The sequence below is a fragment of the Pongo abelii genome, chromosome 3, assembly GCF_028885655.2.
Source record: "Pongo abelii isolate AG06213 chromosome 3, NHGRI_mPonAbe1-v2.0_pri, whole genome shotgun sequence".
Lineage (NCBI taxonomy): Eukaryota > Metazoa > Chordata > Mammalia > Primates > Hominidae > Pongo > Pongo abelii.
The window spans coordinates 148624228-148696316 of record NC_071988.2 but is presented as its reverse complement, the minus strand read 5'-3'; the positions used below and the strand labels follow the sequence as shown (position 1 = coordinate 148696316).

General features: G+C 37.5%; 1 long non-coding RNA gene across 1 annotated transcript; it reads left to right on the top strand.

Moving 5' to 3' along the window:
* Window positions 1-21042: 21042 nt before the first annotated feature.
* Window positions 21043-58779, top strand: LOC103890500 (uncharacterized). The gene is made up of 3 exons (XR_008524752.1): window positions 21043-21161; window positions 57231-57361; window positions 58603-58779. It is a non-coding gene; the product is annotated as an uncharacterized LOC103890500 (long non-coding RNA).
* The last annotated feature ends 13310 nt before the right edge of the window (window positions 58780-72089 follow it).

Here is a 72089-nt window from a genome sequence, read left to right as displayed (position 1 = left end):
GAGATAATCATGTGGTTTTTGTCTTTGGTTCTGTTTATATGCTGGATTACATTTATTGATTTGCGTATATTGAACCAGCCTTGCATCCCAGGGATGAAGCCCACTTGATCATGGTGGATAAGCTTTTTGATGTGCTGCTGGATTCTGTTTGCCAGTATTTTATTGAGGATTTTTGCATCAATGTTCATCAAGGATATTGGTCTAAAATTCTCTTTTTTTGTTGTGTCTCTGCCAGGCTTTGGTATCAGGATGATGCTGGCCTCATCAAATGAGTTAGGGAGGATTCCCTCTTTTTCTATTGATTGGAATAGTTTCAGAAGGAATGGTACCAGCTCCTCCTTGTACCTCTGGTAGAATTCGGCTGTGAACCCATCTGGTCCTAGACTTTTTTTGGTTGGTAAGCTATTGATTATTGCCACAATTTCAGCTCCTGTTATTGGTCTATTCAGAGATTCAACTTCTTCCTGGTTTAGTCTTGGGAGGGTGTATGTGTTGAGGAATTTATCCATTTCTTCTAGATTTTCTAGTTTATTTGCATAGAGGTGTTTGTAATATTCTCTGATGGTACTTTGTATTTCTGTGGGATCAGTGGTGATATCCCCTTTATCATTTTTTATTGCATCTATTTGATTCTTCTCTCTTTTTTTCTTTATTAATCTTGCCAGCGGTCTATCAATTTTGTTGATCCTTTCAAAAAACCAGCTCCTGGATTCATTGATTTTTTGAAGGGTTTTTTGTGTCTCTATTTCCTTCAGTTCTGCTCTGATTTTAGTTATTTCTTGCCTTCTGCTAGCTTTTCTAGTTCTTTTAATTGTGATGTTAGGGTGTCAATTTTGGATCTTTCCTGCTTTCTTTTGTGGGCATTTAGTGCTATAAATTTCCCTCTATACACTGCTTTGAATGCATCCCAGAGATTCTGGTATGTTGTGTCTTTGTTCTCGTTGGTTTCAAAGAACATCTTTATTTCTGCCTTCATTTCGTTATGTACCCAGTAGTCATTCAGGAGCAGGTTGTTCAGTTTCCACGTAGTTGAGCGGTTTTGAGTGAGATTCTTAATCCTGAGTTCTAGCTTGATTGCACTGTGATCTGAGGATAGTTTGTTATAATTTCTGTTCTTTTACATTTATTGAGGAGAGCTTTACTTCCAAGCATATGGTCAATTTTGGAATAGGTGTGGTGTGGTGCTGAAAAAAATGTGTATTCTGTTGATTTGGGGTGGAGAGTTCTGTAGATGTCTATTAGGTCCGCTTGGTGCAGAGCTGAGTTCAATTCCTGGGTATCCTTGTTAACTTTCTGTCTTGTTGATCTGTCTAATGTTGACAGTGGGGTGTTAAAGTCTCCCATTATTAATCTGTGGGAGTCTAAGTCTCTAAGTCTCTTTGTAGGTCACTCAGGACTTGCTTTATGAATCTGGGTGCTCCTGTATTGGGTGCATGTATATTTAGGATAGTTAGCTCTTCTTGTTGAATTAATCCCTTTACCATTATGTAATGGCCTTCTTTGTCTCTTTTGATCTTTGTTGGTTTAAAGTCTGTTTTATCAGAGACTAGGATTGCAACCCCTGCCTTTTTTTGTTTTCCATTTGCTTGGTAGATCTTCCTCCATCCTTTTATTCTGAGCCTATGTGTGTCTCTGCACGTGAGATGGGTTTCCTGAATACAGCACACTGATGGGTCTTGACTCTGTATCCAATTTGCCAGTCTGTGTCTTTTAATTGGAGCATTTAGTCTATTTACATTTAAAGTTAATATTGTTATGTGTGAATCTGATCCTGTCATTATGATGTTAGCTGGTTATTTTGCTCATTAGTTGATGCAGTCTCTTCCTAGTCTCGATGGTCTTTACATTTCGGTATGATTTTGCAGTGGCTGGTACCGGTTGTGCCTTTCCATGTTTAGCGCTTCCTTCAGAAGCTCTTTTAGGGCAGGGTTGGTGGTGACAAAATCTCTCAGCATTTGCTTGTCTGTAAAGTATTTTATTTCTCCTTCACTTATGAAGCTTAGTTTGGCAGGATATGAAATTCTGGGTTGAAAATTCTTTTCTTTAAGAATGTTGAATATTGGCCCCCACTCTCTTGTGGCTTGTAGGGTTTCTGCCGAGACATCCGCTGTTAGTCTGATGGGCTTCCCTTTGATGGTAACCCGACCTTTCTCTCTGGCTGCCCTTAACATTTTTTCCTTCATTTCAACTTTGGTGAATCTGACAATTATGTGTCTTGGAGTTGCTCTTCTCGAGGAGTATCTTTGTGGCATTCTCTGTATTTCCTGAAACTGAATGTTGGCCTGCCTTTCTAGATTGGGGAAGTTCTCCTGGATAATATCCTGCAGAGTGTTTTCCAACTTGTTTCCATTCTCCCCGTCACTTTCAGGTACACCAATCAGACGTAGATTTGGTCTTTTCACATAGTCCCACATTTCTTGAAGGCTTTGCTCGTTTCTTTTTATTCTTTTTTCTCTAAACTTCCCTTCTCGCTTCATTTCATTCATTTCGTCTTCCATTGCTGATACCCTTTCTTCCATTTGATCGCATTGGCTCCTGAGGCTTCTGCATTCTTCACGTAGTTCTCGAGCCTTGGTTTTCAGCTCCATCAGCTCCTTTAAGCACTTCTCTGTATTGGTTATTCTAGTTATACATTCTTCTAAATTTTTTTCAAAGTTTTCAACTTCTTTGCCTTTGGTTTGAATATCCTCCTGTAGCTCGGAGTAATTTGATCGTCTGAAGCCTTCTTCTCTCAGCTCGTCAAAGTCATTCTCCGTCCAGCTTTGTTCCGTTGTTGGTGAGGAACTGCGTTCCTTTGGAGGAGGAGAGGTACTCTGCTTTTTAGAGTTTCCAGTTTTTCTGCTGTGTTTTTTCCCCATCTTTGTGGTTTTATCTACTTTTGGTCTTTGATGATGGTGATGTACAGATGGGTTTTTGGTGTGGATGTCCTTTCTGTTAGTTTTCCTTCTAACAGACAGGACCCTCAGCTGCAGGTCTGTTGGAGTACCTGGCCGGCCGTGTGAGGTGTCAATCTGCCCCTGCTGGGGGGTGCCTCCCAATGAGGCTGCTCGGGGGTCAGGGGTCAGGGACCCACTTGAGGAGGCAGTCAGCCAGTTCTCAGATCTCCAGCTGCGTGCTGGGAGAACCACTGCTCTCCTCAAAGCTGTCAGACAGGGACATTTAAGTCTGCAGAGGTTACAGCTGTCTTTTTGTTTGTCTGTGCCCAGCCCCCAGAGGTGGAGCCTACAGAGGCAGGCAGGCCTCCTTGAGCTGTGGTGGGCTCCACCCAGTTCAAGCTTCCAGGCTGCTTTGTTTACCTAAGCGAGCCTGGGCAATGGCGGGCGCCCCTCCCCCAGCCTCGCTGCCGACTTGCTGTTTGATCTCAGACTGCTGTGCTAGCAATCAGGGAGACTCCGTGGGCGTAGGACCCTCTGAGCCAGGTGCCGGCTATACTCTCCTGGGGCACCGTTTCGTAAGCCCATCGGAAAAGCACAGTATTCGGGTGGGAGTGGCCCGATTTTCCATGTGCTGTCTGTCACCCCTGGAAAGGGAACTCCCTGACCCCTTGCGCTTCCTGAGTGAGGCAATGCCTCGCCCCTGCTTCGGCTGGCGCACGGTGCACTCACCCACTGATCTGCGCCCACTGTCTGGCACTCCCTAGTGAGATGAACACGGTACCTCAGATGGAAATGCAGAAATCACCGGTCTTCTGCGTCACTCGCGCTGGGAGCTGTAGACCGGAGCTGTTCCTATTCGGCCATCTTGGCTCCTCCCCCTGGTACTTTTAAAATTATAATTTCAAATGGTTCATTGCTAGCATGTAGATACATAGTTTTTATTTTTATATTGATCTTGTATCCTACAGTCTTTCTAAATAGACTTCTTACATCTAGTAGCTTTTTTGGGTAAACTTTGTGAAATTCTACATAGATAATCATGTTTTCTAAGAATGGAGAAAATTTTATTTATTTTTATAATATATTCCTTTTATTCTTTTTTTTTGGTCTATTATTCTAGCTAGGACCTATAGTATGATATTGGTTACGGATGGGAGGAGAGGACATTTTTGCCTTGTTTTTAATCTTAAGGAGAAAGATTTAATTTTTCCCATTAAGTCTGACTTCAGCTCAGGTTTTATGCAGATGCCCTTTATCAAGTTCAAAACATACTCTTTTATGCCTAATTTTCTTAGAGTTTTAATCACGAATAAATGCTGTATTTTGTAAAAATAATTTTTCTGCCTCTGCTGAGATCATTTTTTAGTCTGTTCATGTGATAAATGACATTGATATATTTTCAAAATATTGAACCAACCTTGCTTTCCCCATTTAAACTCCGTGATGTTTATATGGGTCATTACATCTTATTACTTCAGTCATGATGTATTATTATTTTTATATGTTGCTGAATTTGATTTGCTAATATTTTGTTGAGTTCTTTTTGTGTGTTTGTTCATGATTACAATGCATAGTGGTCAGTAGTTTTCTTGTAATTTCTTTGTCTTTGTCTGATTTTGGTCAGGGTGATGTTGCCTCTTCAAATTACTTGGAATGTCCTACATGTTTCTCTATTTTCTCTCAGTCCTTGACAACATGCAGAATTGGTATTATTTCTTCCTTAAGTGTTTGATAGATTTTACTAGTGAAACCATCTGGGCCTACAGCATATGATGTCCATTTGTCATGAACCACATGACAAATAACAAAGCTCAAAGAATTCAGAGAACCTCTCTTCTCCTGCTTTCCAACTCGTTACTTAGAGGTTTATTGCTTGTTTACTCCTGTGCTTCCATCTTCTGACTCTGGGTTACCATATCTGCCACAATTTCTTAAATTATCTTGTAACTATTTTCATTGATTCCACTTGTCAGCTGGGTTCAATCAAGCTACTGTTATTTTTTTCAACACTGCTGAATTTCAGTAGTATTTATAAGATTATTTGAATTGCTCACAATGACAAAATTAATTACTGTGGAGATAGTTTATAAATGCTGAACTTGCAGCTCATTCCATTATGTTATGCCATCTTCCAATCTACAGGCTACCTAATATGAGTTAAACATTTGCTTGTTTTTGCTTATATTAAATAATGTCTAGATTTTTGAAGATGTTTGTTGGATTTTTAAAAAGCCGCATTTTTAAACTAGACTTACACCTGCATTTTTAAGTGAACTTTGCTGTGTGTGTATTACCTCATTAACCTATTTTCCAAAGAAGTTCAACTCTCAGAATAAATAATCAGGAGTACTGTGCTCACTTGGATAAAGTTGAAGTCCTTGATTTTTAGATGATTTAAAAGGCTCTTTATAATGATTCCATACTTTGTTCTGGAGACCCATGATTCAATGGCAGGAATGGTAAATGTATGATTTGGTAAAATCAGAGCTCAGTGGCACTGGATGAATACAAATATTTGCTTCCTTCCTCATACTGTTAGAATCAACTACAAAGTTGAGCTTATTTAGTCTGCATCTGGGACTTGGCTTTGAACAACTTTCTAGCTTAGTGATGGCATGCATGGCACTGTTCTTTCCGTCACTCTTGGTAGTTTTTCTTCAATGTTAGCACAGAAGAAAGGATGATCCTGTCTTTATTTTATGGCATGCTCTGGATATGTTAATTTTTTTCTGTTCTCTTTTAGCTAACAGTGAAGTAGGTGATGCTTGGGTGAATATATAACAATGATGTGCTAACTATATCAAGTCAAAAATGCCATGCAGTAATTCTTGATTCAGAAACCCAGCAAAGTCCTTGATTTGAAAACTGTGAATGCATCTCTTTTATCAGCATGAATTTTCACATAGCCCTTGAATAACATAGGTTGATTGACAATAAATAAGCTTGGGATAAACAAATAAATAGAAATAATTGGTTCTAATGAAACAAATAATTAGGGTGTGATTTTGAGATCTCTGTCCTTGTTTTTGTTTAATCACTTGTCAACTAAATAGAAATAGTTGGTTTTAATGAAACAGGGACAAGATTTGGAGTCTCTGTCCTCATCTTAGTTTAATACCATGATCATGCTTTTCTCAAGTTCCCAACTATATATTAAATGATAATAAAGAGTGTGACTTTCAATTTAACAAATTTATTTAACAGTTTTAACAAATGAAAAGTATTATTATGACAATCACATCTTCATATAAATAAGTCTACAACTATGTGTATAAAGGAAGAAAATGGCAATATGGATAACTCTAAATAGTTTTTAGTGGAACTCTTACTGCCTTGTTCCATTTGTGTAGTGAAAGAACTGGAAAATTGGAAGAGATTGTGGATTTCAGTGGTATTTCTTAGTGGCGAAGTATGAGAAACATTTTACATCTCTTATACATCAACCTGGATTCCTAGTCTCATCCTAATAGAAAGATGAGAAGACCCACTTCTTGTATCACTGCCTTAGAATTCTATCCAGATAGGGTGGAGCCAAGTGGGAAAAATATTTGTGTCTTCCCTCAAGGTTCCTTAAGGCTCCTTAATGTTTGGCTTTGTAATGCTTTGTATTATGTCAGGTTACCAGATTTGCCTTATAAATGTGCTTGCTTTAACCACATCTGGAGCAAAAAACAAACTACCAAATTATAGTAAGGGGAGTGTACTCTAGCGAACAAAATTTTGAAAAAAACCAAAAAGAGTACTCTTCTATGATAGCAACAAATTATTTAAGAATATGATAGCACTTCTGAGACTCAATGGATAAATAAATAAAATAAGATGGTGCCGATGAAGGTATTTCCACCTGTGTGGACTTGGGCAAGTCTCTTAAGCTTTTTGTCTCAATTTCCTCATGTGCATTCTGAAGTGTCTGAATTTCCTGATTAGTGTAGTCCCCTCTGATCTGAACATGCTGTAATTCTGGGCTGTAGAGCACAGAGAGCTTTAAGAGACCTTGAGGATTTGAGACAAGAGACATCAGTGTGTGACTTGGTGCAAGGAACAAGGCTGAATACCAAAAGGGAGATGTGCTGTGCATGAAAGACCTGGATTTGTGGCAATTTTTCCTGGTCAGTAAGGGAGGAAAGTCTTAAAGGGTAAGAATTTTCTGTATTCAAACCACAGTATGAATGTCTGAAAAATGCAATCATGTTTGGAAGATTTATATTTTGGTGAAGACATAAGATCAGTTAAGTACATGTGTATGACTCTAAATAAAATGTGAAAGGAAAAAATTATTCAAAGTCAAGTCATCTTCCCCATATATTATCAGAAGAATAGACTGGGAGGGGATTCCAACTGTATATTATGAAGAAAAAAGCATAAAGCCACATTCCTAGACTCAGTGTATATAAATATAATATAGAAAGATAGTTTTTTTTGGTACCTTTGACAGTGTTACGGAGTTCTAGCTGAAGCTCATTCTTAGTCGTAGCTAATTTAGACATATCTGAGCCTCACTGGGAATCTGGTGGAATTTGCCTTCCAGGTGCTTGTTTGTAAGAGAAATTTAGGATTCTTTTTGGAACTAGCACATCCTAAGGGAAGCAAAGTCAGCCAGATGAGGTAACCCAACCATGGCCTCAGTCATCAGAGGGACAGGGTTCTTTTATGTTTGTCTTGATACTTGTTTCAGAGATATGTTCCTGGATGCAGAATAAAAAAGGAAAGAGCTGTTTTCACTAAAAACTGTTTATGATATAAATGTCCAATGAAGGATGGAGTGGGTTGCATCAGATGAGTTGTTTCAGTAAAGGGGAGGAGACACATTCTCCCAAAGTAGCTTCAAATAGAATGTGACTCTTGCCTCTCCATGGCTTCAGTAGGTGAGGTGCAGGAGCTAGAGACACTGCAGCATGGTGGAGGTGACGAGCACACGCAGAGGTACCTGTGGGAGTGAGAAGTCCAGTAGGGGCAGTGAACGTCAGTTCAGGTGACTGACAAGCAGGGCTGCAGTGTCCAGAGGACATTGGCTGCCCTAAGGACACCGGGTGCAGTGAATCCAATGCTTCAAACATAAGAGTCAACAAAGATATCCAACTGCCAAAAAAGAGGAACAAATTATGAACAGAGATAATAACAAAGGTAAAAAACCCAAATATTTATTAACAAATGGTAAAAGCACATAAAGTTAGAACTAAGGGTGTGTGAGAAAGATCGTTAAGCACTAATAAAACATTCTATAGTAACATTTTATAGTGGGTCAGTAGAGAATGATGATGGGGATAAGAATAAAGGTAGACAGTTGAACATGCGCCAAAAGACAGAGATTATAGTTTCTATAAATGTTTTTAAGAAAGAGCACTGGACTGAAATACAGGAAAAGGTAGCAGTTCACAAGAAACTCCTAAGCAGCAGGCACTGTGATAGAAGCTTGAAATATATGATTTCATGAAATCCTCTCATCAAACTATTTGCGCTAAGCAGAGCTACTAAATATCAAAGCTGGATTTGAATCCAAGTTGTTCTGACTCCGAAGCCAATGTTTCCCTCTCCCTCCCTTGGAGAAAGAATGCTGACTTATGCTGAAATTTCAGTCAAAGGCTAAGGATAAAAGTGAATTAACAGCAGGCATTTTAGCTCAAGAAATGAGGAGCACAATCATGTTGTTGAAGAGGGGAAATGATTCTGGCTCTGAGGTTCTTATTTCTGAGTTCAGAAAGACTTTTGAGGTTTGTCTAAACAATCTTTTGGCAGCTGTTTCATTGACATATGGGGAAAAGGTGAAATAACCTGCAAAATGAAGCCAGGAGTTTTAACCAAAAATGTTTATTAAAAGGAAAGAAGGGGAGAGGATTAGATGCTAGAGGACAATATCATCATCAAACACCTATTGCCTTACTTCTCTACAAATCTGGTTTTAGAAACAAATGGGGGTCTCGGCACGGTGGCTCACACCTGTAATCCCAGCACTTTGGGAGGCTGAGACGGGTGGATCATAAGGTCAGGTGATGAAGACCACCCTGGCCAACATGGTGAAACCCTGTCTCTACTAAAAATACAAAAATTAGCTGGGTGTGGTAGTGCATGCCTGTAATCCCAGCTACTTGGGAGGCTGAGGCAGGAGAATTGCTTGAACCAGGGAGTCGGATTTTGCAGTGAGCCGAGATCGTACCACAGCACTCCAGCCTGATGACAGAATGAGACTTTGTCTAAAAAAAAAAAAAAAGAAAAAGAAAAAAGGAAAAAAAAAAGAAACAAATGGGAAGATTAGGGGCCAAGAAACATCAGGGAGGGACTTGTGAACAGGTGCTCTGTGAGTGACGAACACAGAGAAAGAAACCGAATGGATACTTGGTTGTATATAAGAAAAAGTTTTGGTTGAGACATGCTGTGAATAAATGCTGTGCGTGATTATCTGCTGAAGAACATAAAACCTTATGAATCAATGTTATTAGTTCTACCTGAATTGGGTAAACATTGACAATTTGATTCCAAAATTCATGTGAAAATGCAAAAAGCTAAAGAGTTTATTCCAGAAAGGGAAGAATATTGTAATATTAAAAACATAAAGTAGAGGTTAGAACAGTAAGAACATTTGGTGTATTTGTTCAGGAAAGAGGGTTAAGAACGTTAACCTAAGGCCAATTCTTTTATGGTACAGTGTGAGCCTAACCGTTAGAGTAGGTGATTCTGTCTTCAGGCATCTTTCTGGCCCCTGCTAATAGTGATTCAAATTTATAAGACTGTTAGCCCCGTTTGTATCCCTAAACTTGCCATTTCCCTCAGAACACTGATCCTTGTAAGCTGTTTGGATCTGCCCTCTCTTATGCTCCTCTCTCCTCTCTTCCCAGGAATATGCTCAGTCCATTTTGGGGTCCATTGGTTACTACTGGCTATTTTGCAATTTTGAGAACTGTCAAATTGTATAAATCTCATCTCAACAGGAATTGTTCCTTTAGGGAATCTCTCTACAGTAGTAATTTTAAATTCTACTGGTCTACTTTTCCAAACTAGTGGGAGGGAAATGATCCATTAAAGTGAAAAGAGCTGCAAAAACAAAACAAAACAAAATCCATCAATGAGAAGAATGAAATGAAGAGGATGAAGCAGCAAAGGTTGTTTTCTAAAGATCTGATGCTGGAAAGCAGGAGTGTACAGCCAGAAAAATGTCAACAGAGGGTGGCAATTTATACAATAAGAACAACTATTAACATAAGGCTAAAGACATTAAGTGAAAATTTTAGAAGCCTGGAAAAATTAAATAATGGTTTAAAGCAGAGCTGTTGTATGAGATGTCCTGTTATAACAGGTTGCTCTTTTGAATGGTCATAAAATTATGAATCAGGAAAGAATATTCCCTCAGCAGAAGATGTAGGGAAGATCAGACACTGTAAAATTCTGTCTCTAAATGTGCCAAAGCAAGTGATTAGGGAGGAAGATACATACATTTTTATTACAAAGAAACTATTTCTTTAAAGGTAGAAAAAGGAAGAATAACAAAACCATGATTTCTGGGTAGTAAAAATACTGAAAAAGTTAAAACTGATATAAAGAGAAAACCACAATAAAGAGAAATGCTCTATGTTTGTATGACACACAGAGACCATATCCCATTTTCACTTTTAACACTCTATGGGGTTCTAGGCTCACAACCCCTCACCCCAGAAGGCTGGCTTTATAAGCATTTCCATCTCTGAAAGAAATTAAGGGACATAAAGACATGTTGCATATTGTTTGGTAGCCTGAGCTGCCTGACATTAAATAATAATCCTGCTAAATCCTAGCCTCTTTACCTTAGGCAACATATTTAGCCTCTCTGTGTCTCAGTCTCCTCAACTGTAAACTGGAGATAATAATATAATTTACCTCAGAGTTTTGTGAGGATTAAATGTTATTTAATTATTAACAGCTCAGTCCATGTTATCTGTTATTATCCAAAGCTATATTGCTTGTTAGTGGCACAGCTTAGACTCAAATCAAATTTTTCTGCCTCCAAATTTGGTGCCCTTTTCTGGACACTTTTTTTTTTACCTGTTCCCTAGGAGGAGTTAGAGTTTGGGTCTCTGGTCCAAATTTGAGGCCTTGAGAGTTGGGGCCAAAATGTGAGAGGTCAGTTTAAAAAGAATTGGTGCAAAGATGAAGTGTGATCCAACTTCCAAGTCAGTTGATCTAGCTTAGCAAGAAACTGTCCAAAAACATGAGGCTTAGAGAGCCAGAGGGCAGAGAATATGAAGCAGCTCTGAGATGTATGCTCCATAATGGAGACCAGGTAGGATAACAATAGTAGATTTGTGAAGTGAGACTAGTAGAAATCCCCAAGGCAATGGTGTAGATATTTTATTATTGTTAATTTTTGGCAATGGAAAGCCAATTGTAAGTGTTTGTGGAATAATGATCTACTTGGCTTCTACCACTGGCAGCTGGGACCACTTAACACCTGCCTGCAGATCCAATCTTATCTCCAATTTCTGTGCCAATTATGGCCTTTGACAGGGAGATCCTAGGAGTCCAGTAACTAGTCATTGAGTATCAAATCATCTTTCTAGGTGGACACAATCTGATGCTGTGCCTTGTTTACTAAACAAAGTCCTTCAGTATGTTAGTTACTTGAGATTTCATAAATTTTCTTAAAAGAGGTCAGAGTGGATGCTAAACCTGAACTCTGCTTACTGAAGCTGCATGTCTAGCGCCTAAAGCTGCACGTCTCTGAGGAGGAACTCTGCACCTGCTCTGTCCTGGAGCTCTGTCTGCTGCCTGCTGTCCAACCCACTCCACCGACAGGACTGCCCCTGTTGCTTACTCATTAGAACTGTATGGTTTAGCTGGTCTAATCCTTTTGTTCTACTTGGTCTCTTGGTCCTGGCCATGTAAGTGAGACCTGCCCTACTGCAGATGAAACATTTCTTTAGGTATAACACATATGATGTTTTAATCTTTTAAAAAAGTTACCACGTACTAAACATTTCTATATATCAGTGCCAGTGCTTTGTGCCCATTTTCTTATTTTATTTTTTCCCAATAAACTATGACATAGATACTATATTGTTTCAGTTTTCAGATGAAATTAAGAAAATTTCTCAAAATCACACAGCTGGTAACTGGGAAATTTGGGATTCAAAGCTGGTAACTCCAAAAGCTGAGATATTAAATATTATGCTATATGTTGGTGATAAAAGAAATAATGTAAGAGAGAACATGTAGAATAATTTGAGACACAGTTGCTTTATAAAGGCAAACTATTCTTATTTGCATTAAAACTCATCATTTCCATCAGAAACATTACTGAGATGCTCCTTTTTTGACATTATACTGTGTCTGAAAGGAAGATGGATATAATAAAAAGAGAGAACATGAGAAAAAGATTCTTCTTAGAAAAGTATTTTGTAGTCAGTTTGATGAATGCTAAATGAATGAGAATTCTGGGCAGCTGTGGAATGACCCCCCCCAACAAAATACTGAGATGTAGTCACTGCAAAAGATACAAATAGTCACATCCAACATTGACTAAGAATGGAGATGGGATATTATGAACTATACTCTGTTGAGGGTCATTTATAAGTGAAAGAGAAAGTCATTGGTGACTAGGTGGATGGCAATGTTGAAACATCTTAAGTATCTCATATGGCCTTGTTAAACTTATTAAAGGGAGACCCTTAAAGCAGAAAAACTAGAACGAATAAAAAGATTTCATTGTGTCAGAACCCAAAACAGTTGTTTCTTTTTAAAAAGAAATTCACGAGTCCCTTTGCAAAACTGATAAAATCTTAAAATCTATATACATTCTTTGCAAGATATAAAATCCATGTCCCCACACTATTTATTATATAAATTTATGTACTTCCCTGGAGCCTATTCATGGACCCCAGGCCATGAATCAAGAATCCTTGAGTTTGAAGAAGTCTTTTTGAGTTGGGGAGAATTCCAATGTTATGATTAAATCCTAGTGAGTACCTCTTGCCAAATACTCTAAATATCTGTGGTATTAGTGACTTGATTATTTGCACTTCCTTGTAAATAGAATGGCTGCTGCTGCCTCAGAATCTGAGGTTTTTCATAATGAGAGATGAATATAAGTCTCATATTTATTTATTCTATTCTTGTTGATATTTTTACATAGGTAACCTTTTTCCCAAATTCCACTGAGAGATTCTGAGATTGGCGAGAGATCTTTTAAAATCTGTCATGGTGGCTTTCTTTTGGATTGGAATTTTTTTTTCCCTTAAGCCACAGAATTACTCTAGATTGTGCCATGGAGACATTTTCATACATCAGGCAGCTTCTGAGCCCTAATTCTGGTGGTTATCAAGCCCACTGACAGGCGTGACAGGACCTAGAAACATAATACAGACTTATATAATCAGCCATTCGTCTCTGCCATTTTTATGTTGAATTAATGCTCTGGGCACCTCTTCAAAGTCATACTGTGGAATATTTTTTGAACATTTATTTTTGTAATATTCTTATATAACTTTCTTAAATAAGAATAGTTCATTCTATCCATTTCCCCCTTCCATTCTAAATCGGAAAATAAAGGCACAGCCTTATGGCACCCAAATACAGATTGAGGCTTTTATTATTATTATTTTTTGAGACAGAGTGTCACTCTGTCGCCCAGTCTGGGGTGCAATGGCGCAATCTTGGCTCACTGCAACCTCTGCCTCCCAGGTTCAAGTGATTCTCCTGCTTCAGGCTCCTCAGTAGCTGGGATTACAGGTGCCCGCCACCATGCCTGGCTAATTTTTTGTAGTTGTAATAGAGATGGGGTTTCACTATGTTGGCCAGGCTGGTCTCAAACTCCTGACCTCAGGCGATCCACCTGCTTTGGCCTCCCAAAGTTCTGGGATCGCAGGCGTGAGCCACTGCACCTGGCCCAGATTGAGGCTTTTTTAAGTCCTTTCTCAATCTTAGGTCAATTGATTGATTATTGAGTCATTGTTGATTATATCCCTTTTAGCCACACCAAAGTCATATATAAGTAAAGTTTTACTTATACAAAGAAACCTGAAAGGATGGCTTTGAAACATGTCTGCATTGTGGTGAGCTAGATGAGAAAGCCTATTTTTTCTCCTTTTTTTCCAGAAAAACACCAAAATTTTCCCTCATTTATGGATTTATATGTGATATAATGATAAAGTTGAGACTCATTTTTTAGGTGAGAGGAATATTCGAATCACTAAAAGGTAAAACTAACTTTGTTTAAGCCTGCTTGGCATTAAGCTGCCACGAGGGCAGGGAGGTATAGGTAGATCCAATGGCACTTTTCTCAGTATATGTAATAGCTGTTAGCTCTTAGAATAAGCTGGAGAGGGCTGGGTGTGATAACGAGAAATACAAAATTCAGTGATTTATATTAACAAAGATTCATCTCTTTATCTGAAAATACAATTTTTATATATAACAAAACCAAAACATCCCTAGTAAATTAAAAGAGGAAAACAGAACACATTTTGTTTTTGGAAAGTTAGAGAATAATAATTAACTGATTTGAACCACCATCTGTGCAGGTGCTATGTAAGATTTTCTATCTGTCCCTGCCAGTGTACCTGGGCTGTGACATCAGTGCCCCTGTTCCTCCACTCCCAGTTCTCTCTTGAGAAGGCACTGCCAAAGAGCTGGTCATTAGAAAAGAGTACACACACACACACACACACACACACACACACACACACACACACGAGGTTTATCATCTATGTATCAGGTAACTTACTAATAACACCTTAGGAAGAAAATGAAAAAGAAAATGCAATGAAGAGGAGACTGTATTGACATTGTGGTATCCTGGAACAGATGAATCAGTGCTTAGCTGGAGACAGCAAACATACTTTCCAGTATGGCCCAACCCAAGATGTATTTCTAAATCTGCAGACATGAAAGGTCAGTGTGGTCACCCCCTGGGACAAACGTAGATCCTCTGCACATGCAATTTTAATTAGTCAGGGTTTCAGAGCAGGGCACCAGCCATTTTTACTTTATGGTGATAGTTTTATTGATTCCCTGACAATTCAATGATTCCACAGATACTAAGTGAAGAAGGCCTCTACAGGATTAACAGAGGAGAGCCACTCTGTTTTAGAAAAATATATAGCCTATCTTTTTAGAAATTATTACAAGGGGAGTTTGCACAGCTTTGAATGTTTTAATTGTCTTTTTCTGGCCATTTTATAATTGCTATGTTGAACAGTGATTTACTACATATAGTTTCCTAAATTGGCATTAGTTCAATTTGTCTTCTCCCAACCCAACGGTACCTCAGCAAATGGACAGGTACCTTCCAGTCAGAAGCCTCTGTGCCAGCAGGACAGGTATCGCAGGCATTAGTGTCTCTGAACAGGCTATGCTCATTCTCATCTATGGCAAAGATTTTTGAGTTAATTTATTTCTTTTCCAAACCATTTGAGCACTGCTTTAGGTGAAGGAAATGGGATTTGAACCTAGGCCATTCTGACTTTAGCAGACTAAATAAATAACATCTACAAGTCAGATAGATTTGGGCTGAGACCCTGTCCTAGCTCTAGCCAATTGTGTCAGTTTGGTCAAGTTATTTAACCCATCTGAAGGTATTTTTATTTCTTTACACTTATTTACGATAATAGCCCAAAAGTTTGCTGCTGGGATAAAAAGACCAGATATTAATACATAAAACATTCAATATAGTGCCTGGAACAAAATAGTTACTGGACAATTGGTAGCTAATATTGCCACTTACAAAGGATTATGTAAATATGCTTAATAACTCTGAAGGTCTTTATTTTTTATTTATTTGATTTTTGTTTGTTTGTTTTGAGACACGGTCTTACTCCGTTGCCCAGGCTGGAATGCAGTGGTGTGATTGTAGCTCACTATAACATCGAACTGTTGGATTCAAGTGATCCTCCTCGCTCAGTCTCCCAAAGCACTGGGATTACAGGCCTGAGCGCCATGCCTAGCCTGAAGGTCTTTAATTTTTGCTTACCTACCCTTACCATAAATAATAAAATATTTAAACTCAGTGACTAATATTTTCTGTTACATAAAACTTAATAGTTTTTAGTGATTTTCAATGGCCAGTACTGATAAGCCATGAAAAATAGGCATTATAGAGATAGGAAAAAGGAGGAGGAATGAACAAGGAATAAGCCATTGAGAAAAGTCTGTCCTTTTATTTCCAAATTTTATATTGAATGAAACAAGATTTTGGAAGAAATTGGTAAATAATGAAAATTAAGTTTTGAGAGATGTTGAATGTGACACAGAAAAATGTTTTCAGAGTCTGCTGTGTTCATGGCTTATACTGTTTGCTTAGATTTGTTTCCAGTCTGAAACTTCACAGGGGACACTTAATAACATATCCTATGATACAGGCCCTGACGCTGGTCACTCTTTCTGAATGGATAAAGGGCTTATGTAATTGGATCAGGTTTATTTGTTTAGGTAGTGAGGATTCTTAGGTGACTCATTGTTTTCTTCAGTGTAGTCTACCGGATGTTGGAGTCATATTGGCCCGTGTTTGGTGATTAATTCTGCTGCGTACCAGTAGTAGGAATTTGAACAAGTTAACTAACCTCCCTTAAACTGTGCTGTTTTTCTTCCAGTTGTAAACTGAAAATAACAATACTTCTCCTTATTGCTGTGAAGATTAAGTGAAATTAAAGTGGGTATGAGAAGAAAAAAGTAGAGAAATACATAGATCATTAAATAATAAGAAGGAAAGGTAGTTCTTATTCCTCTAGCACAGAGGTCCCCAACACCTTGGTCACAGAGCCATGGCAGTCTGTGGCCTGTTAGGAACTAGGCTGCAAACGTGAGTGGCCAGTGAACGAGTGAAGCTTCATCTGTATTTACAGCCCCTCCCCATCACTTGCATTATTGCTTGAGCTCTGCCCCCTGTCAGGGCAGTGGCAGCATCAGGTTCTCACAGGAGCACGAACCCTGTTGTCAACTGCACGTGTGAGGGATCTAGGTTGCGAGAATCTAATGCCTGATGGTCTGACACTGTCTCCCATCACCCCGAGATGGGACCATCTAGTTGCAGGAAAACAAGCTTAGGGCTCCCATGAGTCTACATTATGGTGAGCTGTTTAATTACTTCATTGTATATTACAATGTAATAATAATAGAAATAAAGTGCACAATAAATGTAATGCTCTTGAATCATCCCGAAACCATCCCCCAGCCCCCTGTCCGTGGAAAAATTGTCGTCCATGAAACTGGTTTCTGGCACCAAAAAGGTTGGGGACCCTTGCTCTAGAATACAACCAAAATATAAAGTATCAAATGCAGCTATCTATCAGTTGCCTGTTAATATAAATTTGAATTCTTCTCAATGTACAGTTTATTTATTTTAATTTAATTTAATTAATTTATTTTTCTGAGACAGAGTCTCACTCTGTTGCTCAGGCTGGACTACAGTGGCACAATCTCTGCTCGCTGCAACCTCCGCCTCCCGGGTTCAAGCAATTCTCCTGCCTCAGCCTTCCCAGTAGCTGGGTTTACAGGCACCTGCCACTATGCCTGGCTAATTTTTGTATTTTTAGTAGAGACGGGATTTCACCATGTTGGCCGGGCTGGTCTCAAACTCCTGACCTTAGATGATCTGCCTGCCTCAGCCCCCAAAGTACTGGGATTACAGGTCAAGGTACAGCTTATAAGACAGTATTTTAGAAATGGAGATACTTAAACTTTTTACATGTAAGAGCTAATTGAGGATATTAACTTTTTGAAACTTGTTAGGATGATTGTGTAGAATTAAAGGAGGCTGTGTGTCCTAATAATAGTTAAGGAGTCCGTTATGGTCTTCTGCTTTTCTGAGCTATTTAATTTTTATGCTTAAATTAGTTTAAACTAAAAAAAAATTGATTCACCACAGATGATAGACTAAGCCAAAATGATTCACTTTTGCCCTCTGGTTGATGCATTATTTAAATTCACAGTCTTTAATTTCTCTGGAGTCCAAATGTTACAAATTGAGGATAAATATATTTTAAATGCTTGGAAGACAACTTTATACACATGGTCTATTTTTTTTTTTTTTGTCTTTCATACGTGCAGTTGGGACTTTACAGTCCTTACTTCCAACACTTGTTTTCGACATTTCTGTGGTTTTGTGTCGCACTCTAGCAGATCTGTGGACCGAGAAGAATTAGAAATAGTGACTATGGTAAAAGAGCCAAAAGTAGACATTCAACTCAGGGAATTTGTGAAATGTCCTTTATCTGAACATGTGCCTTAGGCTGGCACATAACAAACTGTCAGAAATTGATGTTGATGCATGATTTTTTTTTATTTTGGTGCTATGCTCTGTAAAGCAAGATATTGCAAAAGAAGTAAAAACAGACTTTGTTTTTCTGTTTGTTTTGAGACAGGCGAGACTATCATGTGTGTTTTCTCTGGGCAGGCTTGAATATGGTAGGCAGAGCTGGGTTTTAGGTTTGGTAGTAACAGCAGGACATCTCAAACACTGAAAGAAAAAGAGCCAAAGGGTCTTAGTTTTTTTTAGATTAATGGCAATCATTCTCCATAAAGCAAAGTGCCATCCAATGAAATAATTACTTTGGTATTCTAATATCCTATTGGTCTCCAGTGTTTTGGCATGACCTGATAAAAGTTTTGATTTTTTTGATTTAGCATTTGATTCCAAGTCATCCAAACAGATTTGGGATTCACTTGAGGCAAGGAGAAGTGAAGAGACACTTATTGAATATTACCCAGAGGGCTGATGACAATTCTCCTATTGTACAAATGAGAAAACTGAAATCTGAAAAGATTGAGATAATTGCCAAAAAATTCTGAGCTAGTTAATGACAGAAAATCATACTTTAATAAGAAAAATACACCATGAATACAATTCATAGTGTTCATTGAAATATTGTGGTGAAGAACAAAGATTTATACTTGTTATGTCTATGCTATCTTGAAAATCACGTATACTTTTTACTACTTTCTTATCTGTTTTATTGCTTTTTGTCATTATTATCATTGTCATTAGAGTCCTACTTCAGATAAGCATTCAAAATTCCCTCAAACACAGAGGAGAGGAATCTATCCAAGGAGGAAAATGCTTGGGACAGGAATGAATGAGTGTCATTGACAAAAATTACTTTCCAATGATGTTTTGTTGCTCATCAAGCTGTGTGTGCTGATAATTCCTTTTACCTGTGAAGAAGTTAGATCACATTCTTATATATCTAAAGACAAAAAAATGTCCTCAATGATTTGTATAAATATTTTAAAATTTTTGATGCTATTTTCAGCAGCAAGTTTAGGATTTCAAAATGAAACTTTATTGGTTTTCCTTTAATTCATCTGTAGATTAGAGGATTCTATTTACACGGAAGGTATTTTTTCTTCTTAATGATCTGTAATTATTAGGAAAAACTTTGAGAAGACAGCTTCAGCAAGAATAAATGTTTTGCTTGAGTCACTGTCTCTATAACAGTGCTGTGCTGAAATAGAGTATAAATCTGATAAAGAATGAATGACCATATGTTCAATAAGATTATCATTGATGGTTACTGCTAAGTTACAGGTGAAGCACATTATTTTTTTCTCCCTCTATCCCAACTTCCAAATCCCTACGCCAGGAACTCAGAAGAGCAAAAGCAGCACTACTGAATTGCTCCCGCTCCTCCCCTGCATCTTATGTAGCCTGACTTCTCACCTCTGAAGCCCCAAACAAACCGCAGCCAAGAGATGTTTAACCTGTACAGGAAGCTCGTATTTTTCTCTGAGAGTGGGTATGGAACTATCATGTGAACTCTACTTTGGAAAGTGTGGTGGCCAGAGAAGAATTATTGCTTCCTTTACTTTGTGGCCTTGGTAAGAGCTTACGAGTGGAACCTCAAAAGTAGGTGCCAGATGGCCGTAGAAGAGATGTACTTGGGGTCTACTGTTGTCCAGAAATTCTGGAAGAAATGCCTTTGAAATCAATCCTTTGCAAGCTGGACCTTGGATAGCCCAGGTCACCACTGCATGGTGGGAGGAAACCTGTTTTTCCACAGTTGTCATTGGACTAATCCTTGTAGTACAAATAAGCTTGACTCAGTGGAGGCAGAATAAAGCCCAGAAAACATGCTTTTTTACATTACATGCCCTCGATTACCTCTGGGTGCAGAACTTAATCCATTAGTTAAGTGAAAAACTCTGGAGGACAGGAGAGACATGCCGTGGCTAAGGGACCAGTCCTCATCTGTGAAGGCTGGAGCAAACCTGGCAGGGCCCTGTATCTGAAGACTGACACTAGTCCCGAAGAGCAGGACTATTGGGATTGCCAGTAGCATAAGCTGTAACTGAAAGCAAATTGATTGAAATGAAATAAATTGATATAAAGATTAGGTTAAACTAATGTATATGTATATTTTGTTTTTAAGATAAGCTATTGTCACTATATTCATGGGTATTAGTAATTTATGGAGAGAGAAAATAATTAAGAGCCCAGGCTCTGGTGTTAGATTGCTTGGGTCCAAGACCCAGCTACACCACGTATGTATAAACTGTCAACTTGATCTTGAATCTCTGGGTGTGAATTCCAGCTCTGTCATTTACTAGACGTGGAAATTGAGTAAATTCCTAAGTTTCTCTGAACTTCAATTTTTTGTCATCTGTGTGTGTAAAACACACCACGTAAAGCACTTAGTATTGTACCTGTCCACAGGAAGCACTCATAGTTCACATAATGTACTGAGAATGTACACTTTTGGCCCAGTTATTATTCTAACTATACTATATATATTATCAATAAGTGTAAACTAGTATTATTATTGCATTGTTATTGTTTTGGTCCCTGTGATTTTATTTTGCAACTATTTTATTACCTTTAAGCACTTCTGTGTTTTCCTACTCTTTCTTCCTTTTTATTTCTAGTTTATTTTAGCCTATTACTTCTGCTATGGATTATTTATAACAGTAAAAGAGTTGGAATAACTTAAGTGTCCACACATTACACATTAATGTTGGGGTTTAGTCCTTCAGAAGTAGTATAGTTTGGGTGTCAATAAGAGCTATTACTATATACCAACATGTTGGTATTACTGTATACCAAGTGCTATGATGGCAGTAATTTTATCACTCCTATTTTACAAATGAGGTGATTAAAATCTTTAGAGAAGCTAAAGAAAATGTGTAGCAGGTGACATAGCTATAACTACTGGTGTAGCTAACATTTGAAGCCAGAAGACTGATTCCAGAGAGAATGTTTGTGTATGGTTCTAGAACACATGGCTGAAAGGAAAAACTGCATCATTGAGGATGAAAAGATCAGTGCGATGTGAAGGTAGAGACTGATGAGCTGCTCCACATGGATGTGGATGTCACTCAGACTAACGGTAGGTCTCTGGTTGTAAAGCTAGGAAAAGAGAGGGAGCCCTCAAGTCAGGAAATAAAGCTTTGACAAGCACATGGCACACACCAAAAGGCCGGTGAGTGACAGTAACAAGAAGTGAAGGGTGATACTACTGCTACCACTATTAAAATAATGGCAAGTGAATATTTATGAAATCCTTATTAATATTTATGGTACTTTTGAAAAGCATTATCTCAAGGAATTTTCACAACAATCCTTTGAAAAAGACACTATTATTTTTCCCATGTTATGAATGAGTTAACTGAGTTTTAGAAAAATTGAATAAATTGCCTAAGTCCACACAACTATTTCAACTCACCAGTATAGCTATGTGAAGTGGTTTTCAAAGAAGTCACCCATCCTTCACCCATCTATCTATCTGTCCTTCCATCCGTTCATTCATCCATCTGCTTAACAAACTTGAGTGTCTTCTAGGTATTAAGCTCTGAGGATTAAAAAAAGTGCCTAAAATCCTAGTACCTGCCCTTGATTCGGATGAGAAGGAAATTTAAGAGAACAATGGATAAAAGCTATAGTAGAGGTGTAATTTTGTTATTCGTAAAATGAGAGGGCTGTGTTGCCTAATCTTTAATATTTCTTTCAATTCCACCACTGTGATTCTAGAAACAACAAGAAGCAATCAATGAAAAACAAAACTGTACACAGCCTGGTGGTATAAAACTTGAACCTACTTAACTGTTGTCAGTGTAAGACCCATTCATTTTCTCAATGCTATGCAGACTAGCAAATTTGGCAGCCAAGGAACTCAGTGTGAGGCAGCTGGGCATGATTTTGGATGGGGGACTCAAATTCAATGTTGGTGAAGTGTTTACAGTTTGCATGTGCTTTGCAGGTGTGTGACATCACTTCCCATAACTGATGTGAATGCTGGAAACAGTGGCAGCCGACTGATAGCCTGCCTTTAACCCTTTCCAAACAAACCATCTTGTGGGCAGATGTTGACCACACCTTCTTGCACATCTCTCTAAATGAGGCTGGAGATGAGCCAATTTTTTTCTGATCCAGGCCTTGACGTGTGAATGTACAGCCACTGAACTTCTCCAGGAAATGACATCAAGACTAATTCAAGAGGCTGGGAAACCGAGGGCCTTCCTTTAATGTCCTAGTTAATGGCAATTGTGGGAAAAACAGCATTATTCTCTTGTTTAGGCTGCAAACTTGTTGATATTTGATAGTTAAAAAACTTGGGGGACATAGGAATGAAAATGGGCTTTTTTGTAGAGGACGCCCTGTTAAAGTAAGAGTTTTCAAAACTAGTAGTGTAAACAAAATTTCAGAGAAGAATATTAAGACTACTTAAGGGAACAAAATCTTTTAGTGTTTCATGTTTTTTGTTGCCAAAATTTCTGCAGTGCATCTTTCCATTGATATTAAAGGAAAGAAACTTACTTAGTATAAAAAGTTATGGTAATGTAAAGTCACTTTGAAGCAGTTATTAAAACAGATTATGCTTTTAGTTTACCCGTATCCTTCAGTGTTGAATCAGGCATTTGATGCAATGCCTCAGTAATGTAGAATGATTGCAAAAAAGTTGCTAGGAATTGGCTAAGGATTTTTCACACTGCCCATATTATATGTTTTCCTGGAACATATGTGTATGTGTACATGCACATATACATGTAAACTAAAATGTAAATGTAAGTTTTATATGAATGAAAGTATTAATACTGAATTTATTTTAAAGTGGATTGCATATTAGATTTCCAGTAATTTATGTAAATTTTCCCTCCAATTAGTTAACATTATAAAAATGTTACTAGACTGATACTTTTTTATCTTAGACATTTATAAAGCTTCAAGCATTGCTGCAGTTTTTATTCTCACATATAACTTCAGGGTGGGTCGGTAAGAAACTTGTTACTTGTAGGTTATCACTGGAGAAGGCAGAGCCAATGATTCGTGAGCTTCTGGGGACTCAAAATACTATTCTTTATCATTATTTCTGGAGTCACAAGGGCTACTTTGAACAATTGAAGAAAAATAGTAAGTCTTTGAAAATAGACTCCACTGCAGAAAACAAATAGCTATATTCTAGCCTCATTTTTCTTTTTTCCCATATTAGAGTTGGTCCTCTGCATAGGTGTCTGTTTGGGTCACATTATCTATGAACCGTACTTGAATAAATTGCTAGCTCTCTTGCAGCTGCAAGTGCTGGTTATTTTGTTTGAATCTGTAGCTCTTTGATGTTTCCTGGCATGCATGATTTTAAAATTTAGATACAGCCTGCAATTTTTTTTAAGTCCTAGGCAATTCTGATTGAGTAGGTCTTATTAACTCAGTTTAGAAGTTTGAATCTAAACCTTCACAACCCTCCTTTTGAAAGGTGTCGAGATGTGTGGTAGGGGGGATTATTTTTAATGAAACTAAGCTTGCATATTTTTTAGGTTTGAAGATGCAATGGGTTGTATCTATTAATTTACAAAACTTTAGAGACTGTAGAGACAGGATAGAAATTGACTAGGATATTGAATTTTTAAAGCAATTTCATTTCACAGTATTAAATTGAAATCTAACTGTAATGCCAGAAAGTTTAGATGACTACTTCATTTCTGTAGTACAATTCATCTATTTTCCCTATTCATATGTTGCAGACCACAATAATTAGTTTTAGAAAAAGGCAAGAGGAAACCTAAAAGGAAATTTCTCTTTTGATACCTTATGAAGACATCCACCCCTAAGGATATTTTTCTGTGACTGCATTTGTGAGAGGCAGAGTCAACGGCACTAATGTAGGCTCTCCTTCCTTAATGGCTGTGATCTGGCAAGTCTGAATATACAACTGAAATAAAAATGACTGGTGAGTCTACCTTGGAAAACTCAGAAGCCAACTGGAGATCCTGTTGCAGCCACACTCAAGCACATAATCAAAACCAGGTTACCACTTCTAAGTCAGAAAATTAAAAATGACATATACTGGCTTTGCTGAGGGGGTCGGGCTCCCCTTGCAGGCAGTGGCAATTCATAATCATGGATGAGGAAGGGGCAGCACAAAGGTCACTGTTATTCACTATATTACACATTTTCATTGTCTTCTAGATATTTCAGGGATAATTTTCTTTAGGGGGCGAAATTAAAAACACCCCAAAATGTGTGATTTGCTAACGATTTTTATAAATGTTTTATTTTTAGATAATTTTAGATTCGCATGCAGTTGTAAGAATTAACACAGAAAGATTCATATACCTTTCACCCAGTTTCCCCCAGTGGTAACATCTTGCATGACTATAATACCACACCCAGCGTACTGGGTGAATCCATCAGTAATGAATATGTGGCAATCCATCAGCCTTATTTATAATCATCAGTTTACATGGACTTATTGTGTGTGTGTGTGCGTATGTGTGTGTGTGTGTTTAGTATTTAGTTTTATTCAGTTTTATTATAAGTGCAGATTTGTGTGACCACAACCAAAGTTAAGATACAGAACAGTTACATCACAAAGATTGCTTGTGCTAAACTATTAATGAAGGATATGCTCAAAAGATTTATTTACCAATTTGAATAGATTTTCTGAGGTTATTTGTATCTAAAATGGTTTGAAAAGACACCAAGTGACTAAGAACACAGAAGATAAACTCCTCTCTAATTTCAGGAAATGGGCTGAAGTTGGGTGAGCTGATCTCTCTGTGGAGTTCTCTGGGAATACAATGAATGACCATGCTTCTTTATAAAAAGAAATTGCTGAGCAGAAAGTAGAGAAAGATTTTAATGATATCTGCAGCAAAAAATAAAGTCAGGGCTTTAAGGATAGAGGTTAGTAGGCCTTTTGCACAGTTTTAACAAAAGGAAGCTAAAAATTACAGACTCAGATTCTTTTATATTTTAAAAAAAGAAAAAATGCAATGTCAGCAAGAATATATATATATATAAAAATATATATTCTATATATATATTCTTATATAAAAATATATTCTATATATATATTCTATATATATATTATATATATATCTATATAAAGCGTTACTGGTCTGTGGTCTGTAAAAAGAGCCTCCTCCCCCTGGGAAAACAATAAAAAATTATTTGCCCCTGTATCAAGTTTAGGACCACTTACCAAAATGGCTAGCTTGGCAGAGGCAGCTGCTTAGCTGGGAGCGCAATTGTACAATTCACTTGTAGCTCAGCATGAAATTTCCTCATAGACAATAGACATTTGTGTTCACACATTTGAAAAATGAACTTACACAAACAACTGCAATTTATACTGTTCCTTGAAACCATAAAACATTAACACTTTTAAACTAATGGGTTTTGGGCTACCCTCAAAATAAAGCTTTGTGTTTTCTGCTGCTACCCTTTATTTCTAGGGTAATGAAGACCATCTATAAAGGGAAATTGTTAATAGCAGAGAAATTGTGAGAAGTCAATCATAAAAGCTGCATGTTGGATTTTTTCCCCTTCTTTTGTCCCCGTTGAATTAAAGATTTTTTTTGTTTGGATGAGAATGTTGGTTTAGTTATTACATAATTAAACATTCTCCTCTTTTCACTATTAGGCAGAAAAGACTGCCTGAGATACTGTTGATTAAACCTATTTTAGTATTATCATCTCACCGATCAACTGGACTAAGGTTTATTTTTGAAGTCCTGAAATTTACTGCTAGATCTAGATGGTAAAGGTCTAGGAGGATGTATGAACTAGAAATATACCAAGGAGGATGTTATTTCCTTAGAAAATGCTAAGAGGACTAAAGCACAAGAACTTAAGCCTCAAGGTCTTGAAGTTTTCGCTTCTGTTGTGCTAGCTCTACCTCATTTCCTAAACTTGCCTCATGCACCCATCCACCACAGGTCCTCATCGCCTCCACCTGCAGGCTCGGCCATTCACATTGCCTCCTGCAGGACATTTATCAATGATTTTAGCTGCCTTCTCCCAGTCCAGAGTGGATTAGAGTGTATAAACCCTCATGGACATGAAGTATGGAGTAGATGTTTAGCTATAGAGCTCCTGAGACTTGGGACCTGGTTACCATGGTTGAATCCTGGGTTCTGTGCTACTTAGCTGTAATTTGTCCTTTCACTTCCCAATATTGGCCCAGTTATAGGGACTGGGCTTCAGCCCTGTTTCCTACTTCTGAGAATGTTGTTCAGACACTTAATGTAGACATTTCAGGAGTTCCATCTCCCAATTTTGCCTTTTTTATTCCTTCACCTGGGATTGGAGCCTTACTCTGCATCTCATAAGGAGAATGTTTTATTTTTTTGTGTGTTCCAATAAATCTTTATTTATAAAAACAGACAACAAGCTGGATTTGGCCTAAGGATACAGTTTATCAATGCTTGATCTATCATATCCTGGCCACATATCTCCAAAGTCTTGTTCTTTGCTATAAAAGCTTATTCAAATGATATTTTTTTGGTGAAACTTAAGAAACGTCCTTATTAAGGTTGTGAACAAAGCAAGGAAGTCCACTATCACTTTAAGAATTTGATGTTTACTGTTCCAGAGTACAAACTGATGCAATTGAAAAAGAAAAAAAAAAAATCCAAAAAGTTCAAATGAAAAATTTTGGTAAAAATAACAGAATTTAGAAAGAGGTCTGAGTATAAAATTAGTATAATGAAATTAATAGTGTTTATTCAAATAATAATCCTTTAGAAAATCTAATGAGAAAAATTACAATTTGTAACACAACCAAAAAATAAGTTGTTCGGTAATAAATGTAATAAGACATGTTTAAGGTCAATGCCAAGAAGAATTTGAAAACCTAGTGATAAATATGAAAGAAAATTTGAATAGAATGGAAAAGAATACCTTGTTTGTTTATATAAGAACTCATTAGAGTAAAATAACAATTTTCTTTTAAATTCTATAGGTTGTATTCATAGCAATAAAAATAAAGATAATTAAATGTAATCTTTTTCATTGGTAATAAATTTTCTTTGTTCAGAAAAATTTTAATATCAAAAATTAACAATAAAATATTCCTCCTACCCTATACTTAATTCATATAACCATCTCCCACCAATATAACCCCTATTATTGTTATTTTTCCCCTTAAATCGTGTATCTGTAATACCGCTTTCTAGTTTGCTACTTTTGTTCTTAAACATTTTTTATAAGGAATTTTTCTCAGAAGCTAATGTAAGCTCTGGATTCTCTTCAAAGAATAATTACAGAGAGAAAGAGACAGAGACACACAGAGAGAGAGAGAGAGACAGAGAGAGAGAAAGAAAGACAGAGAATGAACTTTTGTAAGCAGTAGTACATATATCTATAGAGTTTTAATTCAGATTTCGAAAGGTGCATAGACTCTGATAGCCCTCTGAGTTCCATGGATAGATCTCACAGAAGTCTTTGAAACTCAAGTCAAGAATTATTTGATGTAGTCTCTTAATCTTCAGATGAAAATTGGGGGCCCTCAAGTGGTCAGGAGTGGGCCTTTCTTGGTGGCTTGTCTAGATTTACATAATTAGGCTTTTGCTCAGAAGTCTGGATGATAGCTCAGTTGACTGTTAAAGGAAGAAAAATACTACAACCTTCTTTGTAAGTACTAATTCCCTTCACTTACTTGATTGTCCTTTTTCTCTTGCAGCTTTGGTTTTTGATTTTGACTGTTCCCTATAACTATCTTGATTGCATTGCTGGATTGATATTCAAGTGATCTCTTTAGTCTCTCCATCATTCTTGTTTGCAGGAAAACATTCCTCTTTACCAAAATGATTGTGGATTAAAGTAGATCCCAGATAGGGGCAGGAGTTTATCTGATAATAATTTTAAAAATAGGTCTTAATTTTTTTTTTTTTTGAAACAGAGTCTTGCTCTGTTGCCCAGGCTGTAGTGCAGTGGCACAATCTCACCTCACTGCAACCTCTGCCTCCTAGGTTCAGGTGACCCTCTTGCCTCAGCCTCCCAAGTAGCTGGGATTACAGGTGCCTGCCACCATGCCTGGCTAATTTTTGTAATTTTAGTAGAGACGGGGTTTCACCATGTTGGCTAGGCTGGCCTTGAACTCCTGACCTCAGGTGATCCACCCACGTTGGCCTCCCAAAGTGCTGGAATTATGGGCATGAGCCACCGCGCCTGGCCACAGGTCTTAATTTTTAAAAATATATGCATCGGTGGATAATGTGACTTCCTACAACCAGACAGTGGGTGTATTTAATACATTAAATCACGTCGTGCATCTGATCAGTCTGCTTAGGCTGCTGCAACAAAATACTGTGGCTCAAAGAACAGAAATTTACTTTTTCATAGTTCTGGAGGCTGGATGTCTGAGATCAGGGTGACAGCATGGTTGGGTTCTGAAGAAGCCTCTTTTCCTGGCTTACAGACAGCTGCCAACAGGGAAAGAAGGACAGTATACTCTCTGATGTTTCTTATTAAATGATCACTAATCCCATCATGAGGGTTGCTACCCTGTGACCTCATCTAAACCTAATTTTCTCCCAAAGACATTATCTCCAAATACCATCACATCGGGGGTATACATTTTGAATATGAATTTTGTGGGGACGTAATTCAGTCCATAGCAGCATCTCTGTATGAAGAATACAGTGAAAGGCTTATGGTGACCGACACTTCAAGAAGTATGAGTCCTTCAGCTGTGGTTTATGTGCTAAGGAAGTAGGGAAAGGAGGGGCAGGTCAAAATCACAGATAGAGGGAGAGTAACAAGGAAAGGAAATAAAATTTCTAGGGGTAGAAGTTTATTGGATACTTACATTGGTCTTAAGAATAATCTTTATCAGAATTCAAAGTGGACATACTGGGGACCCAAACAGAACAAGACTTTGTTCCTCCGAAGATTAAAAAAACGTATATTTTATTTTAGCAAAACAACTTGGTTTTGGATTTAGAGTAAAAAGTAGAACAATTCCAAACATTGGTCTTGAGTGATATTGAGCTAACGGAGTAGTGAAGACAAGTGATGCCTGAAAAGGTTTGTTTATAGTTTAAATCTGAGTCAATCTACCAAAATGGAATTTGCTTGTAATTTCCTTTAACAGGGTATACTTAGTGCTTAGAATTACATTCTGAGTAGCTTTGTTTATTGAGTTTCCTTGAACTCAACCCTGTGTGGGTCTTGGACTTCACTGGATAGCTGGGAGAGTTTGTGCTGCTACAAAGCTGAGATGTTTTTTGAGCTGGGATGTTGTTATTTTCACAATATTTTTTGCTTATTATTAAGAGGGTGTTGACAAAAAATGATCTCAAGATAATGGCAGACTAGAAAGAACAGTGGGCTGACCAAAGTGAGATGTTCAATTGCATCTTGAAAGAATGGTCTTAAATTCTGATAGAATTCAAGCATTTCTCTTCTGTGAATATATTTCTTTATAAAATTGTGGATGCACCAGCCTAAGAAATGTAAATCAGGGGTTCTGACTTTCTAACAGTGTCCCCATTACTGGGGAGAGAGTGGTGTAGAGCATGAACCTTAATGTCAGACAGGAATGAATTGGGCTGTGCCATTTATGAATGAGTGTGACCTTGGGCAAGTTACATTAACTTATCAAATTAGGCCTTAGTTTCCTAGCTTGGTGCTTATAAGGACTGGATGAGATAATGTTTAGAAAGAGCTGTGCTTATTTGGTACATTTTAAAGCTCCAAGGATGATAGCTGTTATCAGACTGGTAATTCATCAGCGCAGTGACTGACTGTTCATGCTTGGAAAGAGTTTAAACATCACTAGCAAGCCCAGTTTTATTCCACAAACTGCATCACTGAATTGTGATACCTAACTTTCTCTTTCCTCCTACTAATAATTATTCATGACTTTGACTACTGTCTCAGAACAACAGTGAACAACAGTAGATATGTGTAGATTTTCTATCTTTTCCAGTGATAATAAAATACAAAAAGAGTCTGAAGTGAAATGCAAATGAGAAGCAGCAGTAGACATTCACCTTTTTGGGGGAAACAATTAATTAATTTTGGCTAAGTATGTTTTAATTAGACCTAAACATACAGAATAAGGCTTACTTATGTGTGTAGTCTTAAACTGAGTCAAGATGAAGTCAATTCACTAAGTTTTATGTATTCATCCTATTTAATTGTTATTTGAATAAGGATATATTATCTAAATAGAATTTAATCATTCAAGTTGTTTCTCAAATCAGGGATTTCAGGCATAAATTGAGAGTCAAATATTTCCATATATTGATATATTGGGTAATTTATGTCTGGTAGAACAGTATTTCAGAGAAAAAATTAAAATCCAAGATCTTGCAGGAAAAGATTTCTGCCTGGCTTCATGCAAAGATCCTATGTTCTTAATGGAAGGTTTGGATTTAGAAAATAAAAAGTAGAATTTCACCCTGAGAGAGTGAAGTAGCCAAGGCAGCCACTTCTAATAGTAGGTATTATGACCCAATCTGGTACAGTAGCCAGACCACAAGACAGGCAAAAAAGTTTCACCGTGAATAAGGAAGGATAGTTCTATTTCACTCTGTCCTTTTCCTATTACTTTGTCCCATCCAGCTGTGCAGCCTCAGATCAAAATTCTACTTCTATTATACTGTAGATGAACCTAATGAGACTCAATAGCTCCATTATGCATTATTTTCTCAACATCTGTTAGCCACAGTTCCTGAACTTAACTTTAAAGCTTTCTCCTTTGCTATTAAAGTCCTATTCATTTGCAATGTTTCATAACCCAATAAAACCACCCTTTTTCAGCCCAAGTTTAAGTTACTTGCTTGCTTGCCTGAGGCCGAATGTGCAGACAAGCTGAATGGTCAGCTAAAGTGTTAACAGGTTATTCTACACTCTGGATTCATAGTAATCACCTAAAAACACTAGATGGCACAGGAGAGGTATGAATGCAACAAGAAGATCCCAGCCTTCAAAGCTGAAATATTTAAAAAAAATTTTTAAGGTTTAAAAGAGCAATAATTTAGGATATTCTTGTATGTTCTTTCCTATTTACTTTCCTATTGTTGTCTTGAGCTTTATCCTTGAGATTTTTCAGAAATGGTTGACGTAAGGTAAAATTCTTGTATCTCACTTGAAAGCAAACACTTAAGACAATTCTTAGTTGAGTAGTGCCTTTATTTATTCTTTTTAATTAATTACAGAAAACACCCACACTCACAAATACACACACATCTGCATACTTATATAGTAATACCTACTCTCTTTCTCTCTCTCTCTCTCTCTATATGTTTGGTTATATATGTGTGTGTTATATTTATGATAAATGAAACATTCCGTATCAGGGCACTTAGAGATAATGCACACAATGGTATGTGTAAATGTGCACATTGTTGCAGGAAGTCAGGGACCCCGAACGGAGGGACTGGCTGAAGCCATGGCGGAAGAACATGGATTGTGAAGATTTCATGGACATTTATTAGTTCCCAAAATTAATACTTTTATAATTTCTTATGCCTATCTTTACTGCAGTCTCTAAACAAAAATTGTGAAGATTTCATGGACACTTATCACTTCCCCAATCAATACCCTTATGATTTCCTATGCTTGTCTTTACTTTAATCTCTTAATCCTGTCAGCTGAGGAGGATGCATGTCACCTCAGGACCCTGTGATGATTGCATTAACTGCACAAATTGTAGAGCATGTGTGTTTGAACAATATGAAATCTGGGCTTCTTGAAAAAAGAACAAGATAACAGCAATGTTCAGGGAATAAGAGAGATAACCTTAAACTCTGACCACCGGTGAGCCGGGAAGAACAGAGCCATATTTCTCTTCTTTCAAAAGCAAATGGGAGAAATATCGCTGAATTATTTTTCTCAGCATGGAATATCCCTGAGAAAGAGAATATGCCCCTGAGGGTGGGTCTCTAAAATGGCCCCGTTGGATGTGGCCGTCTTCTATGGTCGAAACTGTAGGGATGAAATAAACCCAAGTCTCTCATAGCGCTCCCAGGCTTATTAGGAAGAGGAAATTCCCGCCTAATTAATTTTGGTCAGACTGGTTGCTCTCAAACCCTGTCTCCTGATAAGATGTTATCAATGACAATCGTGCCTGAAACTTCATTAGCAATTTTAATTTCGCCCCAGTCCTGTGGTCCTGTGATCTTGCCCTGCCTCCGTTTGCCTTGTGATATTCTATTATCTAGTGAAGTATGTGATCTTTGTGACCCACACCCTATTTGTACGCTCCCTCCCCTTTGAAAATCCCTAATAAAAACTTAATGGTTTTGCAGCTTGGGGGGTATCATGGAACCTACCAACATGTGATGTCTCCCCCCGGGCGCCCAGCTTTAAAATTTCTCTCTTTTTTACTCTGTCCCTTTATTTCTCAAACCGGCCGATGCTTAGGGAAAATAGAAAAGAACCTATGTGACTATCGGGGGCAGGTTCCCTGATAGCACATGATTCTATTTATTTTTCTAATTATGCAACTAACTAGAGCTAAATAATGAGAAATACTTTTCTAAGAAAAAGCATCTAAACATAGAAGGCAACGTTATGTAATTTCTACTTTTTCTCAGCTTGTAATGAGTACATGTATTCCAGGAAGTTTCATATATATTGTGTTTATTAAACATGAGTTTATTTTATTATTTTCTTTAATGGAAAAATTATAAGCTATGAACAGGAAAGTATATCAAGCAAATAGTGAATGTTGGGACTCAAAAGTGGTACTGATTACAGCAAGAGTACTGTTAACCTTAATTACAGAAATTGTACTCATTTATAGGGCACATTGTACACATAAAGTCACAGGGTAATCAGTGGTTTGCCATTGAATAATCTCTGAAATTTAATAGAACTAAAACTGCAAATCAGAAGCTTACAGTTGTCATGATAGTATTTGAGTTTTTGTTCTGAAACTTCTTGGACAATTAGTGATACAGTAAGATCTAGAGAAGCAGTTTTAACATTTTGCTCCCCAATATTTTCAATAGACTAATAATGTTCACTGGAACAAAAATTGTTTTATTATTTGTAATCTAGGAGAAATAATACCTTAAGTAATTGTTTTGAGAATTGAAGGTAATGCATGTAAATGTATACATATTTAAATAACCTTAAGCTGAGTAGATTAACAAATTTATTGCTGAATTAGGTAAATGAGAAATAAATAAAACTAACTAGAAATACAGAACCACAATATCATCTCCAAACAAAGTTTAAAAGAAAATAATAGAGGCCACATATTTATAATAGTCATCTGTAAAGAACTGATCTGACTCAGTGGCTTACTCCTATAATCCAAGCTATTCCAGAGGCTGAGATGGGAGGATAGCTTGAGGCCAGGAGTTCCAGACCAGCCTGGGCATTGTGAGACTCCACCTTTAAAAAACTTAAAAAAAAAATTAGCTGGGCATAGTAATACATGCCTGTAGTCCCAGCTACCCAGGAGGCTGAGGCAAGAGGATTGCTTGAATCCAGGAGTTTGAGGTTGCAGCCAACTGTGACGATGCCACTGCACTCCAGCCTGGGTAACAGGGTGAGACCCCATCTCAAAAAAACAAAAAACAGAACTTTAATTACTCTAAATTACTTTCAACTTTTCTATATTTTATTTTGGAGGGTATGATTGTACAATACATAATAAAATCACATACAATTTAGTTATCTTTATAGCTAAAAAATTATAGTTATAAAATATTTGGGTAGAGACATCATGCCATATTGGAAAGTGCATGAATTTAAACGTTCCATGCCCTTAGACATTAGACATGGGTTTAAATTCTGGTCTCACCACTAATTAACTAGGTGATCTTGGGTACTGAGTTTTGCAGGTCTTATTTTCTTGTTTGTAACATAGGGTAAATACTATTTCATGATACAAGGTTGCTATAGGTTAAACAGGATTTTTCGAATTCAGCACTAGTGACACTTGGGCCAAATAATTCAGAAGCTATTGTGGGGGCTGTTCTATGCCCTGTAAGATATTTAGCAACATCCCTGACCTTTACCTGCTAAATGCCAGTAGTACCTCTTCCACAGTTGTGACAACCAAAAGTGTCTCCAGACATTGACTAATATACCCTAAAGGGCAAAATTGATTCCAGTTGAGAACCACTGGGTCAGAGGTAAAATATATAATATATTTGCATGAAAATGGCTTGAACTGAGGACAAATAATGGCTGACATGAATATTTAAGGTGAATTAAAAAAAAAAAACAGAGCTCCAAAAGTAGACTGAGAAGGGTAACCATAGAAGAGACAGTAGATATTCATGAAAGAGAGGAGTCAGAGAAACCAAAAAAAACGAAAAGTTGCAAGAGAGGATAAGAGGAAGACTCCCCATTGAACTGACTTCATTTATGCATATAAGGACACTTTGAATGAGAGATCATAGTTGGCTTACAGGTGATGGGGTTTTGGGAGCAAAATATGAGTAATGTTTTTCAATAATTTTAATTTTGAGTACTTTTAGTTGGGGCTATTCTATCTCTAGCTTCTGTATGCTCCATCACTTCCTATGCTTTAAGAGAAGGTAGAAAAAGGAGTTACAGACTGTAGGTCTAAATGATTATTTTAAATTACATAGTATAAAACATATTATTCTTTCATTCCTTAGCAATTTTTCAAAACTGGCATCTTATGAGTTTACTTAAGAGTTTCAGTTAATATGGGCACAGATCTTCAAATTCCCGACTTCTAGTCAGGCAATATCCTTGTGCCTAATACTAATTTTAGTCAAGGTTCAAAAAATAATTCTATCATATTTTAGTATCAAAATCTATTGGATATCATGGTATTACCAAAATGTATGATCTGTTCTTCCTTCTCTGTCTTTTAATGGCAGTGTATGTAATTTAAAATACTTCAGCCTAGGCAGTGTCGTGTGTGTATGTGTGCGCTCAGTTTTAATTTGTGGAGTGGGGGTGGGGTGTGGTTACTTAAAACTCACAATAACCAAATATGGAATGCACATGCTGGAGAGGAGGGGTTGTTGGCTAGCACTTGAAAGACGCTAATCAAAATCCTACACTTTGGAGGTGTCTAATCCAAGCAAGCGTTCAGTTCTCTTCATCTCAGATCAATGCCAGATGGCATGGTAATTAGCGCATTGGATGTAGAAATGTTTCTTTCATTGGCAAAATTAGTTATGTTCAAGATGTGGATCTGGGATTGGCTAGATATATTGATCTGGGGCCCCCGCATGCACAGGATTTCAGTGAACTTGATAGCCTGCATTTCTTGAGACTAATTCCTTGGTTTAGGATTCCAGACCCATCTGGTACGAGTGTGTTCATCTTAGGGCTTTTTTTTTTTTTCCTGACTCCTACTGGGGTAGATGAATTCTGCCTCTAGAGTTTGCTTTTTCTGTCTTGTATTAACCTTTTATGCAGGATCCTGTTGAATACCTAAAAGTATGGAGAGCTAGTACTTCATCGAGCTTATAGAACTGTTTGTATTAGTATTTTTGTGGCATTTTAACTGTTAAACGTTTATGTATGTGGCCGGATGTGGTTTGAACATTTATTTACAGCATTATTCTACTCAACAGCAAGGTTGCAGGTAAGAATACCTGCCAAAGCTAACAATATGTACTCAAAATAACCCAATAATTGTAAACTACCAAATTGGGTCAGTTTGCTACCATCTGACACTCATTCCTCTGAACTGGAGAAAATAAAAATGCTTATTTCTTTATAGATACATGAGAAATTTTTGTAACTTAATGATTAAGCTTTAATTCTTTTGTATAATAGTTCAAAAATAATATTCACCTCATGTGTAATAATAGCTAATATTTTCTGAACCCTACACTGAGAATTTACATGTATACCTTATACTTTAACATTTAATAATCACATCTTACAAAGTAGTTTATTGTTATTATTATTCCCATTACTATTATTCCAATTTTTCAGATGACAAAACTGAGGCACAGTGAGGATAAATAGCTTGTGTGTTCAAGGTCATACAATGAGCAATTAACAGGCCTGAGATGATTAAATCAGGCCATCTGATTCTTGATATCATGCTTTTAAACACAGCCTTTCAATAGCATTTAGGTTAAATAAGATAATTTATTTGAGAAATACCTATTAAGATATATATATATACTCAAAAATTTGCCAGATATTATAAATAAGACCAAATATTGGTCTAATATGAAAAATCCTAGGATGATTCAATCTTCATATATATTTAGGTATATTTACTCCTTTTGTAAGAATGGACCTGCAATTATATTTTAAATTAATTATGGCATTCATCTACCATGCATATGACTGGTTCTAGGAAATCATACAAAGAAATTTATCAAAGAAAGGATGCTTATAATGAAGTGAGTCCTTCCTTATTATGCTACTGTGTGTATCCTTATCATGAATATGTTGCATCCATGTTTTACTTTGGTTTTATTATTTTTAATAGATCCAGTAAAACTTTATTTTTGAATACAGTATTTCCACAGTTGAAAAATTCTTCAAGAATTTTAATAAAATGTCCTCACCCGGCAATGATTTTTGCTCCAAAAATTTTTCAGATCTATTAAAAATGTAACTTACCTTTTAGTTAAAAGTTCCTATAAAGAAATTCTGACTTTTCCACTAATTGTCAATCAGACCTTGAAAAGTATAATTGGAAACAAGGTTATTTTTTTTCTGTACACTACCTTCACACACTAATTTTTACTGACAGGAGTATTTTCTTGGCTTGGTTTCATTGGAACTAGGCAGGAGATTAAAGAGCTTGCTTTTGTTTTGCATGAAGAGAAAATACAATGGTTTTTTTTTCCTGGGTATGCATCAGCTTTAGATAAGCCTTCCAAGATCAAGAATTCTACAAAAGAAGTTAAAATATTTCTTAACCAGCTTTAGAGTTTCCACAAATGTGCTCAATTCACCTAACAGCATCTCAATGGAATGGCCAGGGGAATATGGAGGAAAAATGAGATTTCGTTCTGAGTTTTAAAGGCAGGAGGAGAGAATGTTTGTCCCATGTGTTCACTCTTTGGAAAGCAGAGGATGGTCTGTTTGTCATTAATATTAACATGAATTAGTGTTGCTTACCTCCCACTGGAGCACTTGTGATATAAAGACAGGGCAGGCCAAACTTAGTCCCAGGAAAGATGGGTAAATACTCCAGAGGACCTATAGACCTATTGTTTGAAAAATGTAAACAAGAATCAAACACCAAAGCCTAACAGAATGAGGGAGATTTTTTCACCACTGCCAATGTGTAGTTTGGTTGTGGTAGTTTCTATGCTGAGAAACACAGGGCGGGAAAATTCTTTATGAACAGAGTGTGCGGTTTCCTGTGTAAATTGAAATGATTAGCTGTTTTCTTTTTTTAATGGTGTTTGATAAATGGTGTATCATGTTTGTCTCAATTTATAAAATAGGAGTTAAATTTTTTTCTTCCTTATGTAGGAATTTGTTAAGTTATATAAACTAATAAGGAGAACAGATCTTCAATAAACCATCATTTAAATATGGGAAAGACATAAAATCCAGGTAGCTTATAGTGGTAGAAATGAAAATAGAACTTTAACAGTCTATACTGTCATAATGATAGCTAATATTTATGATCATAGTTACCATAGATTTGGTATTGTTTGTAACTTTACATAAGTTTTTTATTCAATGAAAGCAACTCTATAAATATCCTTGTCACTTTACATTTGCGGAAACTAAATTCAGTAGTGATTAACTTTCTCAAGACCTCATATCTAACTGGTGGAGTTGAGACATAACCAAACACTCATGATATTACTTTCCATTTAGATAATATCCTTTTCCGAACAAGTACTGGACAAGTTTTTGTAAATTTTTAAATGTTCTTCTGGAGGACGTGACATTAACAGATGACTCCATGTTAGCAGTTTACAATATGTGAGAAAGCCTGAATGCTCTGCATTTGTATTAGAAGCTGATCACTTAATTTCTATGGTCTTTGTAATGTATCAAGTAGGGCCTTGACTTGTCAAATGTATTTAGTAGAGAAATGCTGTTGGAAGATTATGATAAAATTCTTAAACCTCATCATTTCAAAATTGAGGCAGATTATATAACTGTAACTATTGGGCACCTAAACTGTCAGTAAACTCTGAGTGTGAAATATATGAGTAATGATTTGTGCTTTTGAAAAGTGTTCCTTCAAAAAGTCCCAGAGTTAAGATGGCCTGCTGGATGGAAAGAGTGGGTATGGGTGTTCATTGAATATCCTCTCAGGCCTTTTGACTGTTAAGAGGCATAGCTCCCTTCTGTTCAGAGCCCTTTGTTTTGATTACTTCAAACAGAGAGAAAGCCTCTCTTTGTACTGGCACCAATCTCTTCAATTTGTCTGGAAATTAACAAAGCAAACATGTTTATAAATAAGACAATAAAGAACATTGACAATGTTTGGTATTACCTAATTTTCAAAGTTAATATTGGGGTGCTTACTCTTTATCAGAAGCCCTGCTAGACATTTTATATCATGCAACAAATTCCTGCATAAAGAGGAAAAAATTACCTCCTATTTTATATCAATGAAATTTTGTTAATGTGTATAGCAAATCAGGAAATGGTACTATTTTAAGTTCTTATTTTATAGAAGATAAAACTAAGGTACATTACTTTCCCAAGATCATAAACAAGAAGGATGATCAGAGATCGTTTGCATTCATGGACAACAGCATATATTTCTAAGCTTTCCCCAGGGCCATGTTAACTCTCCCAATCTTTGTTGTAATACAGTCCAAAGATCTGCCTTGTCTGGATATTTCAGGGAACATCTTATTCATCTACTATATCAATGATATAACTGCATCAAATTAATAAGAAGTGGCAGTTTTTTTTGAAGACTTGGTGAGATAGAAGGAAACAGAGGAGCACTATGAAGATTCAAGTACATATAACATCAGTGACGTTTTTGGGAATATTACACACTGGGGCATGCTGTGACATTCACTCCAAAATAAAGGCTAAATCATTGTGTCTTTTCTACCCATAAAGAAGAACTACAATGCTTAGTAGACCTTTTGATTACTCCAGGGTTCTTGTGGTAAGGCAGCAGTAGGCAAGAATGGAGTCAGCAGGCTGGCAGGGGTAAATATTTGACCCTGATCATTAGCAAGAGGTAGGGCTACTGCTAGACAACATGGGAAGGGAAGAATACGTTTTGTATCTCGGTGATACATTTGGGCATCTCTTGTCAATCCCATGCTCCTCAGCCAAAACTGGAGAAAAGCATGGTAGTTAGAGATTCGGACCAATAGATTGAAGGTCTAGGTCATGCTACCAGACACTCTGTCTAGCTTATTCTCCTAATATCTCAAAGGAAATGGCAAGGGGAATAGGGAGGAGAAATGTTATTTTATTTTAAGTTTCAGAAGCAGGAAGATAAAATGTTTGTTTCATGCTTGTATTCTTTGGAAAGCAGAGGATTGTGTGTTTGCCATTAGAATTAGGATGAGTTAAAGGTCCTAGACAAGGATGAAGGCAATTTGAATTGGCAGTGGAAAGGAGGATGCTGAGGAATAGTTATGGCCTAAAGAACAACTGCAGCAGTGGAGGCTATAGTTCATTCCACTAATATTTCTCTTGTAAGTTTCTCCAGAAAACAAGAGCAATCAGAATATGGTGGAAACTCTTTTCAAATAGGGTGACTTACCATGAGAAGGAGTCAATCTGAGTTCAAGGTCTAGACTGCAGTGAATTCTCCACCCAGATTCCCAAGCTGATGTTTCACAACTCTGTCCCTCACTGGAAACATCATTTGGCCCCAGAGAACTTCCTAGTTCAAGCAATTGTTCAGACGATTCAGTTTGTTTCTAGTTTACAGTGTTTGGGGCCTCAGCTGGGAAGACTTGAAGACAGAGGATATTTTTATGGCTAGAATCTTGGGACATCTGGAGGTATCTACTCTTACATGTCTGAGAGTTGATGCTGGCTGTTGGCTGACACCTTAGTTGGGCTGTCAGCTGGAAGACCTACATGTACAGTGGCTTTTTCAAGTGATCTCTCAGACTGCATTTCTAGAGCTACCTTCCCAACACAGCAAGATAGAAGTGCTTAGCATTTTATGATCTAGTTTTGGAAGTCAGGTACTATCAGTTCTGTTGTACTCTATCACACAAGGCAGTCACAAAAATCCACTCTGCTTCAAGGGTAAGGGGATAGACCCCACCAATTGATGGGAGGAATGTCAATGTCACATTGTAGAAACACGGTATGGAGTGGGGGATATTGTTGTTGTCATCTTTGGAAAATATAATCTGCCACATCAAGGAAGAGGAAACTAACTGCTTTTCTCTTGCTTGTGCATCTTACATTTTTCAGTACATCACTGATTTCTTAATGTTTTGAAGTACTTTGAAGAAAACATTTCTTTGTCAAAAATAAAAGCAGAAAACAAAGAAGGAGATAAAAAATATCGAAGTCTTCTAGCTGCATATAAGATAAAGTTTAAATTCCTTAAATTAGCATTCAGACATAATTGCCTTTTACCCTCAACTTGATATTACTTCCAGTCATATACTGTGTTAGTTCATTCCCATTGCTATAAAGAAATACCTGGCACTGAGTAATTTATTTTAAAAAAAGAGGTTTAATTGGCTCATGGTTCTGCAGGCAATACAGGAAGCATAGTGGCTTCTGGGGAGGCTTCAGAAACCTATAATCATGGTGGAAGGTGAAGGGGAAGTGAGGACTTCACATGGCCAGAGCAGAAGGAAGAGAGTGGGGAGGTACCATACACTTTTAAACAACCAGATCATGTGAGCACTCCCTCACTATTATGAGAGCAGAACTGGGAGGGAAATCCACCCTTGATATCCAATCACCTCCCACCAGATCCCACCTCTAACACTGAGGATTACAATTCAACATGAGATCTGGGCAGAGGCACAGATCCAAATCGTATCATTCAGTCTCTGGTCCCTCAAAAATCTCGTGTCCTTCTCATTTTGCAAAATACAATCATGCTTTCCCAACAGTACACCAAAGTCTTAACTTATCCTGGTGTTAACTAGAAAGTCAAAAGTCCAAAGTTTCATCTGAGACAAGGCAAGTCCCCTCTACCTATGACCATGTAAAATCAGAAACAAGTTAGTTACTTACAAGACACAATGGAAGTCTAGGCATTGAGTAAATATTCCCGTTCCCAAAGAGAGAAATTGGCCAAAAGAAAGGGGCTACAGGCCCCACGAAAGCCTGAAACCCAGCAGGGTAGCCATTAAATCTTAAAGCTAAAAAATAATCTCCTTTGACTCCATGTCTCACATCCAGGGCACACTGATGCAGGGGGTGGGCTTCCAACCCTGTGCAGCTTGTGCAGCTCCTTGCGCAGCTCCAACCCTGTGACTTTGCAGGATTCAGCCCCCACAGCTACTCTCCTGGGGTGGCATTGAGTACCTGCAGCTCTTCCAGGCTAAGAGTGCCAGCTACCAGTGTATCTACCATTCTGGGGTATGGAGGATGGTGGCCCTCTTCTCACAGCTCCACTAGGCAGTGCCCCAGTGGGAACCCTGTGTGGGAATTCCAAACCAATGTTTTCCCTCTGCACTGCCCTAGTAGAGGTTCTCTGTGAGGGCTCTGCCCCTGCAGCAGGCTTCTGCCTGGACATCTAGGATTTTCCATACATCCTCAGAAGTCTAGGTAGAGGCTCCAAAGCCCCAAATCTTGCACTCTGTGCACCTGAAGGCTTAACATCATGTGGAAACCACCAAGGCTTAGGACTGGCACCCTCTGAAGCAGTGGCCTGAGCTGTACCTGCGCCCCTATGAGCCATGGGTGGAGCTGGAGTGGCTAGGATGTAGGGAACAATGTCTCAAGACTGGGCAGGGCAGCAGGATCCTGAGTCTGGCCCAGGAAATATTCTTCCCTCCTAGGCCTCTGGACCTGTGATGGGAGGGGTGACCTCAAAGGTCTCTGAAATGCCTTGGAGGCCATTTTTCATTGTATTGGCTGTCAGCTCTTGGCACCTTTTACTTATGCAAATTTCTACAGCCTGCTTGAAGTCCTCCCCAGAAAGTGGGCTTTTCTTTTCTACTGCAAGGCCAGCCTGTAAATTTTCCAAACTTTTACATTCTGCTTCCTTTTAAATATAAGTTCTAGTTTCAGGTCATTTATTTGTTCACACATATGAGCATAGGTTGTTAGAAGCAGCCTAGGCCACCTCGTGAATACTTTACTGCTCAGAAATTCCTTCCACCAGATAACCTAAATCATCTCTCAAGTTCAAAATTCTACAGACCCTTGGTACAGGGGCACAATACTGCTAGTCTCTGCTAAAACATAGCAAAAGTGACCTTTACTCCAGTTCCCAATGAGTTCCTCATTTCCATCTGAGACCTCATCAGCCTGGACCTCACTGTTCATATCACTCTCAGCATTTTGGTCACAATTATTCAACAAGTCTCTAAGAAGTTCCGAACTTTCCCTCATCTTGCTTTCTTCTTCTGAGCCCTCCAAATTGTTCTAACCTCTGCCTGTTACCCAGTTCCAAAGCTGCTTCCCCATTTTCAGGTTTCCTTATAGCAATGCTCCACTCTTTGGTACCAGTTTTCTGTATTAGTCCCTTCTTGCATTGCTACCAAGAAATACTTGAGACTGGTTAATTTATAAAGAAAAGACGTTTCATGGGCTTATGGTTCTGCAAGCTGTGCAGAAAGCATAGTGGCTTCTAGGGAGACCTTGGGAAACCGACAGTCATGGTGGAAGGTGAAGGGGAAGCCAGGACATCACCGGGTTTGAGCAGAAGGCCTCACCTCCAGCACTGGGGATTACAATTTGACATGAGATTTGGGTGGGAACACAGATTCAAACCATATCATATACTGTAACTTATTGTTTATTTATATAATGTATCTATGCCAGGATGTGTCCTCAAGCTTTTTGCCTTCATATGTATTTTTTCCTAATCTCAGAATTCCACCATAGAGTGCTTCCACTGTTTGCCTAATAAAGTCCTTAAGGCTTTTCCTTCATGCCCAACCAGGTAGTGATTCCTCCTTTCTGCTTTCAAGACTACTACAGCACCAATTAAGTACCAATCATGTCGTTTATCACAGTGTTCTGAACTACATGTTATTTTAGGAAGAGGCAATGCTTTATCATAATTTGTTTCTTAGTAAATATTGTTTTCAATACAGAGGATATCTTCCCACAGCAAATTTTAGAGGAGAGAGCTTAACTTTTTCTAACCTTATTGCTTGTGTGAAGTAGTTATTCTTCATGATATGACTCTATCTAACAAACCTGATTGTGGTGTGTTCTAGTTGTTCCAGATTTCAAAATGTTCAGAGGGTTAGCTCACTTTTTATTGGGTTCCCAGGGTATGCAAACTGTTAATATGAAAGCATACAAGCTATTTGATAATGTTAATGATCCACTGAGTGACTGTTATAAAGTAAATTCAATTGGAATAGTGACATAAATTAATTTCCAGGGAAAGCTTTTAAAATGCATTGTATATATTATCCATTCAAATGTATTATATATAAAAATATAAATAAATAAATAAATATATACATATAATTATCTGTGCACATATGTACGTGTGTGTGTGTGTGAGTAGATAGTTTTTTGAAAATTTATTAAATTTGTTGTGGAACATGAATTTAAACAGTTAATCTTAGGATTTTGATTGCTTTAATTTTGCCAGTATGCTTTGTTCCTCTCTAAGAAAGGCTTATAGTAAAGCAGCATTTTCTATGTTTGCATAGCAATCTCTAAGTTTGTCGGATTACTTCTTGCTTGCAGAGGGCAGCCATGCTGCAGTGTGACCCTGCTTCTGCTACTTTGCCTGAGAAAGAACTTGACCCAGAAGAGCCAATGAGTCTTTTCTCCAAGATTTTTGGATTTGAAACTGAAAGAAAATTGGGCCCATCTTGCTTGTGTGCCTGGTTTTTGGGTGAATTATAACATGCAAGAACTGTTAATAGCCTTTCTTGCCATATAGGAGTGAAAGGAGGCTGGTTTTTTTTTAACCAAGAAAAAGAAGAATAAAGTGGGAAGGAGAGAGAGAGAAAAAGTCCTTAGAACATTTGTCTCCTTGGGTCTTGCCATCTCAAATCCAATCATATTCCTGAATTTAGGCTCCGTAAGACATTCTGTATTCTCTCCTTTTTTAAAAAATTATTTTAGGTTCAGAGGTACAAGTGTAGGTTTGTTACACAGGTAAACTTGTGTCATGGGAGTTTGTTGTACACATAATTTTATCACTCAGGTATTAAGCCTAGTACCCATTATTTATTTTTCCTGACCCTTTCCCTCCTCTCACCCTCCACCCTCTGAAAGGCCACAGAGTGTGGTTCCCCTCTATGTGTCCATGTGTTCTCATTATTTAGCTCCCACTTATAAGTGAAACATGCAGTACTTGGTTTTCTGTTCCTGTGTTAATTTGCTAGGGATAATGGCCTCCAGCTCCATCCACGTGCCTACAGAGGACATGATCTTGTTCTTTTTTATGGCTACATAGTATTCCATGGTGTATATATATTGATACCACATTTTCTTTGAGCAGTTAACCAATGATAATTGATGGGCGTTTAGGTTGATTTCATGTCTTCACTATTGTGAATAATGCTGCAATGAATGTATATGTGCATCATGTGTCTTTGTAATAGGTGGGTATATACCCAGTCATGGGATTGCTGGATCAAATGGTATTTCTGTCTTTAGGTGTTTGAGGAATTGCCACACTGTCTTCCACAATGGGTAAACTAACTTGTACTCCCTCCAGCAGTGTATAAGCATCCCATTTTCTCCACAGCCTTGCCAGTAATGTGAGCTTTTAAAAATGTGATTGTTGGCCACATGTATGTCTTATTTTGAAAAGTGTGTGTTCATGCCATTTGCTTATTTTTATTTTTTTCTTATAATTTATTTAAGTTCCTTATAGATGCTGGATGTTAGACCTTTGTCAGATGCATATTTTGCTGCAAAAATGGATTCTCATTCTGTAGGTTGTCTGTTTACTCTGATAATAGTTTCTTTTGCTGTGCAGAAGCTCTTTTGTTTAATTAAATCCTGCTTGTCAACTTTTGCTTTTGTTGCAGTTGCTATTGGCGTCTTCATCATAAAATCTTTGCCTGTGCCTATATCCTGAATCATATTGCCTAGATTGTCTTATAGTTTTGGGTTTTACATTTAAGTCTTTAATCCATCTTGAGTTGATTTTTGTATATGGTGTAAGGAAGGGACCCAGTTTCAATCTTCTGCATATGGCTAGTCAGTTATCCCTGCATCATTTATTGAATGGAGAATCCTTTCCCCATTTCTTGTTTTCATCAGGTTTGTCAAAGATCAGATAGTTGTAGGTGTGTGGTCTTATTTTTGGGTTCTCTATTCTGTTCCATTGGTCTATATGTCTGTTTTCGTACCTGTACCATGCTGTTTTGGTTACTGTAGCCCTTTAGTATAGTTTAAAGTCAGGTAGCATGATGCCTCCAGATTTCTTTTTACTTAGTATTGCCTTGCTATTTGGACTCCTCTTTGATTTCAAATGAATTTTAAAATAATAGTTTTTTCTAGTTCTGTGAAGAATGTCAATGGTAGTTTAATGGGAATAGCATTGAATCTATGAATTGCTTTGGCAGTATGGTCATTTTAATAATATTGATTCTTCCTATCCATGAGCATGGAATGTTTTTCCACTTGTTTCCTCTGACTTCTTTGAACAGTAGTTTGTAATTTTTCTTATAGAGACCTTTTGCTTCCATAGTTAGCTATATTCCTAGGTATTTTATTCTTTTTGTGGCAATTGTGAATGGGAGTTTGTTCCTGATTTGGCTCTTGGCTTGACTGTTGTTGGTTTATAGGAATGCTAGTGATACTTGCACATTGATTTTGTATCCTGAGACTTCACTGAAGTTGTTTATCAGCTTCAGAAGCTTTTGGGCTGAGACTAATCGGTTTTCTAGATATAGGATCATGTCTTCAACAAACAGAGATAGTTTGACTTCTTCTCTTCCTCTTTGGATGCCCTTTATTTCTTTATCTCGCCTGATTACCCTGGCCAGAACTACCAATACTATGTTGAATAGGAGTGGTGAGAGAGGGTATCCTTGTTCTGTGCCAGTTTGCAAGGAATGCCTCTGGCTTTTGCACATTCAGTATAATGTTGGCTGTTGGTTTGTCATATAAGGCTTTTATTATTTTGAGGTATGTTTTTTCAATACCTAGCTTATTGAGAGTTTGCAACATGAAGGGCTGTTGAATTTTATTGAAAACCTTTTCTATATTGATTGAGATAATCACGTGGTTTTTGTCTTTAGTTCTGTTTTTGTGACGAATCACATCTCTTGATTTGTGTATGTTGAACCAAACTTGCATCCTGGGGATGAAGCCTCCCTAATTGTGGTGGATAAGCTGTTTGATGTGCTGCTGAATTCAGTCTGTCAGTATTTTGTTGAAGATTTTTTCATCAATGTTTATAAAAGATTTTGGCCTGAGGTTTTCTTTTATTTTTGCTGTATCTCTGCCAGGTTTGGGTATCAGAATGATGCTGGCCTAGTAGAATGAGCTAGGGAGGATTCCCCACTTTTCAATTTTTTGGAATAGTTTTAGTAGGAATGGTACCAGCTCTTCTTTGTACCTCTGGTGGAATTCAGCTGTGAATCCATCTGGTCCTGGGATGTTTCTGATTGGCTATTTATTACTGTCTCAAATTCAGAACTCATTATTGGTCAGTTCAGGCATTCAATTTCTTCCTGGCTCAGTGTTACGAGGGTGTACGTGTCCAGGAATTTATCTATTTTTCTAGATTTTCTAGTTTATGTGCATAGAGGTGTTCAAAATATTCTCTGATGGTCGTTCATATTTCTGTGGGGTCAGTGGTAATATCCACTTGTCATTTCTGATTTGATTTATTTGAATCTTCTCTCTTTTCTTCTTTATTAGTCTAGCTAGTGTTCTATCTTATTAATATTTTCAAAAAATCAGCTCCTGGATTCATTGATCCTGTAAATGGTTGTTCATGGTTCTGATTTTGGTTATTTCTTGTCTCCTGCTATCTTTGGGGTTTGTTTGCTATTGGTTGTCTGGTTCTTTTAGTTGTAATGTTAGGCTGGTATGTTGTATCTTTGTTCTCATTTGTTTTGACGAACTTGATTTCTGCCTTAATTTCATTATTTACCCAAAAGTCATTCAGGAGTGGGTTATTCAGTTTTCATGTAATTGTATGGTTTTGAGTGAATCTCTTAGTCTTTATTTCAAATTTGATTGCGCTGTGGTCTGAGAGACTGTTATGATTTCAGTTCTTTTGCATTTGCTGAGGAGTGTTTTACTTCCAATTATGTGATTGGTTTTAGAATAAGTGCCATGTGGTGATGAGAAGAACGTATAATCTGTTGTTTTTGAGTGAAGAGTTCTGTAGATATCTATCAGGTCCATTTGATCTAGTGCTGAGTTCAGGGGCTGAATATCTTTATTAGTTTTATGTCTCAATGATCTGTCTAATATTGTCAGTGGGGTGTTAAAGTTTCCCATTATTATTGTGTGGGAGTCAAAGTCTCTTTGAAGGTCTCTAAGAACTTGCTTTATGAATTTGTATGCTCCTTTATTGGGTACATGTATATTTAGGATAGTTAGATATTCTTGTTGAATTAAAGCCTTTATCATTATATAATGCCCTTCTTCGTCTTTTATAATCTTTGTTGGTTTAAAATCTGTTTTGTCAGGAACTTAGATTGCAACCCCTGCTTTTTTCTGTTTTCCATTTGCTTGGTAGATTTTCCTCCATCCCTTTATTGTGAGCCTATATGTGTCTTTGCATGTGAGATGAGTCTCTTGAAGACAGCATACTGATGGTTCTCGGTTCTTTATCCAGGTTGCCACTCTGTGTCTTTTAATTTGGGGGATTTATCTTATTTACATTTAAAATTATATTGTTATGTGTGGATTTGATCCTGTCACCATCATGTTAGTTGGTTATTTTGCGAACTTTTTTATGTGGTTGCTTTATAGTTTCACTGGTCTGTATACTTCAGTATGTTTTTGTAGCAGCTGATAATGGTCTTTCCTTTCTATGTTTTGTGCTTCCTTCATGAGTTCTTGTAAGTCAGGTCTGTTGGTAACAAATTCCCTTAGCATTTGCTTGTCTGAAAATGATCTTATTTCTCTTTCACTTATAGTACTTAATCCAGCTGGATATGTAATTCTGGGTTGGAATTTCTTTGCTTTAAGAATGTTGAGTATTGGCCCCCCAATCTCCTCTGGCTTGTAGGAATTAAGCTGAGAGGCTTACTGTTAATCTCATGGGCTTCCCTTTGTAGGTGACCTGGCCTTTCTCTTTAGCTGCCTTTAATATTTTTTCTTTCCCTTCCACCTTGGAGAATGTGATGACTGTGTGTGTTGGGGATAATCTTCTCATGGAGTATCTCTTTGGCATTCTCTGCATTTCCTGAATTTGAATGTTGGCCCTGCTAGCTAGGTTGGGGAATTTTTCATGGATGATATCCTGAAATATGTTTTCCAAATTGGTTCCATCCTCCCTATCTCTTTCAGGTACACCAATCTGTCATAGATTCAGTCTCCTTATATAATCCCATATTTCCTGGAGGTTTTATTCATTCAATTTTATTCTCTTTTTCTCTATTCTTGTCTGCCTGTCTTATTTCAAAAAGATAGTCTTCAAGCTCTGAGATTCTTTCCTCTGCTTAGTCTATTCTGCTATCAATACTTGTGATTGCATTATGAAATTCTTGTGTTGTGTTTTTCAGCTCTGTCAGTTTGGTTACAGTCTTCTCTATACTGGTTATGTTGTCTGTCAGCTTCTGCAATGTTTTATCATGACTTTTAGCTTCTTTGCATTGGGTTACAATGTACTCTTTTAGCTCAGTAAATTTTGTTCCTATCCATATTCTGAATTCTATGTCTGTCATTTCAGCCATCTCAGCCTCATCCCAGTCTGGAACCCTTGCTGGAGAGGCGATGTGGTCATTTGAAGGAAAGAAGGAACTCTGGCTTTTTGTGTTTTCAGCATTCTTGTGCTGATTCTTTCTCATCTTTGTGGGCTTATCTACCTTCAATCTTTGATGTTTCTAATCTTTGGATGGATTTTTTTTTTCCTTTAACAGTCTGACTCCTTTTCCATAGGGCTGCTGTAGTATCCTAGGGGTCCACTCCAGTCCCTGGTTACCTCGAATTTTTCAGTCCCTGGATGTCTCACCAGTGAAGGTTGTGAAACAGCAAAAATGGCAGCCTGCACCCTCCTCTGGGAGCTCCCATCCCAAGAAGATATGGAAGTTTTGCCAATCTGAGTGGACCTGTAGGAGGTGGCTGGAGACCCTAGATGGGAGGTCTTACCCAGTCAGGAGGAATGGGATCAGCGACCTTCTTTAAAAAAAGTAGTTTGGCCACGTTTTCTTAGAGCAGCTGTGCTGTTCTGGGGGTCCACTTCAGCCCCCACCCCCCTCCCCTGCCTGTCACCTTGGACACTCTGAAACCCAAGGCTGGAACAGCTAAGTTACTGAAACAGCAAAGATGAAAGCCCACCCCTTCTCCTGTGAGCTCCTTCCCAGGGATACCTGAAACCTCTGTCAGCTGAACACCAGTGGGGGTGACCAGAGACCCTGGTTGGGAAAGTCCACCCAGTGATGAGGAACAGGGTTGGGGACCCACTTAAAGAAGCAGTCTGGTCACATTTTCATGGAGGTTCTATGCCATGCTGGGGTACCACCTCCATCTCCTGTCAGCCTGGGCTCTCCAAGCCCAAAGGCTGGAATTGCTAAGTTGCCCAAACAGCAAATATGGAGGCCCACTCCTCCCTCTGGGAGTTTCATCCCAGGGAGTTTTCAAATTTCTGTAGGCTGGAGAACACTGGTGGGGGTGGCTGGAGACCCCAGTTGGGAGGTTCTGCCCAGTGAGGAGGAACGGGATTGGGGACCTGATTAAAAAAGCAGTGTGGCCACACTTTTACAGAGTAGCTGTGCTGTGCTGAGGTACTGCTTTCAAAGCCCACAGGCTGGAATGGCTAAGTTGCCCAAACAGCATAAATGGTGGCCTGACGTTCTGTATTCCTTATAGACATTATCCCTTTTTTTAATCTAGTTCTTTATTTTTCATTTTTAACCAAAAGTATTTCAGTTAAAATATCATAGAACTGCCTTTGTTTTTCTCAGAGTATTTTATGGAATTAATGTTATATGAAACTCATTTTGGATAATGTTGGCTATTAAATGGTAAAAATCAAACAAAAGGGACAGCTTCTCCCAATCTCATTCTGTGACAAATTGGACAAAATTCTGGTTCTTCTAAATTCCTAATCTATAGCACATTATCAGTTTTATTTTATATGTACATGTTTCTAAACATAATCATGAAATTTAGAGCTTTAGGACACCTTGGAAATGATGTCATTGAACTTTTAAATTTTACTTAAAAAGAAATGGAAATCCAGAGGAGGTCAATGTTTTACTCATGATTACACAGATAAATGGCAATTATCTCAACCATGCATTTTCCATACATTGCAATCCATAGCATCCCTGTTAATAAGGAGTCTTTTTGTGCAAAAACGCCTTAGTGAATCTCTCCAGATCCTGCTTGTTTGCAGGAAGTGATGTTTGTTAACTTTCTAGGTACTTCTTAGAGGCCTACTGCTTTCCCAGTACTTTCTATTTCCCACTTCATCCTATCTGGATCATGGTGACAACTGCAGCAGTCACTTTAGATACAGAGGTGGAAACCACAGTTGAGATAGAGCTGCCTCCACCACAGAGTCCCTGGAAAACCTCAGGAATCAGGGCCCATTATAAAAGACAAATTAACCTTTGCCTTGTCTGAGCCATTGCACTTTGGCTGTCTCATTACTGCTACCTTTCTTATACCCTAATTAATATGCCCTAAAAATAAATCCTCATGAAGTTTTTGTATGATTAAATTATATATTTACAGCACTTAGAAAAGGCAGGTAAACAGAGTCAGTGTCGAATAAAAAATAGCTGTTATTTTTCAAATTATTATTTAATTCAGAGATAAATTAACTCAAATTGAAGACTAAAAGATTGTGGAAGTGTAACTGCTATTTAATTTGTGTTAATCTTTCAAGTTGTTGTGGCATATATTATAAGACAAGAAGAAGTAAAATTTCCCATTTACTACCTTACCAGAGATGGTGTAATATGGGGAAGTTTCAGATAGGAAGATGAAAGAGTAATCTGCTTGTTTAATTCTCCAATTACCACCAAGAAGGATAGCAATTAGTGTCCAAATGAGCAATGACTTTATATCTGGGATGGTGCCCAGAAGGTGATGGCCCAAGATGATCAACTCATTCAAGCTTCTGAACTATCACTAGAGTTTTGCTTTTTACTAATGCCATTTTCAAAACAGGCAGATAGTCTATCCCCGCCAACAAATTCAATTTCAAAAAGAAAAGAATGGTGAAGATTAAAAACAAAACAAAACAAAACAAAGAGTGGGGACGGAAAAGTGTATATCCTCTATTGAAGTTAGGTTGTATTTTATTTTTTAATTTGAAGTGTGATCCAAAGTGCCTTCGTACTGACATGTGAAATAATCTGCTCTTTTGTGATTGACTAATGAATATCACACAGTGGTAGTGGACAGGAAGACAAAGACAACCTCAGAAATAGGTCCTGTGAACCTCACTCGATGCAGAGGATGCTGGTTTTGCTAGAAAACTCAGTGGTTACAGAATGATTACTGGGGAAATGCCTCCCAATTCTTGAGCCAATGCAGATCTGGACAGGGATATATAAAGACATTATTAACTTGGATGAAAGTTTTGTTTTTGCCAATATATCTTTTATTTGGCTCCAGATAAGACGGTTGTTCTGAGGTTTTTGAAAGACCTTAAGTATGCTATTTATTAGAGAAACATTCATTTAATCAAATAACACTCACTTTATGGAGGAAGAAATATTCCTCTGCTTTGAGGGCCATAGGTCATACATTAGAGTATGGCTTTGGTCACTGACAGTGCTGACATGATGGGGAATTTTTTTCTTCTTCCCTTATGAGGATTCTTTTCTGTAATCTCTGGCTGCATTAGAAACTTCACTGCTTAACAGAAACAATTGTTCTTTGTTCTCATGGCCAAATGAAAGCTCTTGTTTCCAGTCCAGCTCTGCTGGCAGGTTAGATGCAATCAGGGGTGTCATCAAGGGAAGAAGAGAATATGCAGAATACAACCACTTGTTGTTTTTAGAGGCAAAATGCCGACTTTTTTGGCAAAGTCAAAGCTAAGCTCATGTGAGAGAAAATAATGCTAAATTATGGATCTTTCAATGTGATGGTTAATGCTTTGTACAAAGTCAAAGTAAGAGTTGAGAGCTTCAACACTTCTGACCACTTTCATAAGATAGACACTTTCACAGGCAGGCTTAGACATTTTTACATGTTTCAGAAACTCGGAGCTTAAAATGTGATGCATCAAACACATCCATAATGCCGACACCCTTACGGTTCATATATTTATTCAAGAATCTTTCATTTGATGTCTGTAGTAGAAAGCCTGTCATAAAATGATTTGTGGAATATCCTTCTGAAAAAAAAATGGCTAAAAGAATGTAGAGGAATCTCTTTTGTTGCAAGTTTGAGTATTTTTCACTAGATTACTATCACACTAGGCTAGGTCTTTCCCTCTTCACAAACACTCCATTTTTCATAATATTGATTAGCCTGCTGCTGAAATAGCTCTCTGGTTCTTTGGTCATTGTTTATGAATTACCTCCATAAAGTGCAGTAGCACCTACCTTTGTGAGGTAGATTAGGGTTAGGGAATCAGTATAACTCATTTTTGTATTTGTGATTCCTAATTGCACCTAAGAGTTGAAAAAATTAAGAGAGAGGCTAAAATCTAATTCAGAAAAATGCCTCCATGGCTGATAGGTATTGCTAGAAGCTGTCACTAGTGTTTTCAAAGATATGTGTATGGTACAAGTGCAGAGAGAGATGACGGGGTGGAATCAGTTGGAGTTCTAGAATGTGAGCTGGCCAGGGAGCCATTAGAGAGAAGGGCGGGTCATTGAGGAAACCAGTGGAAGAGGAAATTTGAAGGAAAAGGAAATGGACATCCTCTTTAATTGGAACAGTGTTTGAGGGCTGAGAAAAAACTGTTAAGAGTACTGAAGGAGAGAAGAGTCTCAGGGGAATTGTGAGGCAAAAAGATTATCTTCAAACAGAAAAATTTCAAAAGCATACATTTAACCATCTGGAGTTTTTAAAAAAGGAACATTTATTCTGTCTTTTGAAAGGAAAGATTTGACATTTAATTGCATTTTTATCCCCCAGGAAGAACACATCTTCAGCTTAATTATTCTCCACAGGAAAAATCTGTGTGTGTGTGTGTGTGTGTGTGTGTGTGTGTGTGTGTGTTTTCCATATGCTTAGTATGCACTGAACACACATTTTAGCAAAGTTCTATTGGCATGACAAACTAGACACACACACACACACACACACACACACACACACACACAAGCAGATGATGTATGTGTGCTTCCAGAATTTTTTTTAAAGCTTTGTTCATGGTTGTAATGAACAATGCTGATTTGGAACAAACCAAAATTCTGGTGGGGTGCTTTGCTGAAAACACTTATTCTTAACATATAACATGGATTCAATATTGACACATCTATTAGTGCTGGCAAGTAAAGTATCATGCTTCTGTTAGAAAAAGTAATAGCCTCAAGGATCAGCTATAAGTAGCCATCATGACATTTTTATCTAAGTTGGTCCAGTGATACTTGTGTTGTAGTCTTATGAGGATTAGTTGAGTTAATGCATGTGAAACTGCTCTTAGAAGTATTACATTTCTGTGCAAATGCATGGCACATATATGAGTTGTGTATAAAGATATTATGATATGTCAAAGTCTCTGAGAGAGCATACGTATGATATTGATACTAAACTTCAAGTCAGGAATTGGGAAAACGTGTTCCAGGCTCTGGGAGATGTTCTCAGATTAAATGATTTTTTTAGTAAAAATTTATGTAAAATGGTCAGCCGATTCAGGATTAAACATGAAAACACAGTATAATGGGTTTCTGTTTTGGTTTAAAAGGACCATTTATCCAATTTTGTAGGTTAGTTTGTTCATATATTTGAGATCTGGCAATGGATGTAATGGGGGTTCCGGAAGAGGCTACCATACATATATTGGATTCCATTAGAATTTAAGAAATTTAACAATAAAAACACAAATAAATGATTATATATAAACTATATATAATAAATAAATATATAGCTATTATATGTAAACTACATATAATAAATGAATATAATACATTTAAAGCATTGTAACCAAGAAAAAATAAATAGTAGAAACAAAAGGATAAAAATAGAATGAATATAGATGGACAATAAGGGCTGACAGGGTTATGGCTAAATCACAAATTTATGTAATTTTTCAACTTACAAAGTAAATACAATAAATGTTATTTATAGAAAATGTTGAAAACACAGAAAGCTATTAAAAGAGAAAAGAAAATCTATAATTTCTCTAGCTAGAAGTAACTATAAACATTTTGATACTTATTGTTCTAACCATTTTGTTATCTATGAATACAAAACTTTATATACAAAAGTGAGCCATTAGTCACGTATTTCTTTTCACATTGCAATATATGTGAACGTTTTCCATGACCTTAAAAACTATTTGAGAAATAATTTTAAATGATTGCATATTCTTATTCTTGTATGTGTAACCATAGTTTACTCAAACAATATCTAATATTAGACATATATTGTCTCCAAGATTTTGCTGTTATCAGGGTTACTGCTCTTACCGTATTTGTGTATGAATACCCAATTATTTACTTGAAAAAATTTTCTAGAAAATGACAGAAATTTTGACTGAGTCAAAAGTCACAAAGAGTTTGAAAGCTCTGGGGTTCAACTCTGTGAATGTGAATATTGGCTCTCCCACTTCATGTCTCTGTGATTTTGAACAAGTTAATATCTCTGAGCTTCAGTTGATCTGAAATTAGAGATTACAATGATAACTTCTTCATGGGTTTGTTGTGAGGGTTACTTTGATATTAAATAGGTGTAGTAAGCACTCTTCTTGGCATCCAATGAATGTTAGAAGTTACTATTAATTAAAATATTACTTTATTAGTAATCAGTAATAGTAATCAGTGTTTTCAGCAAAGCACTTAGGGGACCACCAGAATTTGGGTTTTTCTCAAATCAGATTTGTTCATTATAACCATAAACTAAGATTTGAAAAAAATTCTGGAAGCACACATACATCATCTACTCATGTGTATGTGTGTGTCTAGTTTGTGATGCCAATAGAACCTTGCTAAAATGTGTGTTTAGTGCATACTAAGCATATGGAACAGACAGACAGACAGGCAGACAGACACACACACACAGAGTAATGTTATTACTTTTAATGGTGAAAACTGCAATTACTTTTGTACCAAACCTAATACAATCATTATGTCTCAATATTGCCCTTTGGAAATGTTGTGTCACTTAAAACTATTATCATTTCTATCTCAGAACACATCTTGAAAATTCTTAATACAGCAAAGATGCGAACTTGTTGTCATATATGGTATAAATATTATTCTAGTATTCACTTGCATTCTAATTTTTTAGACTTTTTATTTGTATGAGTCAAGTCCATTTATATTCACACAGCCAAAGATAGACAAATGCTTGGCTACAAATACTTGAATCCAACACACATGTGGTGATGTTGACATTCCTCTGTGAAAATTAAGGCCCCAGACAAGGCTCCACATATATTTATTTGTTTGTGAGATGAAGAAACTGCATCAAGACTTGTGAACATAGTAAGGATTTTGCTCAAGAAATATTTCCGAATGTGTTTCAGAATTTGAATGAAGGTTTGCTCAAATCTCCAAAGTTCCACTTGTAAAATTAGGGCTAAGATGATTTTGGTCTGAAAATATTTCAAAGAAATGATAAACCATTTCACACCTTCACTAGAAATAGAAAGCTCCATTTCCTCATATTAAAGATTGTTTTGCATCACATGGCTTCTTAGTACAGGTTCTCAGAATAATTCATTGCAAAATATATCTTCTGGGGCTAAGTATAACATATTGACCTGTCTATTTAATATGAAGAGATTAACTTGGATAATTATGCTAAAAGATTGATATTAGTTAATTTAATTCTTGAGAATAAGTTTTTTTCTTATAATATTTCAAGACTAAGGTCAATTTTCTTTTGATGTCATTCCTAATTTATGGACAATTACATCATATTGTTAGAAGTTTCAAAAATATCTATTCTATTTTCTATGGTATAAACCAAGTATCTACATCATTCCAAAGTTACTAAGAAATATGTGCCTCTATAAATTGTTTCTGATCCTTCAGGAAAATTTGTGACCTGCTTTTCCTGTGGCCGTGGTATTAAATAGCAGGTTGGTTTGAACATCAGTAACCAAAAACCTTTATTGACTTCATGCAGAATATCCTACGAATAGGCTGGGGGTGGTGGCTCACACCTGTAATTCCAGCACTTTGGGAGGCCAAGGCAGACAGATCACTTGAGCTCAGAAGTTTGAGACCAGTTTGGGCAAAATGGCGCAACCCCGTCTGTACCAAAAATACAAAAATCAGCTAGGCATGGTGGTGTGAGCCTGTAGTCCCAGCTACTCCAGAGGCTGTTGTGGGAGGATTGCTTGAGCCCAGGAAGTCGAGGCTACAGTGAGCCGTGATTGCGACATTGCACTCCAGCCTGGGCAACACAGCCAGACTACCCCGTGTCCCAAAAGGATAACCTACAAATAATCCAGTTCACTGAGTCCAAGGTTGAGGAGAAATCAATAAAACTGTCAAATTCTCTTATATAATTTTGAATCAATTGTGCGACGGATGACAGTAAGTGTAATACAATTAAGATTGGAGTAGCTATGTTTGAAGTTTCCTTCCTCTGCTTGTAAAGATTGGTCTTTAAACCCAGATATACTCTGAAAATGTTAAGGAAGAAACTGATATGGGGTTTACATGAATCTGTTTAGATTCATTCTTTTGTGGCAGTGAGGGTTATTACACAGATATGAACTTAGATTGCACTTATGGTTAGTTTCATTCCGTTTAGGACTTAATTATTCTGGATGTCTTGATTTACATATGCCAGTTTTCTTCCTGAGAAGCGTTACCAAATCTTAGTCTTCCTTTGTATTCCTGACATTTTTTTAACAGTTTAGGACCCCTTTTAAGTTGTTAATAGACCTGTTGACTAATTAAAATTCTTTTGCTGGTGTTCACTATCATTTTAGGTAGAAGAGTTATCAGGTGACACTGGCTTCAGTTTCCACAATAACATCTTGACTATCAATGCAAGAAGCAATGCATAAGGCTAGACCAGACAGCCTGCTCTCCTATGCTGACATTGGCCACACCTTGGGAAAAAAGTAGGTATTTTTCTGGTGACATTTGGACTTCTCTGTATTTTAGGCTTTTTGCTGGAAAGAATGAGAAGAACAGTTTCTTAGAATTGAAAACCTAGACTTTTTTAGCTTTAATCAGACTTAGGGTCTCTTCTCTTGGTATTTACTCAATCCCTTTTATACACAAACTTCTTTATTAACATAAAAATCTGAAATTATAACATTTTAAGAAAATACCTTTTTAAATACTGAAACTTGAAAACCACACAAACTATTTGAAAAGAAGAATGTATGCCAGGTTAAATTTCTCTCTCTTCTGGCTGATTGAAAAAAGGAAAGAAGAAACTTATAGTGCTGGCATAGTAGAAAGATCAAAATTCTAACTTAAGGTTTTCTAGAAACTGAAGTTAAGAGTTGTAGGCTTTAAGTAAGAGACAGAGAGAGAAAGAGAGGAGTGAGTGTGTGTGTATTGGGTGGGAATATGGTTGGGGGATATTTTGGATTATACTACTAATGTATGATTCAGTGTCAAAATTTGAATTTTAGGATACCCATTTCTTATTCTAATGAGTTTATTCAAGGCATTATATGGAATTAAATGTATGAATTTATTATTTACAAGTCCTATATAGCCTGACTTAAACCATTTAGCCACTTGGAGATTGTTTCCTCAATTTTAAAATGGAGAGATTGTTTGGCCAATCTGTCTCACAGGATTGTTGAAAACAGGGAAGATCACATGTGTGAAATTTTAAATAATGATAAAGATCCAAATAATTATGTGTTCCTTACAATTATTGTCTTTGCACTTACAGTACACACACACACACACACACACACGTGCATGCATTTATATGAACTTAAAGTAGTGGCACCATACATTGAGACCAGGTCTACACAGAGTGACCTGGGTTATAGGGGACTGTGCCTGGAGTTTATACCAGCTGACAACATTTTAGTGTGTGCTCACTTGTAAGCATTTACCCTGAGTAAACCTGTGACCCACCACCTAGTAGATGTTTCTGAATAGATTGTTGAGCTACTGTGAGCTGGAGTTGCTGACAATCACTGGGAGTTTCTGACCCCATTAATTATGTGTTCAGCAATACAGTATTTGGCACATTGAAAACTGCTAATTATGCCCATATTTTAATCTTAATTTTCCAGTTTATTATGATTTCTTCATCATGCCCAAACTGTCTGAGTAAGCAGCTTATCTCCCAATGTCTCCACTTGCCTAACAGATGTTCTCTCTCTCTCAACAGATGTTGGCACTTCTTAGGAAGGAGCCATCCATGTCTGAAGAGAAGAAATGATAATTAGCTTCATCATGTGGAAAGCTTTAGAAGGAAGTATCTTGTCCTTCTGTCCAAACCCGCCTCCTCCTCACCACTCCCAATAAAAATAAAAGCCAAACAAATAAAACATTAGCAGTAGCTCTGAGTTTCTTCCTTTCACTTTTTCTCTCTGTTCCTCCCTTTTCTCCTCCATTCCTTCCTTCTTTCAAATCATTTTTACTAGTTTAAGAGAATGATTCAATCTATATTTAGAAATCTGACCTAAAACTTCAAAAATTATACTGAAATAGCTTCCTCTTAAAGGGTGAAACAGTCGTGATAAAATAACGACTGATCGAATGAAATAATATAAAATTAGCTGAGTTTATAGTTTCTTTTACACCTCCATAATTTATGTGGATTTGGAAATACAGACAGGATACTGAAAACTAAGAAGTTTTCTATGAATTATGAGAATTTGCAATCCATATAGGCTTAAGTCTAATGTTAGAAGATAAAACAAATTGACCTTAAATAACTTTCTGACATAACCTCCTCATTTCATGGATGAAAAACCCTAAAGCTCTCATAAGTAAAGTGATTTACTTCAGGACACAAACTAGTTGATTTAGTTTGGATGTTTGTCCCCTCCAAATCTCATGTTGAAATGTAATCCCCAGTGTTGGAGGTGGGGCCTGGTGGGAGGTGTTTGTGTCATGGGGCAGATCCATTATCCTTATGAGCTGCTTGGTGCTATCCTTGTGATAGTGAGTGAGTTCTCATGAAATCTGGTTGTTTAAAAATGTGTGGCACCTCCCCACCCCCCTTGCTCCTGCTCTTGCGGTGTGATATGCCTGCTGCCTCTTCACCTTACACCGTGATTGTAAGCTTCCTGAGGCCTCACCAGAAGCAGTTGTGAGTACCATGCTTCCTGCAAAGCCTGCAGAACTGTTAGCCAATTAAACTTCTTTTCTTTCTAAATAACCCATCCTCAGTTATTCCTTTATAGCAACTCAAAAATGGGCTAATAAACTAGTTGTGGGCATACCTATACTGAAAACATACTTTTATTTCCCAATTATTTAAACTTTTTATTTAGAAATTGGCAAGTTAAAAGATGCGTTATTTAACATTATACTGTTATTTTCCCAGTCCCTAGAGAGGCATTCAAGACATGGTATGTATTCATGAAGTATTTGTTTTTAAACAAGTGTGTTCATGTGTAATTAACAGCTTTCTCATTGAGGGAGAATATTGAATTGAAGTTATAGATGGTGATTCAGGAGCCATAACTGTTTAGGTTCAAATTCTGACTCCTCTATTTAACAGCACTGTGATCTTGGGCAAATGGACTAACTTCTTGGTGTTTCCATTCCCTAATCTCTAAAACAAAGATAATAAAATCTGCCTCATAGCTTTTTGTGAAGGTTAAATTAAAGTACTTGGAACAATGCTTGTCTAACGCATAAACATTCAAAAATGTGAACTATTATTCTTGCCTTATGAACCATTAAAACACATTTTGTAAGAATGCAAGTGTAATTTTCCTTTAACATAATGTGATATGGAAAACTCTAAACATAAACCAATAAGGGAGGTTATGGGAATAGGATGGAGTGAGGGTAAGTTGCTCATTTATTTTACAAATAAATATTTATTGGCAATACCATGAAACTCAGGTTTCATTCAATTGGAGAACACTTTTGGTGAGCATCTTTGGGTGCATTGTTTATATTCTTAGTAACAAAATACAAGATTTGGAAGTGCCCTTACAATTCCCATTATCTTCTTTCATCCCCCAGAAATGTTAGATAGGTCCCACTCTACAGGAAAGCTACTATAATAAACTAGTGAATCAAAGAGTAAGTATGGATAAAGAAAACACAGTGTGAGAAACAATGTAACTTTGGATTGGGTACACCATATTTCTGAAAAATTAGAAGGAAGAGAGTTTTTGTAAAGACATCCTTTTCTCTCTTGCAGCTTCTATCAGGATTTTAAGAGGGCAGGCAGAACTTTAAAGCAAAGGAAATTGCTTGTTTTTGTGAAATTAACCGGTCTGTTTTCGAGGCGGAGGACAAGATATGAATGCTAATCATTGTGAAGAAACTCATTATGGATTTTTCTCCAATACATAGGCAAAAGAGTTAAGTATTTTGCTCTAAGGTGAAAATCCCAAATTGTGGAAGAATGGGGGAAGTTAAGATTTAATAATTAATTCTTCTTTGCTCTTTGGATTTTTAGGACTTTTATATATCTAAAGCTTTGTTGAGGTATAAATTACATATTATAAAACTTACCCCATTAACTGTACAATTTGATAAGTTCTGACAAATGTACACCATCATGTTGTTACCATTTCAGTCAAGTTTACAGACCATTCCTATCATCCCCCAAATATCCCTTCTGATCTTTGTAGATAATCTCCATCTCTCCTTGTCATTCCCGGGAAACTACTAATCTGATGTCTGTTCCTAATGTTTTGCTTTTCATGAATATTATATAATTGGACTCATACAACCACGTAGGTTTTTTCCTTTTTATTGCCTAGTAGTATTCCATTATCTGGATATGCCATAGTTTGTGTACCCCTTTACCAGATATGGACCAGTGTGTTGTAACCAATTTTTTATGATTCTGAGAAATCACATATGGGTATTTGCATGGACATGCATTTATATTTACTTTGGGTAAATACCTAATAGCAGGATTGCTGGGTCATAAGGTAAGTATATGTTGCAGTTAATAAGAAACTGTCAAATTGTTTTACAGAGTAGCTGTTATCATTTTGCACTATAACCAGACATATAATGCTGTTGCTCCACATCCACGTCAGAGGTTGGTATTGTCAGATTTTTTAAAAAGGTATTGTAGTAGAAAGGCAGTGATCTCATTGTGGTTTCAATTAGCATTTCTCTAAAGACTATGTTGGGTGTCTTTTTTTTTCACTTTCTCTTTTTAAATTTAAGTTTAGGAGTACATGTGCAGGATGTGCAGGTTTGTTACATAGGTAAACATGTGCCATGGTAGTTTGCTGCACAGATCATCACATCACCTATGTATTAAGCCCAGCATCCATGAGCTGTTCTTCCTGATGCTCTCGCTTGTCCCCCTCTGACCCTCTAACAGGCCTCAGTGTGTGTTGTTCCCCTCATGTGTTTACATGTTCTCATTATTCAGCTCTCACTTATAAGTATTTGGTTTTCTGTTCCTATATTAGTTTGCTTCCATCTGAGGCATAATGGCCTCCGTCTCCATCTATGTGCCTGCAAAGGACATGATCTCATTCCTTTTTATGGCTGCATAGTATTCCATGGTGTATATGTAGCACATTTCCTTTACCCAGTCTATCATCGATGGATGTTTAGATTGATTCAATGTCTTTGCTATGGTGAATAGTGCTGCAATGAGCGTACATGTGCATGTATCTTTATAATAAAATGATTTATATTCCTTTGTGTATATACTCAGTAACAGGATTGCTGGGTCAAATGGTATTTCTGCCTATGGGTTTTTGAAGAATTGCCACACTATCTTCCACAATGGGTGAATTAATTTACCTCCCACCAACAGTGTAAAAGCATTCCTTTTTCTCTATAACCTCACCAGCATCTGTTGTGTTTTGACTTTTTAATGATAGCCATTCTGACAGGTGTAAGATGGTATCTCATTGTGGTTTTGATTTGCATTTCTCTAATAATCAGTGATGCTGAGGTTTTTTTCATATGTATTGGCTGCATGTCTTCTTTTGAGAAGTATCTGTTCATGTCCTTTGCCCATTTTTAAATGGATTGTTTGCTTTTTCTTTTTTTTTTTCTTTTATTATTATTATAATTATTATTATTATACTTTAGGTTTTATGGTACATGTGCACAATGTGCAGGTGAGTTACATATGTATACATGTGCCATGCTGGTGCGCTGCACCCACCAACTCGTCATCTAGCATTAGGTATATCTCCCAATGCTATCCCTCACCCCTCCCCCCACCCCTCAACAGTCCCCGAAGTGTGATGTTCCCCTTCCTGTGTCCATGTGTTCTCGTTGTTCAATTCCCACCTATGAGTGAGAATATGCGGTGTTTGGTTTTTTGTTCTTGCGATAGTTTACTGAGAATGATGATTTCCAATTTCATCCATGTCCCTACAAAGGACATGAACTCATCATTTTTTATGGCTGCATAGTATTCCATGGTGTATATGTGCCACATTTTCTTAATCCAGTCTATCATTGTTGGACATTTGGGTTGGTTCCAAGTCTTTGATATTGTGAATAATGCGGCAATAAACATACGTGTGCATGTGTCTTTATAGCAGCATGATTTATAGTCCTTTGGGTATATACCCAGTAATGGGATGGCTGGATCGAATGGAATTTCTAGTTCTAGATCCCTGAGGAATCGCCACACTGACTTCCACAAGGGTTGAACTAGTTTACAGTCCCACCAACAGTGTCAAAGTGTTCCTATTTCTCCACATCCTCTCCAGCACCTGTTGTTTCCTGACTTTTTAATGATTGCCATTCTAACTGGTGCGAGATGGTATCTCATTGTGGTTTTGATTTGCATTTCTCTGATGGCCAGTGATGGTGAGCATTTTTTCATGTGTTTTTTGGCTGCATAAATGTCTTCTTTTGAGAAGTGTCTGTTCATGTCCTTCGCCCACTCTTTGATGGGGTTGTTTGTTTTTTTCTTGTAAATTTGTTGGAGTTCATTGTAGATTCTGGATATTAGCCCTTTGTCAGATGAGTAGGTTGCGAAAATTTTCTCCCATTTTGTAGGTTGCCTGTTCACTCTGATGGTAGTTTCCTTTGCTGTGCAGAAGCTCTTTAGTTTAATTAGATCCCATTTGTCAATTTTGGCTTTTGTTGCCATTGCTTTTGGTGTTTTAGACATGAAGTCCTTGCCCATGCCTATGTCCTGAATGGTAATGCCTAGATTTTCTTCTAGGGTTTTTATGGTTTTAGGTCTAACATTTAAGTCTTTAATCCATCTTGAATTGATTTTTGTATAAGGTGTAAGGAAACTCCCATTCACAATTGCTTCAAAGAGAATAAAATACCTAGGAATCCAACTTACAAGGGATGTGAAAGACCTCTTCAAGGAGAACTACAAACCACTGCTCAAGGAAATAAAAGAGGATACAAACAAATGGAAGAACATTCCATGCTCATGGGTAGGAAGAATCAATATCATGAAAATGGCCATCCTTCCCAAGGTAGTTTACAGATTCAATGCCATCCCCATCAAGCTACCAATGACTTTCTTCACAGAATTGGAAAAAACTACTTTAAAGTTCATATGGAACCAAAAAAGAGCCCGCATCGCCAAGTCAATCCTAAGCCAAAAGAACAAAGCTGGAGGCATCACACTACCTGACTTCAAACTATACTACAAGGCTACAGTAACCAAAACAGCATGGTACTGGTACCAAAACAGAGATATAGATCAATGGAACAGAACAGAGCCATCAGAAATAATGCCACATATCTACAACTATCTGATCTTTGACAAAGCTGACAAAAACAAGAAATGGAGAAAGGATTCCCTATTTAATAAATGGTGCTGGGAAAACTGGCTAGCCATATGTAGAAAGCTGAGATTGTTTGCTTTTTCTTGTAAATTTCAGTTCCTTATAGAGGCTGGACGTTAGATCTTTTTCAGATGGATAAATTGCAAAAATTGATTCCTATTCAGTAGGTTGTTTGTTCACTGTGATGATAGTTTATTTTGCTGTGCAGAAGCTCTTTAGTTTAATTAAATCTCATTTGTCAATTTTTGCTTTTGTTGAAATTGCTTTTGGTGTGTTTGTCATGAAATCTTTGCCCATGCCTATGTCCTGAATGGTATTGCTTACGTTTTCTTCTAGGGTTTTTATTGTTTTGGGTTTTACATTTAAGTCTTTAGTCCATTTTGAGTAGATTTTTGTATAATGTGTAAGGAAGGAGTCCAGTTTCAATTTTCTGCATATAGCTAACCAGTTATCCCATCACCATTTGTTGAATGGGTAATCCTTTCCCCATTTCTTGTTTTTGTCAGGTTTGTCAAAAATCAGATGTTTGTATGTGTGCAGTCTTATTTTTGGGTACTCTATTCTGTTCCATTGGTCTATGTCTCTGTTCTGGTACCAGTACCATGCTGTTTTGGTTACTGTAGCCGTATAGTATAGTTTGGAGTCAGGTAGCGTGATGCCTCCAGATTTGTTCTTTTTGCTTAGGGTTGTCTTGGCTCTTTGGGCTCATTTTTGGTTCCATATGAATTTTAAAATAGTTTTTTCTAATTCTGTGAAGAATGTCAATGGTAGTTTAATGGGAATAGCATTGAATCTGTAAATTATTTTGAGCAATATGTAGCCATTTTCACGATATTGATTCAATGAGCATGAACTGTTTCTCCATTTGTTTGTGTCTTCTCTGATTTCTTTGAGCAGTGGTTTGTAGTTCTCCTTGTAGAGATCTTTCACTTCTCCTGTGAGCTGTATTCCTAGATATTTTATTCTTTTTGTGGCAATTTTGAGTGGGACGTCATTCATGATTTGGCACTTGGCTTACCTGTTGTTTATGCATAGGAATGCTAGTGTTTTTTGCACATTGATTTTGTATCCAAGACTTTGCTAAAGTTGCTTACCGACTTAAGAAGCTTTTGGGGTGAGACGATAGTGTTTTCTAGATATAGGATCACGTCTTCTGCAAAGAAAGGTAGTTTGACTTCCTCTCTTCCTATTTGAATACGCTGTATTTCTTTCTCTTTCCTGATTGCCCTGTTGAGAACTTCCAATACTATGTTGAATATGAATGGAGAGAGAGGGCATCCTTGTCTCATACCAGTTTTCAAAGAGAATGCTTCTAACTTTTGCCCATTCAGTATAATAGTGGCTGTGGGCTTGTCACATGTGGTTCTTATTATTTTGAGGTATGTTCCTTTGATATCTAGTTTATTGAGAGATTTTAACCTGAAGGGAAGCATCTATTGAGATAATCATGTGGTTTTTGTCTTTAGATCTGTTTATGTTATGAATCACATTTATTGTTTTGCATATGCTAAGCAAACCTTGCATCCCAGGGATGAAGTCCACTTGATTGTGGTGGATAAGCTATATGATGTACTGCTAGATTCAGTTAGCCAGCATTTTGTTGAGGATTTTTGCATCAATGTTCATCAAGGATATTGGCCTGAAGTTTTCTTTTTTGTTGTGTCTCTGCTAGGTTCTGGTATCAGGATGATGCTGGCCTCATAGAATGAGTTAGGGAGGACTCCCTCCTTTTCGATTTTTTGGAATAGTTTCAGTAGGAATGGTATCAGCTTTTCTTTGTACTTCTGGTAGAGTTCAGCTGTGAATCAGTCTGGTCTTGGGCTTTTTTTGGTTGGTAGGCTATTCATTACTGCCTCAATTTCAGAACTCGTTATTGGTCTATTCAGAGATTCACTTTCTTCCCGGATTAGTCTTGAGAGGGTGTGTGTGTCCAGGAATTTATCCATTTCTTCTAGATTTTCTAGTTTATGTACATAGAGGTGTTTATAGTATTTTCTGACAGTTGCTTGCATTTCTGTGGGATCAGTGGTGATATCCTGCTATCAGTTTTTATTGTGTTTGTTTGAATCTTCTCTCTTTTCTTCTTGATTAGTCTAACCAGTGGTCTATTTTTTTATTATTATTTTCAAACAACCAGCTCTTGGATTCGTTGATTTTTTCGAATCAACGGGCTTTTTGGTTCTCTAAATCCTTTACTTCTGCTCTGCTCTTGGTTATTTCTTGCCTTCTTCTAGCTTTGGGATTTGTTTGCTGTTGGTTCTCTATTTTAGTTGTGATGTTAGTTTGTTAACTTGAGATCTTTCTTTTTGATGTGGGCATTTAGTGCTATAAATGTTCTTCTTAACATTACCTTAGCTGTTTCCTGGAGGTTCTGGTACATTGTGTCTTTGTTCTCATTAGTTTCAAATAACTTCTTGATTTCTGCCTTAATTTCATTATTTACCCGAGAGCCACTCAGGAGCAGGTTGTTCAGCTTCCATGTAGTTGTATGGTTTTGAGTAAATTTCTTAATCTTGAGTTCTAATTTGATTGTGTTGTGGTCTGAGGCTGTTTGTTATGAGTTCATTTCTTTTGCATTTGCTGAAGAGTATTTTACTTCTGATTATGCTACCAATTTTAGAGTAAGTGCCATGTGGTGAAGAGAAGAATGTATATTCTGTTGTTTTGGGTGGAGAGTTCATAGACATCTATCAGGTCCACTTGATCCAGAGCTGAGTTCAAGTCCTGAATGTCTTTATTGATTTTCTGTCTTGATGATCTGTCTAATGTTGTCAGTCAGTGAAGTGTTAAACTCTCCCATTATTGTGTGGGAGTCAAGATCTCTTTGAAGATGTCTAAGAACTTGCTTTATGAATCTGGGTGCTCCTGTATTGGGTGTATATATATCTGGGATAGTTAGCTCTTCTTGTTGAATTGATCCCTTTACTCTTATGTAATTATCTTCTTTGTCTTTTTTGATCTTTGTTGGTTTAGTCTGTTTTGTCAGAAACTAGGATTGCAACTCTTGCTTTTTTCTGTTTTCCATCGGCTTAGTGGATTCTCCTCCATCCCTTTATTTTGAGCCTATGTGTGTCTTTGGATGTGAGATGGGTTCCTTAAAAACAGCATACTAATGTGTCTTTTAATGGGGGGCATTTATCCCATTTACATTTAAGGTTAGTATTGTTATGTGTGGATATGATCCTGTCATCATGATGCTAGCTGATTATTTTGCAGACTTGTTTATGTGATTCCTTCATAGTGTCACTGGTCTGTGTGTTTTTTGGGTACACACTGTGTTTTTGTAGTGGCTGTTTTTTTAGTATATTTTGTAGTGGCTAATAATAGTCTTGCCTTTCCATGTTTAGTGCTTCCTTCAGAAGCTCTTGCAAGGGAGTCTCATGGTAGCAAATTTCCTCAGCATTTGCTTGTTTGAAAAGCATCTTATTTCTCCTTCACTTATGAAGCTTAGTTTGACTGGATATGCAATTTTGGGTTGGAAATTCTTCTCTTTAAGAGTGGTGAATATTGGCCCCTAATCTCTTCTAGCTTGTAGAGTTTCCACTGAGAGATTCACTGTTAGTCTGATGGGCTTCCCTTTGTAGGTGACCTAGCCTTTCTCTCTGGTTGCTCATAACATTTTTATTTTTTACATTTTGATTTTGGAGAATCTGATAATTATGTGTCTTTGGGTTGATCTTCTCATGGAGTATCTTACAGGGGTTCTCTGGATTTCCTGAATTTAAATATTGGCCTGTCTTGCTAGGTTGGGGAAGTTCCCCAGGTTGATATACTGAAGTGTTTTCCAACTTGTTTTCATACTGTCCCTTTCAGGTATCCTAATCAGCAATAGACTTGGTCTCTTTGCATAATCTCATATTTCTCAGAGGTTTTGTTCCTCCCCTTTCATTCTTTTTTCTCTATTCTTGTCTGCCTGTCTTATTTCAGAAAGATAGTCTTCAAGCTCTGATTCTTTCCTCTGCTTAGTTTATTCTGCTATTAATTCTTATGATTGCATTGTGAAATTCTTGTGTGTTTTTTAGCTCTCAGAGGTTGGTTGTGTTCCTCTCTGAACTGGCTGTTTTGGCCATCAGCTCCTATATTGTTTTATCATAATTCTTAACTTCTTTGAATTGGTTTACAACATGCTCTGTGAATTTTGTTATTATCTACCTTCTGGAGCCTACTTCTGTCATTTCATCCATCTCAACCTCAGCCCAGTTCTGAGCCCTTTCTGGAGAGATGTTGCAGTCATTTGGAGGAAAAGGGGCACTCTGGCTTTTTGAGTTTTCAGCATTTTTTGTGTTAATTCTTTCTTATCTTTGTGGGCTTATCTATCTTTGATCTTCGAGGTTGCTGACCTTTGGATGGGGTTATTGTGGTTCGTTGTTGTTATGATTTTCTGTTGGTTGTTTTTCTTTTAATAGTCTGGCCACTCTTTCATAGGGCTGCTGTGATTTGCTGAAGGTCTGCTCCAGACCCTAGTTGCCTCAGGTTTCCTGAACCTGGAGGTATCACCAGTGAAGCTGCAACAAAGCAAGGATGACAGCCTGCCCCTTTCTCTGGAAGCTCCACCTCAGGGGGTTACTGACCTATTGTCGGCCTGAACGTGACTGTAGGAGGTGGCTGGAGACCTTGGCTGGGAGGTCTTACCCAGTCAAGAGGAATGGGTTCAGGGACCTGCTTAAAGAAGCAGTCCAGCTGCTTTTTGGTAGAGCAGCTGTGCTGTGTTGAAGATCCCTTCAGCCTCCAATCGGTTTGGGTTCTCCAAGGCCCACAGTCTGGATTGGCTGAGAAGCCTGAACAGCCAACATGGTGGCCTGCCCCACCCCTCAGGCACTCTGTCCCAGGGAGAACACGGGCAGGGGTGGCCAGAGACCCCAGCTGGGAGGACCTGGCTGGGAGGACTTGCCCTATGAGGAGTGGATCAGGGTCCTGCTTAAAGAAGCAGTGTGCGTCTTTTCTTATGTGTTTCCTTTCCCTCTATATATCTACTTTTGTGAAATGTTGGTTCAAATAATTTGCTTATTCATTTTTTTTGTAGTAGTAAGAGGGTTTTTATACATTCTACATTGTTTTTTAAATCAGATATATGAATTGCAATATTTTTTCTTCTCTATATCTCAATTTTTAACTGCCTTTTGAGCAAACATATATAACATTTGTGAGGTCTGATTTAGCACTTTTTTTCCTTTTTCAGTTTTCTTAAAACTGACTTTCGCTCTTACCTGTAGGTCTATGAGTTCATTTCAAGTTAAATTTTGTATAAAGTGGGAAGTAAGTGTCATGGTGTTTTTTTTTTTTTTTTTTTTTTTTACCTCTTTAGCATATAAATGTCCAATTACTCCAGCACTATTTGTAGAAAGAGTATTCCTTCCTTATTGGATTATCTTGGCATCATTTGTCTAAAATGAAATGGTCATATCTGTGTGTGTCTATATTTAGATTCCTCATTTTTTTTTGAGACAGGGTCTTACTCTGTTTTCCAGGCTTGGGTGCAGTGGCATCATCATGCCTCACTGCAGCTTCAACCTCCTCAGCTCAGGTGATCCTGCCACATCAGCCTTCTAGGTAGCTGGGACTAAAGATGTGCACCAGCATGCTCAGCCAATTTTTTTGTATTTTTTCATAGAGACAGGGTTTGCCATGTTGTCCAGGTTGGTGTTGAACTCCTGGACTCAAGCAATCGCTTGCTATGGCCTCCCAAAGTGTGGAGATTATAGGCATAAGCCACCATGCCTGGTCGCTTCATTCCATTTTGTTGATCTATGTGTCTAATTTTTATGACAAATATACATACTACTTTTGTATTAGTCTGTTCTCATGCTGCTATAAAGAACTGCCCATGACTGGGCAATTTATAAAGAAAATAAATTTAATTGACTCACACTTCAGCATGGCTGAGGAGGCCTCAGGAAACTTACCATTATGGCAGAAGTAGAAGCAAACACGTACTTCTTCACACTGGGGCAAGGAGAAGTATGAGTGAAGTGGGGGAAACCCCTTATAAAATTATCATGTCTCATGAGAACTCACTTACTATCATGAGAACAGAATGAGGGTAACCACCCCCATGATTCAATTACTTTCCACTGTGTCCCTCCCACAATATGTGAGAATTATGGGAACTGCAAGTGAAGATGAGATTTGGGAGGGGACACAGCCAAATCATATCATTCTGACCCTGGGCCCTCCCAAATCTCATATCCTCACATTTCATAACACAATCATGCCCTTTCATCAGTCTCCCAATTTGTTAACTCATTAACACAAAAGTCCAAGTCCAAAGTCTCATCTAAGAAGAGGCAAGTCCCTTCTGCCTATGAGCCTGTAAAATCAGAAGCAAGTTGGTTATTTTCTATTTACAATGGAGGTACAGGCATTGGGTAAATACACCTTTCCAAATGGGAGAAATTGGCCAAAACAAAGGGGCTATAGGCCCCATGAAAGTCTGAAATTCAATAGGGTAGTCATTAAACGTTAAAGTTCCAAAATAGTCTTCTTTAACTCCATGTCTCACATCCAGGTCATGCTGATGCAGAAGGTGGGCTCCCACAGACTTGGGAAGCTCCACCCCTGTGACTTTGTAGGGTACAGCCCTCCTCCCAGCTGCTTTCATGGGCTGGCATTGGGTGTCTGTGGCTTTTCTAAGCATATGGTGCTAGCTGTTGGTGGATCTACCATTCTGGGATCTGGAGGAAGGTGGCCTTCTTCTCACAGCCCCTCTTGGCAGTACCCCAGTGGGGACTCTGTGTGGGGGCTCCAATCTCACATTTCTCTTCTGCCCTTCCCTAGCAGAGATTCTCAATGAAGGCTCCACTCCTCCAGCAGACTTCTGCCTAGACATCCAGGTGTTTCCATACATTCTCTGAATCTAGGTGGAGATTCTTAAACCTCAATCCTTGACTTCTGTGCACCCACAGTCCCAACACCTTGTGTAAGGCACCAAGGATTGGGGCTTGCACCAACTAAAGCAATGGCCTGAGCTGTATCTTGGCCCCTTTCAGCCACGGCTGGAGCTGTAGCAGCTGGGACTAAGGGCACCATGTCCCGAGGCTGCATAGACTGGGGGGGCTCCTGGCCCTGGCCCACAAAACTATTTTTCCCTCCTAGGCCTCAGGGCCTATGATGGGAGGGGCTGCTGTAAAGGTCTCTGACATGCCCTGGAGACATTTTCCCCATTGTCTTGGTGATTAACATTGGGTTCCTCATTAATTATGCAAATTTCTGCAGCAGACTTGAATTTCTCCCCAGAAAAATTAGAATTTTTTTTTTTTTTGCTATCACATCATCAGGCTGCAAATTTTCCAAACTTTTATGATTTGTTTCCTCTTGAATGCTTTACCGCTTAGAAATTTCTTCCACCAGATACCCTAAATCGTCTCTCTCAAGTTCAAAGTTCCACAGATCTCTAGGGCGGGGCAAAATGCCACTTGTCTCTTTGCTAAAGCATAGCAAGAATCACCCATATTCCAGTTCCCAACAAGTTCCTCATCTCCATCTGAGACCACCTCAGCCTGGACTTCATTGTTCATATCACTATCAGTATTTTGGTCAAAGTCATTCAACAAGTCTCTAGGAAGTTCCAAACTTTCCCACATTTTCCTGTTTTCTTCTGAGCCCTCCAAACTGTTCTAACGTCTGCCTGTTATCCAGTTCCAAAATCACTTCCACATTTTCAGGTATCTTTACAGTAGCACCCCACTGGCTGTGGTACCAATTTACTGTATTAGTCCATTCTCATGCTGCTATAAAGAACTGCCTGAGACTGGGTAATTTATAAAGGAAAGAGATTTAATTGACTCCCAGTTCAGCATGGCTGGGAAGACCTCAGGAAACTTACAATTATGGCAGAAGGGGAAGCACACATTTCCTTCTTCACATGGTGGCAGCAAGGAGAAGTATGTGTAAAGGGAGGAGAAAGCCCCTTATAAGACCATCAGATCTCACAAGAACTCACTCACTA